At 32.4% G+C, this 71191-nt stretch overlaps 9 protein-coding genes and 1 pseudogene across 12 annotated transcripts; 7 read left to right on the top strand and 3 right to left on the bottom strand.

The window, feature by feature from the left end:
• The first annotated feature begins 922 nt into the window (after window positions 1-922).
• On the top strand, window positions 923-7903 carry LOC128396240 (uncharacterized; annotated as a pseudogene).
• A 1880-nt stretch (window positions 7904-9783) lies between these two features.
• On the top strand, window positions 9784-11630 carry LOC128396075 (heterogeneous nuclear ribonucleoprotein D-like-A). The gene is made up of 4 exons (XM_053356597.1): window positions 9784-10091; window positions 10208-10335; window positions 10440-10745; window positions 11206-11630. Exons 1-4 carry the CDS (start codon window positions 9998-10000, stop codon window positions 11443-11445), a joined length of 768 nt encoding a protein of 255 aa, XP_053212572.1. The 5' UTR covers window positions 9784-9997; the 3' UTR covers window positions 11446-11630.
• Window positions 11631-12169: 539 nt separating this feature from the next.
• LOC128396074 (myophilin-like) lies at window positions 12170-20118 on the top strand. 2 transcript variants are annotated; one of them, XM_053356594.1, is made up of 7 exons: window positions 12172-12360; window positions 12516-12646; window positions 12739-12943; window positions 13207-13300; window positions 14507-14659; window positions 15161-15313; window positions 19593-20118. In XM_053356594.1, the coding sequence occupies exons 1-7, from the start codon at window positions 12310-12312 to the stop codon at window positions 19712-19714; spliced, it is 909 nt and encodes a 302-aa protein (XP_053212569.1). In that variant the 5' UTR covers window positions 12172-12309; the 3' UTR covers window positions 19715-20118. The 2 variants fall into 2 exon arrangements, with proteins under 2 accessions (XP_053212570.1, XP_053212569.1); XM_053356595.1 differs by lacking the exon at window positions 15161-15313 and having other exon boundaries at window positions 12170-12360.
• A 1960-nt stretch (window positions 20119-22078) lies between these two features.
• LOC128396273 (proteoglycan 4-like) lies at window positions 22079-29036 on the top strand. Its single transcript, XM_053356830.1, is given in 5 exon segments — window positions 22079-22470; window positions 24802-24876; window positions 25017-25977; window positions 25979-26307; window positions 26382-29036. Coding segments are annotated over 4 exon segments (3609 nt in total). The 5' UTR covers window positions 22079-22470; window positions 24802-24806; the 3' UTR covers window positions 28631-29036.
• Window positions 29037-29212: 176 nt separating this feature from the next.
• Window positions 29213-31236, bottom strand: LOC128396275 (V-type proton ATPase subunit E-like). The gene is made up of 5 exons (XM_053356832.1): window positions 31046-31236; window positions 30541-30716; window positions 30169-30325; window positions 29919-30082; window positions 29213-29846 (listed from the first exon to the last, which is right to left on the bottom strand). The coding sequence occupies exons 1-5, from the start codon at window positions 31076-31078 to the stop codon at window positions 29696-29698; spliced, it is 681 nt and encodes a 226-aa protein (XP_053212807.1). The 5' UTR covers window positions 31079-31236; the 3' UTR covers window positions 29213-29695.
• Window positions 31237-32040: 804 nt separating this feature from the next.
• LOC128396272 (proto-oncogene tyrosine-protein kinase ROS-like) lies at window positions 32041-44183 on the bottom strand. 3 transcript variants are annotated; one of them, XR_008326786.1, is made up of 9 exons: window positions 43925-44183; window positions 37751-37843; window positions 35074-36847; window positions 34803-34929; window positions 34544-34712; window positions 33846-34471; window positions 33626-33777; window positions 33065-33232; window positions 32700-32837 (listed from the first exon to the last, which is right to left on the bottom strand). XR_008326786.1 is itself a non-coding variant. In XM_053356828.1 (8 exons), the coding sequence occupies exons 1-8, from the start codon at window positions 44084-44086 to the stop codon at window positions 32056-32058; spliced, it is 3885 nt and encodes a 1294-aa protein (XP_053212803.1). In that variant the 5' UTR covers window positions 44087-44183; the 3' UTR covers window positions 32041-32055. The 3 variants fall into 3 exon arrangements, 2 of the variants coding, with proteins under 2 accessions (XP_053212803.1, XP_053212804.1); XM_053356828.1 differs by lacking the exon at window positions 33065-33232 and having other exon boundaries at window positions 32041-32837; XM_053356829.1 differs by lacking the exon at window positions 32700-32837 and having other exon boundaries at window positions 33018-33232.
• On the top strand, window positions 38300-43834 carry LOC128396274 (prostasin-like). Its single transcript, XM_053356831.1, has 4 exons — window positions 38300-39669; window positions 39966-40050; window positions 41303-41718; window positions 41803-43834. Exons 1-4 carry the CDS (start codon window positions 39597-39599, stop codon window positions 42132-42134), a joined length of 906 nt encoding a protein of 301 aa, XP_053212806.1. The 5' UTR covers window positions 38300-39596; the 3' UTR covers window positions 42135-43834.
• Window positions 44184-47304: 3121 nt separating the features above from the next.
• Window positions 47305-49434, bottom strand: LOC128396105 (AP-3 complex subunit mu-1-like). The gene is made up of 6 exons (XM_053356631.1): window positions 49274-49434; window positions 48698-49114; window positions 48399-48558; window positions 48044-48337; window positions 47689-47967; window positions 47305-47570 (listed from the first exon to the last, which is right to left on the bottom strand). The coding sequence occupies exons 1-6, from the start codon at window positions 49306-49308 to the stop codon at window positions 47505-47507; spliced, it is 1251 nt and encodes a 416-aa protein (XP_053212606.1). The 5' UTR covers window positions 49309-49434; the 3' UTR covers window positions 47305-47504.
• An 837-nt stretch (window positions 49435-50271) lies between these two features.
• On the top strand, window positions 50272-51989 carry LOC128396110 (probable serine/threonine-protein kinase DDB_G0282963). The gene has a single exon (XM_053356634.1). It carries the CDS (start codon window positions 50593-50595, stop codon window positions 51607-51609), a length of 1017 nt encoding a protein of 338 aa, XP_053212609.1. The 5' UTR covers window positions 50272-50592; the 3' UTR covers window positions 51610-51989.
• Window positions 51990-53219: 1230 nt separating this feature from the next.
• LOC128396108 (homeobox protein Nkx-6.1-like) lies at window positions 53220-55161 on the top strand. The gene has a single exon (XM_053356633.1). It carries the CDS (start codon window positions 53762-53764, stop codon window positions 54851-54853), a length of 1092 nt encoding a protein of 363 aa, XP_053212608.1. The 5' UTR covers window positions 53220-53761; the 3' UTR covers window positions 54854-55161.
• The last annotated feature ends 16030 nt before the right edge of the window (window positions 55162-71191 follow it).

The following is a 71191-nucleotide window of genomic DNA, read 5'->3' on the forward strand; positions in this document are numbered from 1 at the left end:
AGCATCTTTTTAATATATAAACCCATGCCAATAGATTTTTGTGACAATTCACGATATATATGGGGACGGCGTACCATATTCCGTTCAAAATCCTTATACATTTATTAAACATTGCTAACTTTAGTAGGCCATTCATTTTCTGTTCATATCTAGCATTTAGCTTTGTTAAATTGTGCTTTTTTCATTATATTCTTTTGATTAATTTGAATTGCGCGCTTCTGGCAGCACTGTCGATACTGACATGCTGATACTTGACTCCTCCCTTTGAGCACGCATCCCTGGCAACAACATTTAAACTGACAACGCCCTCCAGTGGACAACCCAAGTCATCAGTTGACCAGTGGTCATTTGCAGTTAGGACACCGACCGGATAACATCATTTTTCCGGTAAGCATGGCACATGGGTGCATGCTGTGTATGACTTCATACAATGATCATACCGAGACGGGGGCAACCCTGTGCGGTTTTGATAATTGTATGAAGTCATACATTCATAACATGGCTTCATACGGGCATGTTATACCATGCATACAGTGTATCCATATATATGTGTGTATGTACAGGTGTATGTATGTATCTAAATACAATGTAGACGTTGTTCAAATCGAGATGGGGGCAACCCTGTTATCAACCTGAACATTGTCTACATTGTATTTATATACATACATACTCCTGTTCACACACATATATATATACATATATATATGTATATGGAAGCTTTGTATGCATATTATTATTGTACAGTTTACCTACATTAATTTCTACTTTTTTTCCTTTTCTACCTGTATACTTATATCAGATTTATTAATTCTGCTTTTCTTTTGGATTTTGGACGTTTTTGACGATCCTTTTTGGAATACCTTTCATATCTTACAATTGATACAAGATATTAACGGATAACGATATCACAGTTATGCATAATATGTCGAAAGTTAACAAACAACAATCTATTGGACTTGATGGGTTTGATAAACCTACTACTAGTCGAGTTGGACAGAAGCACAACAATAACAACAACAAAGGTAAAGTATATTCTACTAATAAACAAGAAAGCTGAATGCTTACAGAATTTCTCACTTTTATCTTTATCTGTATTTTTGATGTTCCAATTTCTTTTGTTTGCGTTTGTTTTAATTTTAATAACCAGATTTATCACCACCACCTTTAAAACACATTATCACTGATAGCTTGTTGGAATAAGTAAATGGCCAAGCACAACAGCAACCAACCTTGACTACATTGATTGAACCACTTGCTGATAACCTTGATACTGTCGACGAATCATCTTGTTGTGAACAAGATGTTGTTAATGGTAATTATAACACTCACATTGATGTTCGTCAATGATTTCAACTGATTCTGATAAATAATTCTATAATAGTTTTTCTTTTGGTGTTTTTACTTCTCTTATTATCTTTAACTCAATTCCAGGTCTGCAGCGTGATAACCGAATAACATTGAATCATGGATCAACTAAGCAAAAATTGGTTGATATTGAGACCGACGATGACAACACCAACAACAGTAACGATACCTCTTTGGAAAGAGCTCCAAAAGATCCGAGTCATGCGGTTATTTTGGACAAAGACGTCTAAATAAAAGGATAGCCTTACAAGGAGCTGGCCATAGGAATACTGCAGCATTATTTGCCGACCTAATAACTCAATTGTCCGATACCAGCCAGAGTAAGGCAGATTGTAAGGAGCATATTGAAAAAATGATGCAAGATTGGATTACTTGCAATTTGTGAGAAACTTTAACTCTTGCTGATTTCTGTAAAGAACCGGCAAACAATGAGGATGGTGATATTCAAGAGTCTTCCATCAACTCATTTTCATCTGCTGTTATCAATAAAGATGGGTCAGCTTTCGAAAAGCTCAAAGCATCCATAAGTAAATGGAAAAAATCAGAGACTGCTGATTACTCACCTTACGATTCACTGGTCGAGACAATTGAAAAGTATGCTTCGTCAACAAAAACTGATAATGATAAAGTTGCAAAATTGGATGCAATAAGTAAACAACTTGATGGTATCTCAAATTATAAGTTGCAGCTGTCATTTCAGATCGGAATTATGGAAATAAGCTCTGTGGCACGTGTTGATTTGATTTGGTTTTTCTGATGCCAAGGTTAACTTGTATTCTGATTCTTAATAATTGTATTCGGATAAAAATGGAAAAGGTTTAAAGCTTATCTCAGCAATTTATGTTTACATCCCATTTTCGTTCGATTGTACAAATGTATCGATATTGATTCTGAAGTGGGTTCGTTAACCAAACTAAACAAAGCAACCATGAATGCGAATCAATACGGAGAGATTGAAAGAGTCAATAATGACCAGGAACGAATTATCGAATAGCGTACAATTAATATAATACGTGCAATATGTGCAATTACGATTGCATAACAACAAAACATAACATAAATTAGGCAAACATAAGGGAAGAAAAAAGGGATAGCATATGATGCATTGCATTTGAAGCGAGGATGCATTCTACACTGGTTACGCTGGAGACGCAGTTTACAAACCCTGCTAGGTGCACCAGGAAACCAAGTTAACAAAACAAGTTTTACACAGGTTCCATTGTTTCTCGTACTGTAACTGTAACTTTGGGAGTTTCATACAAGAGTGAAAAGATAATGTACGCAAGAAGCGCAATATATACAATATTTTATTTGTCAAGTTCATGAGAAACCCTATTAATTCATTTTTAGCAATTTTTGAAACAATATGGTCAGGTTAGGTTAGGTTAGGTTGGGGGAAAGGGATATTTGAAGTGAATGGGGAACCTATTGTAACCTGTTTTTTGTTATTTTTGTATTTTTTTTTATTTTTTATTGTTTTTTGTTGTTTTTGTTTTAATATATTTCATTTATTTTATTTTTTATCTTTTTGGCCATAGTTTATTTTTTTATTAATATGAATGCGTTTTAGAATCTCTTTTTCAGCAGGGCGAGGCAAGGCCGTTAGAACTTTTCCAAGCAGCGAGTCAGCTATCACCGCGAACTCGCGTGCTTTTTCAAACCTCTTTACGGCAGTTTCCTTCTCCTGTTTTCCCTCCTCCCTGAGCTTTCAATTTCCTCTTTTGTTCTTGTTTGAGGAGTTGTGACCTCCGAAAATTCATCTATTGCCCCCGCAGCGGCCCGGACTTGACGGTATTGATGTTTTCTTGCCTTTTTGGCAAGTGCCTTAGAAACTTCGGGTCTGCCAAACCCTTTGATTTCAATTCAGCAGCTTTGGCTTTTGTTCTGGCCGCTGTCTTCTTTTTATTGGCTTTTCTCCAAGCTTTAGGAGCCATTGATGCTGGAAAATAATTAAACTGAAAAAGATGGCAGAATAAGAAGAAGTGGAGAGAATGAAAGCTAGAATGAAAATGACAACTGACACTCTATTGACAATGATGTCCAATTAGGGGTGTAGCCTATTGTGGGGGTGTGGCTTATTGAGGGGGCGTTGAAAAATGAATTTGCGGGAAATTTAATTACAATGCATATAAATGAATGCAATATATTTTTGATGAAGCGAGAACAAAATCAAAAAGAAAAATGAATCCTCATGAAAAAATTTGAGACTCAATGTGAAGCATGTGAATCTTAATTAAACAAACAATAAAATTTAGTAGATTTTGTTTTATTGTATTTATTTATGTATAATGTACCAAGGTGGAGGAAATTAATGATACCGATTTTGAAAATTAATTATGTTTCGAAAACTATTGATAGAAATGATTTTTTTGATTGTTATGCTGCTCTCGTATGTCAAATTAATAAATCTGAAATTAATTTTTTCGTTAGTTAAATAATATCCTCGCAATTGTCCATTTAGTGCAATTGCCTCTTTTTAAATTTTTTAGAGTTTTAACATAGAAAAGGATACAAAAAACCGGAAAAGTTTAAGAGGAAAATTTTTACATGTTAAATTGAACTTTTCCTCCATGTTAAGTCTATGGGACTTTTCAAATTAAAATTTTTCAAAATGGACATTTTTAGAAAAATTAATTAATTAGCAAAACTACTGAATTTTTAATAATTTTTTCAACTTATTTCGAAAGTTGAGACTTTCAGCTCTCTATTCACAATTTTTTCATAATTCTTGAATATTCTGATTCTTAAATAAAAAATTCCGAAAACGGTATCATTAATTTCCTCCACCTTGGTATATATAATGTATTGATTGGATTGTTTTAGAAATTAAAAGATTTTAATTGTCGTAGAAAAATTGGGTATCGTGGTGAAAAATATCTCGTAACAGCTTCTCTAACAATTTTGGTATAAACTTGACAATTTTGTCTGCGAATTGGAATAATTAGCTGGTTTGGTTCACCATGATGATACATTTTACTGGATCTCAGGAACTGAATTGTGCAAGGAAGAGGTTAATCCAGATGGAGAGGAGATTTATCATAATTCATTCGCTTTGGATGACAAATTAATCTCCTTGTTTTGGTCCATCCAACGGTTCAACCGATGCCCTTTGTCCTCAACTGCTGACCATGAGATCTTGATTATTCATCCTTCATCTTCAGCCGATTTCAAGACTCTTTGTTTGACTATTCTTGGATCATTAATGTTTTTATTATTTTGCTTTTGTTGCCAGAAAAGGTAAAATAATTAACAATTACTAATGAAATGATTACTTAACTGCTTGTCTTGGCTTTAAATCTTTAATTGTTTGCTAATTGCTTGTTTTACTCCTTTTCGCTTCCATTAACCACTTTAACCCTAAACCCTTAATAATCTAGTCATGAAATCGCAAACTAATGAGAAAGAAGTTCTCAAGGAATCTGAACGAGGACATGAACGAAATCTAATCAGCTTGACCCAACTTCCAGATCATCCCCATGAAGACAATAGACTCTATCTACCAGGGTAAGTTTATTACAATTTAAACGATTCACAAAAGATACTTGATCAAAGAAAATAATCATTTGATTACTCGTTCATCATTATTATTAACAGAGATACTGGAATAGAAAATGAATTGTCGTCTATCAGATTAATTTCACCAAGTCAATTCAAACAAACAGATCGTTTGGGTTGTGGAGCTTTTGGTCAAGTATTTCGTGGCTTGTTCACTGATCCTGAGCTTGTCAGGCCTCGATGCTTCATTGCCCGTTGCGATAAAGGTAATTCTCTTTAATTCTAATGGCTGATCAATTATACCATTAATAACACTAATTGAGTTGATTTTTTCACAGAAATTAAAATCAGATGCATCAGAACAAGAAAAAGATGATTTCATGAAAGAAGCTAAAATCATGGGGAACTTCAAACATCCACACATTCTTAAAGTTCTTGGTGTTTGTCTTGATCCGGGAAATAATTCCATTTTATTAGAGCTCATGGAGGGCGATCTTCTTTCGTATCTTCGAGATGAGAGACCGACAGAAAAAAACAGTGTGATTTGACTTTAGATGATCTTCTCAGTATCTGTGTGATGTTGCTAAAGGTTGCCAATATTTGGAAGCGATGCACTTTGTTCACAGAGATTTGGCCGCTCGAAATTGTCTTGTTTCGAGCAAAACCGTGAATCAAGAATCGTTAAAATCGGTGACTTTGGTCTAGCTCGAGATATTTATAAAATGATTATTATCGTAAAGAGGGCGAGGTTTGCTGCCAGTTCGATGGATGGCCCCGGAAGTTTAGTTTACGCCATTTCACGACCCAATCGGATGTTTGGTCATTCGGTGTTCTACTTTGGGAAGTTATGACTTTAGGTCAACAACCATACCCAGCTCGTAGTAATCAAGAAGTATTGAACCATGTTCGAAGTGGTGGTCGACCTGAAAGGCCACCAAACTGTTTAGAGGAGATGTAAGTGTTTAAAATCACCCGAGTCGAATAAACTGAACTCTTAATTTGATTGATTTCTCTCTCAATAGGTTCCTTTTGATGAATCAATGCTGGTGTTACAATTCAGACATGAGACCAACATTTATGTCTTGTCTCAATTATCTGGAGGAATTAAAACTTAAATTGTCATCAGGAGACGGAATCATCACAAGTTTTTCAAACCACAGCTACTACACCAACGGTAAATCAGTTGCTTGTTTGTTAATTTACTTTTGCACCATCAAGATTTTATTGAATCCAATCTCCATCTCCCTCTTTAATTAATCGTCTTGATTATCGCACTTTCTTTTCTTTTTTTTTAATCTAATTGGATATTCTGGTGTCTTTAAATCGCATGTTGTTTCGAAAAATGTAAATCATTAGATTTACGTTCAAGTTGCACTTTTTTCTCTCTCTCGATCACAATTAACAAATTCCCTGTTGCTTTATGCTTTTGTGATGTCCAGTGTTTGTCTCGCTTTTTGTTTCCTTTAATTTTTCTTTGATTGTCGATTAACCATCTAATATAATGTCGATAAAATCTAACACATTGACGTTCGTTGGTGCGTTTTAACCTTCCCCTGCAGGAGCCTTTGATAATTTTGGATTCTATTTGGAAGATCGACTTTTCTCTAGGCCATTAAACGATATCCAAAGCGTTAACTTTCCTTACATCGTAGTTTAACCAATTGCTTGATGATCATCTAATCATCAACTGGATCTCTAACAATAACCGGTGAAACCTTCGGGTCAAAGTAATCAACATTTTATCTGCTTAATTAATCACTTTTCGAACATGAAAATATACGAAACATGCGATTTAAAAGAATTGAAATTATCGTAGAGCTTATGCTCTCCGGTTTCGCTTGATTCTTTGTTAATAGAATATCAGCTTTTACTGTACATACTTAGTTTGACGAACACCGCAAATTATTAGTATATTTCTCGTTCTAATTTTAATTTTCTTCGTTCCTAACAGGAGCATCTTCAGAGTTGAGATTTTCTACCTGTGGAGACTCTAGTGGTTTCAATAGTGCTTTCAATAGTACCATGGACACAGCGACAACTTATTGTGCTTCATCTCGAGCTGAGAGCGTCCATTCAAAATACCTCAACATATCAGTTGATCACGAAGGTTACGAAATACCAATTCCTGGATGTTCAGGTGCTTGTGGCTTGAGTCATTCTTTTGACCAGCAATGTAGACCTCGACAAAGTGATATTGACCATCAATATGGTCAAATGTTTTCTGCGCTTGTGAATACTGGTCGAAACAATGGGTCTCGTCTTCATTGTACCAAATCTATTAACGGATCACCACCGCCAACATATTCACAGTTATTTTAAGCTCATCTGCAGGAACGGAAATGAATCACCAGAGAGTTGCCAAGGCTCACCAGGAGCAATTTCAAGTAAATTCAATAACAGATCAAATTAGCGCAGAGACGAGCAATCAAACTGGAAGCACTGAGAGTTTAGATGAAGGTTCTGAAATGACCTCAGTAACAACAGCTCTTCTTAAACCTGGTTTGACCAACCAACATCCGGTTCATATCTATCGTAACCTCAGTGACCTGATGTACGTCAACGATTTGGCATCTCTGTTGGAGACAATGCCGTTACCACTGCCTGCACTGATACCATCATCTTCGAAGCCAAAGCCTATGATAAATGCAGTTTCTAACGCCAATTATGATGAACTTTTTTCCAGAGAAAAGCCAAATGTTGATACGATATTCACCAATTTATACACCAATTGGAAACCACAATCAATATCTCCAGAGCCATTTTCCACCACCAACAATGTAGTCACCGAGCTTCAAACGAATCCTCTTCAACCGCCAAAGGAAAAGGTTCCCATGTGTTCATCGGGACCAACAGTTTCATCTCAAGTTGAATCTGCTGAGAAAGAAAGAGAAAATGAAGAAAAATTAGAACCAATTGATCATCTGGTAGTCAAAAACTATTCTTTTGATGAAACTTGAGACATTGTCTCATCTAATCAACTAATTACAGTTTTCTATTCATTGTTAATCAAAATTTCCAATAAAAAATATTCTTATTGTGTATATATTTTTACAAAATCAAGCCAATGCAAAAGCTCAACATTGTCAATCTTGTTATCATTTAAAATTTCAATAAATATTTTCTATTTTCTGGTATTTTGGAAAAATGTCTCATGTTCTTTTAAACAAAACTGACAATCTACTTACCCAGATTTCCATTCCAACTGAGAAAGTTAACACAATTTCTTGTAATTACTAAGAAAAGATTAAATTAACAAAATATTGGCTCACAAATTAATAGTGGGAAACAAAGAGTAGGTTTTACTCTTTGCCTCTAGAGGAGTAATAACTTATTACTTCAGCAGCTGAAGTTCAGCTGTGTGTCAACCGTAAAGGCAAATAAAATTATGATTTGTGTCAAGTGTTTTAAATGTTCGCAATTTATCGGAAACAATTTCCTGTTTATTTGTGCCGATTTCATGTTAATCAGATGAGCAGATCATTTCACTTGTTTTGATCTCAGTGGATTAGTTCACAATGAATTGTTAGAATGGTAGGTTGAGATGATGAATCAAGTTCTCTGAGGGATTTTAATTGTTTGTCTCATCTTACTTTTCTCTAGAATTTGGATCGACCGATAGGAACGGCCATTTTGCTCGTTACTGTTGTCGTATTATTGATTTATAGTTTTCTAATTCTGATTGTTCCGGTTCTTCCTTCGATGGAAATTGATTACAGTGAATCATTTTCCACACGTGGATCTCTATTCTGGTTAATCGCTACACCGATTATTATTTCCTCTTTCATCTATCTAGTGTCATTTATCACTTTTTGCAGGATTTCAATGAAAGAAGATTAATTTCATAGAGAAAAATTTAAGAGAGAAATCAATCAATGAAGAAAACGAAAGTCCAAAAGATGAAAGGCCGTGATACAGATCAACGTATTCTCTTGGTATCAATGATCCAAATGAACACCAACAATCGAAATCTGTAATTAATTGAATTCCTATGGCCGATTAATAGGTAATCATATTTGATCGTAATCTCTCTTCTATTTGCATGGACAAAACTTGAGCCTCTCTGAAGGTGATTGTATCAAGAGACCCGAAGGACTGAGTTTATGTCATCTCGATGACAGAAGACAGTTGAAACCCTGGAGGAAGAAGGATCAGCTGAGAGGCGACAATTGATCTCAATGCACCAACAAAGGGTAATGACGGTTATCAACATGAGGAAAAAGGCAACAATGGGTTGTTACACTCAAGCCCTCGACCAAAGCCCATTGACAACAAAGAGAATCGAAAAGTGTTTGGAGAAATTGTTACGAGCCTTGAAAAAGGACAGAACTCATACTCTTCATCATTTTCGACATCTTCTCACCTTTTCTAATACCAAGCAAGCACTTTGAGAAAAAACGGCCATGTTGGATCATTTAGAGAATCTTCTTCGTATGGGGAATCATCAATTCTTATTTTGGATCGAGTTCCTTCAATTTCATCCAACGAATAATCGCTTTCTGGCATAATCTTAGAGGAATCGGTGTCGATGAAATTATTTGCAAAAAGTATCAGTCAAACCATCTCACCTCATCAATCAAATCGATTATCAAAACCTTATCTCTGTTCAGAATCTTGGAGTCTCATAAATTCCAAAAATCGTCCGATCCATTGACTCACAACGATCGACGAAATGTGCATTTTGTTTCTCCTTTCTCTCTTTTTCTTTCCTTTATTCCACCTCGTTGTTCATTCATCAGTAGTGCGATCCAACAAAAGAACTCACCAGTGGATCTATTCAATCGATCTTTCAATCGCTAATCTTTGATTCAAATGAAATTCCAAAATCGATCTTTGAGAAAAGCAATTCCAATTTGGCGGTTCCTTCGGTTCTCCAGATGGCGCAAGTGTCTGTTTTCTATTCTCCGGACACGGAAAGGCCTATAGAGATAGAGATAGTCTTAAAGGCTTTAAGACTATTTGTTTGATTCCCCCTTCGATTTAGGTTATTTAATTTCATTATTGTTTATTGTAAAATTAATTAATTTGTCATATAAAATTGTTTACTTTTCGAAAGAGTGTTAATCTTTTAGTTTAATCTACTTCAACTTTGATCTCCTTTGTTTTAAAGTAAAATTTTCCATCTGCAAATTGATTAAACATGGCTGTTGACGTTTTACCACCACCCAATTTCAACAATAATCACAATGAAAGTAAACTCTTTCTTGGAGGCTTGAGTTGGGATACCTCTGAAGGTATTGTAATTGAATCTGTTATTTACTTGTTCGCTTGATCCTCCATCTTCTGTTGGGCCCAGTGTCATCTAATTTTAATTTATCTTTGACATGTCTTTCTTTCCTTTTGTGTTCAGAGGATATTATCAATTACTTCAGTAAGTATGGCCAGATTCTTGATGTTACCATCAAATATGATCCAGTTTCAGGTCATCCTCGAGGCTTTGGCTTCATCACTTTTGCTTCAAGTGACTGTATTGATAATGTTAGTATTGAATTTTTCATTTTTTTAATTCTTCTCTTACATGTTTCACTGTCAAATTTTGTAATTGATTTTAAATCTTATCAATCTTGTATTTTCCCCCATAGGTTTTAAGAGCTGGTCCTCACACCTTAAAAAATAAACTCATTGACCCTAAGCGGGCTAAATCACGGCCTATCAGTAAAAAAGTTTTTGTCGGAGGCATTGATGCCAATACCTCTGAGTCTGAAATACGTCGTCATTTTAACAAATTCGGTAAAATTGAAGGTATTGAATTGCCTTACGACAGACAACGTGGTAAGCGAAGAGAATTCTGTTTCATCATTTTTGAAAACGAAGAAGCCGCCGATGTCGCTGTAAAAGAATCCAAACAAACAATCGATGGTCGGGAGTGTGATGTCAAAAAAGCTCAGGTAAGAATTTTCAACATATTCTAACAACTATATCTACTGAAAACTTTTCAGAATCAATGGTTGATTACCCTTATCTATTTTTGCTTTCCATTTATATTGATATTTCCTGATCGTTCTCTTTGTTTAATTCAACTTATTTGCTTATTTCCTCTTTGGTAATCTAAACTCATTTTGTAACAAAGATTAAATGTAAATAGATACTATCAATAACTATTCTTTTTTTTCAATTGAGACTTTCATTTATATATCATCTTTATGTAGATTTAACGTCTCAATAGATAAAAAATGTGATTAAAAGATTGTTTCAACTTTGGACTATCCTTTGTTTCTATTTTAATAGGACAATCTTTAATCTTCCAATTTGGGTTATTGACTACCACAAAAGTGATGTTGAATTACAAAGGTCCTGTATCTTGATCCATCTTAATTAAATGTATCACTCCCTTTCTCTGTGTGACAGCCTCAACCAGTTGCCCAGCAACAGAAACGTATGCTTCAAACCCAAGGCCAAGCTGCTGCTAACTATCCAAATCCAGGTATGTTTGCCTATGGTTATGACGATTACGCTTGGCCTGATCCTGCCGCTACCATGGGCGCTGGGTCCAGTGGCATTCCAGATAGACGCAGATCGAAGAAGAGTAATAATGGTAACATGCATGGTGTTGAGCCTTCTTGGAACTACAATTTCTCAATCATTTGACATAATGCAAATAATAATTATAAAATATAATAATAAAATACCTTCAATTTGGTGTAAATTGATTTGTCAACCTAATTAATTTTGATTAATCATCGATATAACAATCAAACTGAAGCCGAAATCAAACTACAATCAATTTGTTTGATTCGATAAGTTTATTAATAAAATAATGATCATCAATTCAACTTTTTAAATTTTTCTACTCGATTTATTTTAATTCTCTCTCTCTCTCTCTCCAGCTCCTTAAATCCAATCAAATTGATTAATCTTGACAATTTTGATGATAATCAACTTTAATTTAGAAAATGGTGACAATTAAAGTGAAGTGAAATTGAAGAGAAATGAAAATAAGGTTTTCTAATATTCGAGAAAAAGTATCAATCGATTTGAACGATTTCAAGAAGAGATATTTTTATTCTGGATCAACGGAAAATCTTTAAATGAACCACCACAATTCGTGACTTATGGAAGCATAAGTGGGTCTATGAAAAGAAAGAGAAGAAAGGAAATAGTTTCGAATCGAAGCCAAAAATAAGTCTCAACCTAAATTCGAATTGCCTCTTTTCTGTACAGACTCAGAATCTTTTCTTCGGATAACCAAACACTCTCGGTGTAGTTTTGGCTTACAGAGTTTTCGTCATTTAATCTCGAGTCTCTTTCACCATTTTCTCTCTCTCTCACTCTGTCCTCTCCCCTTTCTCTCTCATCTAAACAGATCCATCGCTTATTTTTAGCATTAGTGCCTTACGAGCTTCCACAACGAATCATCCTCTCTGAACTCTTTCATTTTTACTCCTCTGTGTCTTGTGATAACTTTACTTTCCCAGTTAATTCATCAAAAACAAACGACAACAATCAACCCAAATGGCCAATCGAGTCGGACCTCGTGGAATAACTTTCCTTGGAGCTGAAAAGGTAAAGAAAACCAATTTAACCTTAATTGTCGCAATTGCGACATTTCTCCCCCACTAACAAATTTGAGAGAAACTAATTAACTGTAGAAATGATTTACAATCCAATTTATGTATTAATTATTCTCGATTCTGGTTATCTAATTGGCTTGATTGTAGCATATTCGAGAAGGTAAACGGGACAAGTTTGCCGAATCTGAGATCGGTCTTTGGATCGAAGCTGTTCTCGAGGACTGTATTCCTCCAAAACCATTCGAAGAACTTTTCAAAGATGGTGTTTTACTCTGCAGGTAAGTGAATGCGTCGAACAACTAATCCAATCTCAACATGAAATGTCTTCTTATTAATTAAGAAATATTCTCTCTTCGGTCTAATCAATCAGAGCAATGAACGTTTTAAGACCTGGATCAATCTCGAAGATCCAGAAGCCTTTTACCAAAGATGCTCATATGGCCAATTTGAACGCTTTTCTCGATGCCTGTCGGTCCTTTGGTATCCCTGCCGATGAATTATTCGCACCCGAAGATCTTTGGGAAGCAAAGAACATCCCCAAGGTTGTTCTTACCATGTTATCTATTGGAAAGAAAGTGAGTCGCATTTGTTTCATCTTCTTTCATTATCTTCATCATCTTTCATCTTTTTCTCCTTCTCAGTAGTTTGAGTTCTTCTCTCTCTCTCTCTCTCTCTCTCTGACAAGGTTTCTAATTCTTGGCACCTTGAACATTTCTTTCTTATTTTGTCTCTTCCATGTTTGTTCTTCTCATTGAGACAAAAGAGCAAAAAAAACAAATAAACAGCCAACTAATAAATTCCGACTCACTAACGATCTTTGATTGATTCTTGTCTCTAGTTGTACGATTCTGGATGGGAAGGAGCGTCTTTGGGCCCAAAACCAACTGGAGAGATCAAAGATTGGCCAGAACAAGTTCTTCGAGCCAGCGAAGGTAATCAGTTAATTTAATTGTCTAATTTTCCGATTTACATGTTGGATTCGATATTGATAACACCAAATCGCTTTCAGTTTTATCGATAATACAAACAGAATTGATTAAAGAGTTTGAATGAGCGAAAGTGTAAAGTGAAACCGTTAACTAATATTAAGATTATAAGGTTTTATTTTTTCACAGGTTCGATTTGCTTTAACAATAGAACTTTTTTAAGATTCTGGTTATAACCTTTTCTACTGTTTCATCAGAAATTGTTTGTTTTTTGATTGACAAAGATAATAATTGATGATGTTGATTAGTTTTGCTTCTGAATTGATTACAATCAATAAGGATTAACATTGGCTGCCAATCAGATGATGAGTCAACAAAGATGCTTGAATTCTTATTCATTACAATAGTAAAACAGTAGGAAGATGAAGGTGATGTTGATGATGATGATGATGAAGATGGAGAGGAGGAGGTGGTGATGAAGGAGAAGATTGTATCGTGGCAGTGAGGGAGGAAAATGTTGTCGATGAGGAGAAAAAAGAAATGAAAAGAATGACGAAAATGAGAAGAGGAGGATGAGGAAAACGAAGAACCAGGAAAGTGTGTAAATAAGTGAAAGAAACTTTTTCTTTCGCTTAACTTGAATGGAAAGAAGATGAAAACGATCAACTTGTAGCTTTCATGTTCGCAAATGTAATTCCCAAAATAGGTTCCAGGTAATAGTAAAAATCTAATGGGATTTTTGTTTACTCCTCGTAACCCTAATTTAGTCTTGGGTAGATCGTTTTTCTATTTCATTTCTATGGCAATAAATAGATAATTGAAACGCATGAGCTTTTCAGTTTTGGCAAACTAATCAGATTCACAGAGGCAAATCAAGTCAAAAATTTAGAAACTTCAATTTTGGTCCTCTTGCTATTCATTCGAAAATCTTCATAGACTCGTAATTAATATGCAAGATACTTTTTGTTATTGGTGATTAACATTTTATTAGATTCATAAACTAGTCTATTGGTTTGGAAATCATTTGGAATAACAATATAATTGGGGATGAAATCATGAGCATCCATAAAGGTTCAGATTTTGTAGTTTGAAATGAAACTCATAGACGATAATTGTAGGAAGATGATGATCAAAATTGACTCTGATGTTGATATGATTCGAATGCGAAAAAAAGTTTAATTTGATTGTATTTTTCTTATTGTCAACAATTAGCAATCATCCCGGCTCAGTATGGAACTAACAAATTCGCCAATCAAAAGGGAGTTCGTATTGGTGGTGCTCGAGACATAACACCAAAGGTTTCCGATAAGACGAACAAGGAAAACATGAAGGAATGGTCAGAACAACAATTGAGAGCATCCGAATGTAAGTGCTCAAGATTAGAATTAACTTAGTCCATATTAACAACTAATTGAGATGCTTCGATTCACATAGATTAATAGATTAACTTTCAACTTTCTCAATATTCACTCAATTGACACATTGAAACACTGTGTATGAAAAACCTTCACAATTAACCTGAAGAGTTGATTGTTATTCGAATTAACTTGATTAATCGTTGTTACAATTGTGATTTAGAGAATCCCAATTGTTCACCAAGCGATTGAATAACATTGTAACTAAAACGATTGACTTTCGGTGTGATTAATAACTATTAGAATACTTGAAATTTAAATCTGAATGCGAGATAATCACTTAAATCCATCGCTAATCTTTCATCACCAATTAACCTGATTACTTTTGCCTATTGATTTCACAATAAACTTCATACCCACAGTCTTAGTTACGATGATGTATTAATAACTCTCATCATAGTTAAATGTTGTCGTTAGTTGTTGTTAATTGTTCCAAATATTTAAAATATAGCGATTATCCCGGCTCAATATGGAACAAATAAATTTGCCACTCAAAAAGGCTACAGAATCGGTGCAAGTCGGGATATTATGCCAAAAGTTTCGGACACTTCGAACAGAGAAAACTGGAGGCAATGGTCAGATGAACAGTTGAGAGCAAGTGAAGGTGAGTTGATTGAGTCACGATAATTGAAATTAATAAGAATGGTCAAGAGTTTCGTCTCTTTATGACCATCATTCCAAGTCTTTGGACTAATCAACTGTCGGTAGTAAGGCAGTCTAACAATTAACATTATGGATGAATATCTCCAATTACGACTGATCATTGATTATTCTGGGTATTATTTTTTACTGTTGTTGTTATTGTTTCAATTCAAGGCGATTTTATAATTAACTTTGACCTAGAAAACAAGCCAATTTTATTGTTACAATAAGAGTGTAATTAAATATTTAAATTGTTGGTTGGCTTGTGTGATTGATTAGCTTCTGGAAAATTATTTAATAAGGCAAATTGATTGTTAATTTGCTTGTTATTGTTAATAATTTGATGAAATTTATTGAGCGATGAACAAAAAGTTGAATAGAAATGAAATCGATTGTTTAAAACAATTAACTACTCAAACTGGTGAGAAATGTTATTAACAGGTTCCTGGTTCAAGAACTTAATTTGATTAAGATTTACTTTTCATTATCTCTAAATTCATTCTCACAAATCATGAATCTCAAATCCCCATGATTTTGTTTCAAGGGATGAATTTCGCTCATTTCACATAATTTGGTTTACCTTCTAATTGTGAAATATATTAATATAACCAGTGATGATAATTACTGAATCAGTTTTAGTGATTAAAGAATTAATGTTTCGAGTAATAAAACGTGATTAACCTAAACTGGAGATGTTTAGAAAGAAATGGATGAATGGGTGATGATATTTTATTGAATTCTCCAAAAAACCAAAGTCAAAACACTAAATGAACACTTTTCAAGGTTAATTGTTGATTCGATGGTTAATTGTTGGAATATCCCCCCAAAAGAAAAGATAATGTACGTCAAAGTCGAGAATCTAAATTACATGAAAAAAGAAAAATTTAACGAAATTTGAAAATATTCGTAATTCAAATTAATAGAAAGAGAATAACAATGAAAATCAGCCATTAAAATAGTTAATTTTATTACAACAAAATAAAGTTTTCATAAAGTTCTAGGTCTCATCTTAATTAGTTAAATTGCTTCAATTCTATTGAATTTTAATGCTCAATTCAGATGAATTAACTCATCGACTTTACTGAGTTTGTTCATTATATGTTTGCTTATGTTTCATTCTGATACTTAAATTGTCACATAAACGATGAAGATTCATAATGTATTAAAATGTTTGATTGTTTTCGAAATGAAATCAATTCATTATCTCTCACGACCTTCATGTAATTCTGAAAAGATATCAAATCGAGAATTGATTCAGTCTTGATGACTTTCTATCTAAATTCAAAAAGCTCATCATATATCAAAGTGATGACCTCACATGGGATAAACATACAAGTAAATCTTATGGTCACAATTAGAATTGAATATATCACCATAATCAATTGTAACCACTGATTGTTGTATTGTTCAATGGGCGATAATCACGAAAGCCAAAGAAAAGAAGAACACAAAGAGATATAATGAAAAATTTACTTTTTTTGAAGAAAAAGGGAAATTATATTTCATGGTGAATTTAGGCCTCCAGGGTAAATAATCATGAGAAGAGTGATCAGGGATGAAAAGAATAAAAATAAATAAATATGAAATGATTATGATTAACAAGATAAACCAATAGACTTAGAAAAGAAAAGAAAATCTAAAGATCTCTATTGATTAATCTCTTAAATGATTAGATCATATTCTTTGAAATAATAAGTGAAATTCAGCACAATCAGTTAATCCCAATCCACAGCAGCGAATGTGAATTATGATGGATCTTCATGACGTCTCTCTTTCTCTCATCAAGGCGAATCTAAACTCGAATGTGTCAGCGCAGTTTCGGTTAACCAAATAAACAGCTCATCATTTACCTTATCATTTAGTATCATCAAATCAACGATTTAACAATCAGGTGGATTTACCTTGACAAAGAAACATTTGATTACCAAATTAAACCATATGATTTGATCATCAATTGTCTTCATAGATGCAAGAGAAAAAAATAAATATCTATAAAACTAAATAGTTGATTAATTGTAATTTCGTTGCTCATTAGCACTAGTAATTAATCAGAGAAGCAAACTGTTAACCGATAGACTCAAACGATTCACAATTGACGACATGGTCAATTGTTTCATTAACGAGCTGATTGTTAGACAGGATTAAATTGTCAATTATCAACAAGACCAGTTGATAATCCAATCTATTAGTCACATTGATTATCATTAATTTTAATTGTTTCACTTACATTGTAAAACTTGATTTCTATTTGTATGTTACTGAGATTGATGATTCTTGCGTTTAAAGTGATTATCATTGATCAATTACAACCTTGTCTTTTGATAAAAACAAACATGATTATGATTTTAATTATGATTATGATTGAGATGATCTCACCAACAATAATAATAATCAGATAAATGAATAAGATTGTTTGTTTACAATTATTATTACAAAGGAGGGTTAGTAAATTAATCAACTGACCCATGAGGGTCATTCATGAGAGTTAATCAAAAGTGATTATCACCGATATTTAATTTCAGTTAACAACGAGATTAAATAATAACTTCCATTGGTTGAATGTCCAATTGAAACAATTAAACTTTCTTTTCTTCAACGATTGTTGATTAACAAACTACCGATCATCTATCATCATCAACGGGATTGCAAACTCTTGCTGTGGACACTGGACACTGGACACAATAGACTAATTGTTTGATTAACAATCGTTAAGATCGGGAAGGGTAACAACCCATAAATTGATTGTTACTAATTGAATAATGTTAATCAACTTGTTTCCTTCAATATTCAATCCCATTGATTACATCCTAACTTCACCTTCTTTTAATTACTTGATTGATTGTTATTCTTAATTACAATGACCTTTTAATACATTGAAAATGTAAATGTACAGTAAATTTAAGTCTTTTGGTATAATCAGTTTCATTTTTATCATTAACCAGATCAAATTAATTCAATTGCGGCATCAAATGGCTATTATTGTTTTCTTACTGGTATCAAATTAATCATCATTAATAATGGTCAACGTTAATCAATGACCAACAATCAACATTGCAATAGAGTATTTATTATTAATAGTGAATATGTACAATAAAAACAAGAAACCACAGTAATTTAATTCAATCAATCAGAATTTAACTATAATCTCTTCCTTGTTCAATTTAATTTACATGGTTAATTATACTCTTTTCAGACAATAGAGCTTCAATTCAAAATTTCTGTGACTAAATTATCTTAATTGTTTCCATCGCTTTCCAATTTCTCTCTTTGATTATCCACAATTGTTCTGAATCATCATGAAATAATCTTATTCACCGCCAACAATTTAATCCAAGACCATAGAATTAGTTAGTTACCTAGTTGAATTATTTAAGTTAATTTTAATTGTAATGATGGAAAAAAATATTGAAACTTTTTAATCATTAGTTATTGTAAGTATCGAGTGAAAATTAGAACCATCATCGAGCTGTTTAGATTCTGGCTTTAACATTTCTGGAGATCTTTGAAATCTATAGAATATTCAATAAAGCTGAATTACAATTTCGACGATTCTTTAAATTCTTAGAACGATTAAACTATTTGTTGTTAAAATAAACGTCAATCGAATAAAATGAATATCGATCTAGTTCAAAATGATGAAGAGATTTAACCTTGTGGATTTTTTATCAATTAAAACAGAATTTGGATCAAAATCAGATTCAATTAATCGTCTAGTTTAGCCATGAATGAGAAATTTTTTTATAATTTTCCATGAGGGTTGATAATGAGTTTAATTCATGGAGCAAGTTTGTTCCTTGAATTTCCTAAATAGATGCATGATGATCTTAAAATTTTGAAAAATTCTTGCCAGATACTTGAGTGTCTATGATGTTTTCTCAGAGCAATAATAATGATGAATATTATTTTAAACTTGGGTCAATAGGTTTTGGCTTTGAGCCAATGTTGATTTCGTTTGTTGATTGTAATTGTAATTTAATTATGTTAATAATGATGACTTGTAAACGAAAGACTGGATCCATTGAAAGATCAATAATTCAAAATTTTGTTCATTTTCACGGAATCAGTTACTCAGAATAAACAATTCTGACAAGTGAATCGAATTCATATCAATTAATGCAATTGAAATCTTCTTAAAGTCTCAGAAAACTGAAAAATATTCTATTTAGACAATTAAGTTGCAGAAAGTTAATGAATTTTTTAATTTGGTTGTAATTACCTAATTTTTTTCTTTATTTCCACAGCAATTGTACCACTTCAATATGGAACCAATAAACTCGCTTCTCAAAAAGGCATTCGATTTGGTGGTGCTCGTGACATCTTGCCCAATGTTCAATACAAATCAACCGATAAGCCTGAGGAATAATTGTCTTAACCACAATCAAACTGTTAATTATAACAATTATCACCAAAGAGCAAAAATAAAGAGAAACTAACAATTTCAATCAATCAGCTTGTTAAGATCAATCAATGGATGAAAATTAAAACCAATCGACAATATTGATGGAAACAAATATCCGAAATTTAATAATATTCAATGATAAAAATTAATACTTTTCATTCAATACAATCAATTTATTGGATAATCACAATTATATTTAAGAAATAAGAAGACAAGTCCATCATTGTCAACAATCAGTTTTAATTGCTTTCGAAAGTCTTAAACTGACCATTTAATTTTCTGTTTTGCCTTAATGTTTACCTGTTATCTGAAAACAAAGATTGTAATCGATTAAATCAAGTGAACAATTAAAAAAGTCACAAAAGTAATCACAATTAACGTTCCAGTCATTAGCGATAACATCAGGTCTTCAACCTTTGTCCATATGAGCCAATCCTAATACTTAATATTACTAAATAGTAATCAAAGAAGCGTAAGAACAAGTTATTAATACAATCAAGTGAGTGATTAAGTAATAAATATTTGATTAATTAACATTGATAATCTCAATTTCATATTTATTTTTATCAATAGTTGATCGCGATTTAGTTAAGTAAAGGATTAGCTTTGCATCGTTGATGATTAGCTTAGACTATTAGGATCAATTGATCAGATTAACAGATCTTATAACTTATCTAATCATTTCCTTGTTTAATGATTACTGATTTAGTTTGTATTATCTAATGATCGTAATTAATACAGATACAAAGCTGATTTGATTGATAATAATCAAAGTAAATCTTTGGTTATTAAAAAAACAAATAATAGAAACTATTGCTAATCACCTAATCGTTATACAACAATTAAGATGATTAAATTTAAATCCAAAGGGAGATTATCAACTCAGATTGAAGGGTAAGTTTATTCTCACTTGATTGTATTATTAATAATAATGATAAAGTAAAATGTTGATTAAAGTAAAGGTTAATTTGTTTGAGCATAATTTGTTAACCTGGAGCAATTTAATTATAATTTAAAAATCAGAAATGAAACAATTGGCAGAAAGCTCAACTAGTAGTAGTCATGATTAACTAAAGTGATAATTTAATCAAGTTAAAACGATTAAATATGCAAATCAATTCCATGAATATAATGAGATGAGTTATCATGGTTGAGAAAATTGTGATGATTTAATTGTTGATTGAAACTTAATTGTTATTCCTGTGTGAAAACTAACAATTTGTTTGTTCATTAATCAATTTGAAATAAATAACAAAGTGTGATTCTGATCAACAAGATGATGAATTCGATAACGATGATACAATCAATTAAAAGCCATTTAATCACAATGAGACAAATGATTAAAACTTATTTGAATATGTCTATCAAATCAATAATAATCTAATGAGAATCAAGAAAATTGTTAATGATTAACTTTTATTGTTAATCGATTGATAAAAATAAATAATCTTTCTATGGAGACTGAGGTCATCTTTTTATCCAAACTGACCTTCAGAATTGACCATGATATTGATAAACATGTAATTCCTTTCAAATTAATTCCTATGGTGAAATACTGATTATTGTTTCCGATGAAAATTTTCAACGAAAAATTATCAACATTATAATTTGATGGCGATTATGATGATTACCTTGAAAATTTGAAGAATTAAACTTTTTTCGTTTAGTTCATGTTTTGATTGAATTTCTACTGAGAATTTAATTGTCGAGTGTAACCATTTGTTTATTAACTTTACGATAGTTTACTCATTGAACAAACATAATTAAACTAATCAGAACTTTTCAAAAGGCTTTCGAACCCTCGAAAAACTAATTGTTCGTTTGTTTTCAATCGTTGGTGTTCATGAGTAAATCAAACAAATGAATTTATTGATTAACTCATTAAACAGCTGGAATCATGAATATCAATCATCGCAATCAATAAGATCAATCAAAATTAATAATCTTCGATTAGGAATCCAATTTGCAATTAGTAAATTCATCTTTCTAGTAATTCACTGAGGTCAACGGGAAGTTTTTTCGTCAGCGATTTGATTACTGTCCAGAAGATTGGAAAGCAGTGTTCTGCCACCTAGTAGTTTGTTACTCCTTGATTAAGATATTGTTTTCCAATTGTAACAATTAACAATCTATATCATTAACCCGCTCCTGGATGTTTCATTCATTACAGGAATTGCTTTTTTGGGAGGGTCTTTTCATTATCTTCTCCACCTTCCTCTGTGTAACTCTTTTCTCCTCCTTGATTATCTTCTTACCTTCAGCATCATCTTCACGATGCTCAGTAAATTTCATATCCATTCATAAAAAACTCAGAAAGTTCCGTATTGACCAATCCTTTGGTGAGACCATGTTCATCAATATCATTACGTCAACAAATTTGTTGGTTTAAGAATCGGACTCAACTGACCAAAGGTTTTCATTCAAGATTAATTATTCAATTGATTCACTTCAATTTAATTTTATTCAACAATTAAAACTTTCTTTTATATCTGTTGACAAATAAAAACAATTACCAAATATTAAATGTGACCAAATGCTAATTAATGATAATAACATCGGAATCAATTTCTCACCACAGTATTAGTATTTTACTCCAATATTTATATTATTAATATATTGAATCAAATCATTAACCATTGGTGAACTAAGTGATAATCAACTGAATCAATTCAACGTTATTTCATGAATAGACTTTAATAAATATCAACGAAATTAGTTGGGTAAGTAAAAAAAGTTTCTTCTTCATCCATTTTTCATAATAAGCACATGAATTAATATAATCGTCTTGATTTAATTATTGCTCTTATATTGTTTCACATTTCACTGATTCTCCTCTAATTATCATCATGATTTAAGTTTGGATTTAGTTAATCGTGTGTCCGTCAACAGATTCACCGAAATGATTGCGAGAAAACAATAACAGAAATTAAAACAAACAACGTGATTAACCTCGACCTTCTCGAAAACTTTCAATTAACTAGTTAGTTAAGGCTTTTCTCACTCGAAATTTAAATTGTACTCACTCATCACTGTTGTTTCCTTATATTCTTAATTATAATAAGAATGAGAAAAATCAAAAAGTTTTCAACTTCGGTGAAAACTTTTCTCAAACTATTAAAATAATTCAAAAAAACTTTTCATCATTACAGTAGTTGCAATTCCGGATTAACCATAACACTTAATGGAGTTTAATCATAATTCACTAGCTGATTAATTGTTACTTCAAGTGTTTCCTAATTTCTGGGTACTCTATGTACACATATTGTTTGTTAATCATTCAGTAATTGCTGTTAATTATTGATGATATCATTATTGATTGTAATCATTATGATTGTTGATAACAACGAGAAAACAAAAAGTTTTATTTTTATTATGATAGTTTGTCAATGTCGTCACATTGATAATTAATTGATGAAAGCAGCATCTTCAACCTTTAGGACATTTTGATTGCTATTGACAAATCATATTATATTTTAGTATAAATTACAATTTAATGATTAATAATAATTACAATACTTATTGAATTTAATTGAATGATACATAACCTTGTCCATTGTGTTGTTGTTGTTTAATCATGACACAAATGATACAAAACGTCATAAGTCACATTAAATTTGGTTGTAATTGATTGTGTGTGTTGACAGCAATTAGTTAAATTCAGTTGAATTTAAGATATTTAATGAGTTGAACAATTATCTTGTATTTACAAATAAACATTTAGATTTTAGATTAAGTTTATTTGATTCAGTTGAGATTATGAGTGATAACAATTAAATTATCCTTTAGGCATTGGTCGTGAGTTATGGGCAAGGCTTTAATCAAAGCTACGGGGATTTTAAACAATTAAACTGAATGTTAGTTTATATTTACTTGTTGTTTATGTTGAATGATTTGGGAAATCCTGATCAACGTAATAATTAAATTTATAATAACAGGCTGATTATGATTAGTTAATTTCAAGACTAATTGGTTTTATCTGAATAACAGATCAATGATAAACAAGTTTTAATTTAATCACAATTGACGAGATTTGATTAACTCATCCCCACAATCATTCCGGTAATTGTTACTTTTTGATAATTGTCTTTTTGGTAGCAATTAGTCGTATGGACATTACTATTAATTGCTTGACTAATCAACTATTAATAAATTAATCTCTCAAAGCAGGTATTTATTTTAATCTGCTTATTATTATATTAACTAGTGTCAATTAATTACTAATCTTAATCCTTAGATTACAGATTAGTAAATCAACATGAAACAATCGATCGCCAATATTTAGGATAATTTAATCCTCTTAATCAATTTCTCATGGATAATTTTATTATTATTTGATCAGTAGTAACAGTTAGTTGATTGATTAGAATCAACAATCAATTTAATAAATAGATAACCAGTGATGATCAAACTAATAGGGAAAAGTGATTAGCATGACCCAGGGAATCAACGAGTGCATAACCCGTAACAACAATTAACTCAGTTGTTAATCAAATGATCAACTATTTAAATTAAAGAATTAGTGATAATCATACTAATAATGATGATTATAATTGTTCATATAATAATAATAGTTGATTCTCCTTGCGTTAATCATCATTATCATTCATTTTCATGGTCAAGGGTATTTATTTAACTAACGAATTAAACTTTTCTCATCGTTGTAACGGCCATTTGTGCGTTGTTTCGTCTTTCGGAGGTTGGACTTGCCATGATGATGATGAGCAGGGTGGTAGAATGGAAGATAATTTGTTAATTGTGGGCGAGATAAGAGGAGGAGATGTTGTCACTTTCATCTAATATTATTGTTCAACTTGATCGTTTTCTTGATTCAGTATCGATCAGAAATCGTTGAGGTTTTTTGTCACTCGGAAATAGTTTTATTTTTACCAAATTAGCGAGTAAGTTACATGGTTATCATTGCATAGGTGATACGCTGATTTCATCGGAGATGATTATTGTTTTATTTTTTGATTGGTTTATGATCTGTTGATGATTATCCTTATTTCTAATTTAATTTCTTTCATATCACTTTTTTCTCGCTCCTATTACAGAGACAATGTTTCCACAGAGACAATCAATTCTTACCGTCGTTTATTTGATCATTTTCACCCTGTCAACTACCTCAGGTAACCCTTTTAATTTAATTGTTCTCATTAATTTTTATGTTTCGATTGTATTCCGATGGTATTGATTATATTTTATTTTCATAATTGGATTGAATTGTTTTGTTTCATCTCGTATTTTGTAATCAATTTTATCCCTGTAGGTCAATCACCATCATCTTCGTCTTCTCTTCCGTGTTCGGATGAAGGTTTTTTCACTAATCCACAGGACTGTTCGTCCTTTTATCGGTGTGTGGACCAAGGGGGTACTGGCGATTATGCTGTTTACTCATTTAGTTGTCCTCAAGGTCTAGTTTTCGATGAAGATCTAAGCGTTTGTAATTGGCCTTATGCGGTCAAAAATGGGTGTAAACCAGGCGAATCCCCACCATCTTCATCAGCTCGAACAGGGCGAAATAAAATGGACGATAATGAGAATGGAATAGGACAAACTGGAAGTGTCCCAGGCAAGAGGAAGTCAAAACGCCCTCAGTGTACAGGCGATGGCTTTTTCCGTGATCCTAACAACTGTAAAAAGTTTTATCGATGTGTACCTGATGATAGCGGAGGTTTTACTCAGTATAAGTTTGTTTGTCCTGGTGGATTAGCTTTTGACGAATCAACATCGGTTTGTAATTGGCCAAATCAAGTTCCTGGTTGTGGGGGACAAGAACAACCACCAATATCTGATCAGCCTCAACCTCCTCCTTCATCATCTAGCGATGACTCTGAAGAGAGAGAGGGAGAGCCAAACAATAGCAACGATGGCGAAGCTCAACCAACCCCACAAAAACCTTCTCCTTATCCTCCATCACCTGGAAAACGTCGCCCAACATCTCGGGTAACAACGACCACAAGCAAACCCAAAGTTCAACCAAAAGCTAAACCATCTCCTCCTCGGCGTCAAAGACCATCAACCACCACAACTACTTTGGCACCAGAAGATGAAAAGAGTGGCACGGACCAGGAACAAGAAGAGCCCGTTGAATCAAAGAAACAAGATAAGCCAAGTAAACCCTCGCCTAAACAGACTCCCTCTCCATCGAAAGGAGGTAAACCAACTACCAAAGCCCCTGCAACAAAAGCTAAAGATAAACAGTCAACAACGACAACGAAACCTCTGTCGAAAAGGAACTAGACCCAGTAAGAAACCCGAAAATAAAGCGACTACATCTTCGTCTGGTGCTAAACAGCCACCGACGACTACGAAAAAACCTCCAATCAAAGAGAAACCAACTACGAAACCTACTACAACATCTCCCAGTACAACCACATCGACTACAACAATGCCGACAACAGTTTCTAGTGAAGGAACAACATCATCATCACCCGAATCAACACCAAGTACGACTAAAAAGACCCCAGAAAAGGGACAACGACCAACGAAGAAACCAGAAAGTAAAATGACCGAAAAACCTTCGGATAGCAAAAAACCTACAACCAAGAAACCAGAAAGTAAAACAATTGATTAGTAGTTTTATTGATTTATTTTAATTTATTAATAAATTCATTTTTTATTTTATTCGAAGGTACAACAACAAATAAACCAGAATCTACGACGGAAAAACCTTCAACTACTACGAGAGAATCGGTTTCAGAAACACCAGTTAGTCAAAGTACTCAAGAAACGTCAGAATCGAGCGAAATGACAACGACAACATCCAGTAAACCAACTTTGGCTGAATCGCCTTCCCCAAGTTCGACTCCATCTACAACATCAGCTCAACAAGAAACTGAAGGTTCGAGTTCAGAACCAAGTTCTGAGTCTCCTACAACCAAGGCTGAAAGTACCACATCTAAACCAACATCCACAACGGAGCAAAAGACAACAAACACCGAGTCACAATCAACACCATCGTCGATGATGACAGAGAGTCAACAAGAAGAAAAATCAACGACGCCAAATAGTCAAGAGAAAGAAGAAGATAAACCAGAGGAAAAGGAGGACGAGCAAAAGAAAGATAAAGATGATAAGAAAGAAGATGAGGAAGAGGAAAAATCTGACGATAAAAAGAAAGAAGACGAACAAAAGGAAGAAAAAGAAGAAAAAGAAGAAAAGAAAGAAGAGCCAGATGATAAGAAGGAAGATGATAAGTTGGGTGAAGATCAAAAGAAGGAACCAGAAAGTGAGCAGCAAACGGAAGAGCCCAAGGCTACAACACCGACAGAGCAGTCGACAAAATCTGATGTTTCATCAACGACAGAATCAACGAGTGAATCAACAAAGACCATGTCAACGACAGAATCTGGTCAAAAACCTGATGAGAGCGATGACAAGGACGAAGAGGATAAAAAGGACGAGAAGGATGAAGACGGTGAACAGAAAGAAATGACAAGCACGACAAAAGGACAAGGAGCTAAATCGACGACGAAAAAAGCATCTCAACCTTCATCAACGACAACAATGCCTCCCGAAGATGAAGGTCAAAGCACTGAAGGATCGGAGAAACCAATGGTGACTGGGAAGCCAACAGCGACCACTGAGATGCCATCAACCACAATATCGTCTTCAACGACTTCAGAATCCCCTGAATCTCCTGATAAAGTAAACGAGTGCGAAGCACCAAATACTAAAAGGCCGTTCCAATGTACTAATGTTGGATTTTTCCGAGACTCGAAAGATTGTAACAAATTCCATAGGTGTACAGCTTCAGAGGGTAAATCTGGTTTAACCAAATACTCATTCAAATGTCCTGATGAATTAGTTTTCGACGAATCATTATCGACCTGTGTTCCATCAGATCAAGCAAATCCACCATGTGACGATAAGAATAAGGAATCAGATGGAAATGAACAAATGCCCGATAATCAAGAGAAATCGGAAGACGAAGAGGACGAAGAGAAACCTGAAGTAGATGTCCCTCCATCGGTAACAACTGAAAGAGGAGCGAAGGACAAGAAACCTCCAAGTAAACCGAAACCATCGAAAAATCAAAAAGAACCAAAACCAAAGAGTAACAACCAAGAGCCTGAAAAGAAACCGGAAGATCAATTAGCTGATGAACCGGAAGACGGTGAAAGTGGTGACAAGGGTGAAATACAGAAAAAAGGAGGAGTACCAAACCCACCGGTTGATGAATCTCAGCCTCCAGAAGATGAAGGATCGTCAGTTGGATCTCCGTCGCCCAAATTGTCAGAATCATCTCAAGGTAGCTGTAAGAAGGAAGGATTTTATCGAAATCCAGAAAACTGTCACAAGTTCTATCGATGTGTGAACTTTGGTAGCTTCATGCAGAAATTTGACTTCGATTGTCCTGGCGGGTTGGTATTCGATGAACGAATTTCCGTCTGTAATTGGCCTTACGCTGCTCCTCCTTGTGACAAAGAATCAGCCGACGAACCTGCACCAGCCTCGGGTGCCGATCAACCAAAAGAAAGTGACCAACAAGAAAGTCCATCAGATGACGGGATCTCTCCTCGAGATCAATCAGCTTCGTCCAATAAATTGAGATCCAACCCCGAAGACGAACCAAGTATTTACAATTGTGAGATCGAAGGAGCGATCCAATTTGAAATCGATTGTGACAAATTCTATCTCTGCGAAACTTCATCCACAGGCAATTTAATCGGTTCGCTTGTACAATGTCCACCTAATCACAATTTCGATTCGATTGCTCAAGCTTGTATTCCACAATCAAGTTCATTCAATTGTTCGCGTCCACAATTGAATCCATTGCTTTTCAATACTCCAAATGTTTCCAAGTTAATCAAATCAGCTCCGGTTGATTATGTTCGTAATTGGATCCCAATTGAAGATGATCAAGATTCTGATGAATAGTGAATAATATTAACTAAATTAATTATCAACCCGAATTAACACTAACAAGTCCAACAAGAAGAAAAGATTCAGTCAAATTTGATTGATCTAATTTCCAATTTAAAATACTCTTCATTAAAAGTGCAATCAGATCTAAATTGTTTTCTTTTTAGGATAAAAATTGTAACTAGTTTTTTAAACAATCAACTATTAATCAATTTACTAACCTGCCAATTTCTATTAATTATGTAAAGAAAAAAGTAATTGGTTGTTAATCAATTTAAAAGATTAAATTTCCTTTCACAATTAATCATTTTTCTAATTGCGATTGTTGACCAACTATTAACCCTCATCATTTGTATTGTGCCTACACAATCACACGATTATTATAGCAATTAAAATGTGAATTTTTTATATAATTTAGAAGATTAAATTGTTTCTTGTTAAATTAAATCGATTGTTTCTTTTTAATGAAAAAAAACAAAACACAAAAATTTGATTACTATTTTCACGTTTGACTGAGAAAATAGGAAAACAATTAATACACTAGATTACATGTTGGGTGAGAATAGAAAATAAATGTAACATAATAGTAAAAAGAACTTAATTTTTGGCATATTTAATCATCTGGATTATCTTTTATAACCATTAATTACACCACAATCTGATCCTATCATCGAGTTTCATGATTGTTGTGTGAACAATGTTCTGAACTTTTTTGTCTGTCGTTTTTCAACTGATTTTCCAAAAACAAAGAAAAGGATAATGGAAGAGAAGAAAATAGGAGAAACACTTGATTAGAAGGAAAAAGGTAAACATAGAATTTGCTGTTGCGTTATGATTTGTGTGTAATTTATGCACGTTCATCTGGAATGCTTGGACTAATAAAACATTCTTTGTTTTCTTCGATAATAATATTTGTTTAAATGACCTAATCGTATCACAGGACGTGAAATCAGTCCATTTCTTGGTGTTGAAACAGCAACCAAAAAAAGATTTGAGACAAAAAATATAACAATACGACTTGATACCACACAGAAGGAAAAAATGTGACGATGATGATGGTTAACAATTATAATAATTGACTTAATCATCAAATTTACGGTTAGGATTACGACCAAATAGGGCTACTCGAATCATTGGTAAAGTGTGATTGGTAATAGCCTCCAATCGACTTTCAAGAGTGTTGGTACATCTAATTTTACCACCGCGAGCTGTTACTTCAACACCACCACATCTACATAAAGACCAAGAAAAATTATTACATTAATATTGATAAAATAAATAGATTAAAATTTCATCAACTCACGAATCAGTGGAGAGGAATCTCTCATTATCCAGAGTTACTTTGACGCCTTTTTTTGTTGCTTGCTTGTACTCGTCAACGGCAGCACCCAAAACACTCTCGACTAGGCCTTTATCTTGTTGGCGACATTTAATTACAACGCTATCTTCCAGCAATTGGAATAAACACTGAAAGTGAGAGAAAAGAAGAAGCATAATTAGTACTAGTTATCTTTCGCAAGTTGTGGCATTAAGTTGGTATTAAATACAAGTACCTGAGCAATTAATTTCTGAACAACCTTGGAATACATTTCAGGATCTTTAGTAACTTCTACGAGCTTTTGTCTGGCTTCTTCCGTGACACTTTTGATATGCTCTTCTCGAGCTTTGAGGACCTTGAGTCGAGCAGCGTTTAACATATGTGAATTTTGACTAAAACAGTGTTGAAAAAAACGTTATTTATCTCATAGAAAAAGTAACAGTGTAGACGTGGACCAAGCAAAACAATATCAATTCAGGTTAGAGTAACTAAAGAGCCTCAAGCCCTAAGGAGGAAATTTGTCAAATTGATTGATTGTTACATGATTTTTGTCATTTTGCTTGATCCATACCTTTCAAAATGTAAATAACTAAAGAATGATATTTACATTCTCCTCTGGAGTTCAACTTGTTTCTCCTTCTTCTCAAAATATTCCATAATTTTGATTCTTTGTTCATTAACAAGTCTACCCTTTTCAATTTCAAATTCTTCCTCTGCTTTAGTTTCAATTTCCTCGGCTTTTTCTTGAGCTTCTTGCTCAATAAAAGCCATCATGTGTTGAATCTGTTTAGAAAAAGATAGACGAAAGAAGATTATTACATTAAAATGACCCAGAAGCTAAAAGACTAATAAAATATCGGAGAAAAAGAATAAGATAAAATGAATGTAAAAGGGAACAAGATAGAAGGTAGACAAGTCCTTCAAATGGTATTGATATGATGATGATAACAATAATCATCAACCACCATTGACATTGTTCAAAGTAAATGAAGGGAAAGAGAAAAGGGAGGTTTTGATTCATTACTTCTTTCAATCTCCACCATTGGCAAAGAAACAATAAAAAAGGTTTCACCTTTAAGAGAATGAAAGCCAAAAGAATCTTGAATTCTTACCTGTTTTTGAACGTCGGCATTGCTGAGAGCCATCTTCAGATGAATATACTAAGGTATTTGACCAAAAGGAGAAGTGAAAAAGGAAGAGAAAAACAATTAAAATTAATTTAACAGGAGAAAATTAGAATAACAAAATCTAATTAACACTCAACCCAAAAATGATTATCTTCACTTTTTCAGATTCCTACCCAACATTAAACTGCTCATTCTCATTATACTTCTCCCCCTTTTCTTTTCATTCGTTTCAAAGAATAAAAGAAAAACCAGTAGATGGCACCACTGATTTTCTTTTTCATTTTTTGTTCTGGTTTGTGATTAACAGATTAACTAATTAATATTTGAATTAAGATCCCGCTAATCGTGAGCCGAAAAAAAAGTCAACTGAAAGTAGAAAAGTTGAACTTACGGGCAAATCTTGATTCTTTCCCAATGTTGGCCCGGTTTTCTCTGAAACTAAATTTTTTCTTTCCCACTGTTAATTTGTGAGCCAATATTTTGTTAATTTAATCTTTTCTTAGTAATTAAAAGAAATTGTGTTAACTTTCTCAGTTGGAATGGAAATCTGGGTGAGTAGATTGTCAGTTTTGTTTAAAAGAACATGAGACATTTTTCCAAAATACCAGAAAATAGAAAATATTTATTGAAATTTTAAATGATAACAAGATTGACAATGTTGAGCTTTTGCATTGGCTTGATTTTGTAAAAAAATATACACAATAAGAATATTTTTATTGGAAATTTTGATTAACAATGAATAGAAAACTGTAATTAGTTGATTAGATGAGACAATGTCTCAAGTTTCATCAAAAGAATAGTTTTGACTACCAGATGATCAATTGGTTCTAATTTTTCATTTTCTTTCTTCTCAGCAGATTCAACTTGAGATGAAACTGTTGGTCCCGATGAACACATGGGAACCTTTTCCTTTGGCGGTTGAAGAGGATTCGTTTGAAGCTCGGTGACTACATTGTTGGTGGTGGAAAATGGCTCTGGAGATATTGATTGTGGTTTCAATTGGTGTATAAATTGGTGAATATCGTATCAACATTTGGCTTTTCTGGAAAAAGTTCATCATAATTGGCGTTAGAAACTGCATTTATCATAGGCTTTGGCTTCGAAGATGATGGTATCAGTGCAGGCAGTGGTAACGGCATTGTCTCCAACAGAGATGCCAAATCGTTGACGTACATCAGGTCACTGAGGTTACGATAGATATGAACCGGATGTTGGTTGGTCAAACCAGGTTTAAGAAGAGCTGTTGTTACTGAGGTCATTTCAGAACCTTCATCTAAACTCTCAGTGCTTCCAGTTTGATTGCTCGTCTCTGCGCTAATTTGATCTGTTATTGAATTTACTTCGGAAATTGCTCCTGGTGAGCCTTGGCAACTCTCTGGTGATTCATTTCCCGTTCCTGCAGATGAGCTTAAAAATAACTGTGAATATGTTGGCGGTGGTGATCCGTTAATAGATTTGGTACAATGAAGACGAGATCCATTGTTTCGACGAGTATTCACAAGCGCAGAAAACATTTGACCATTTTGATGGTCAATATCACTTTGTCGAGGTCTACATTGCTGGTCAAAAGAATGACTCAAGCCACAAGCACCTGAACATCCAGGAATCGGTATTTCGTAACCTTCGTGATCAACTGATATGTTGAGGTATTTTGAATGGACGCTCTCAGCTCGAGATGAAGCACAATAAGTTGTCGCTGTGTCCATGGTACTATTGAAAGCACTATTGAAGCCACTAGAGTCTCCACAGGTAGAAAATCTCAACTCTGAAGATGCTCCTGTTAGGGAACGAAGAAAATTAAAATTAGAACGAGAAATATACTAATAATTTGCGGTGTTCGTCAAACTAAGTATGTACAGTAAAAAAGCTGATATTCTATTAACAAAGAATCAAGCGAAACCGGAGAGCATAAGCTCTACGATAATTTCAATTCTTTTAAATCGCATGTTTCGTATATTTTCATGTTCGAAAAGTGATTAATTAAGCAGATAAAATGTTGATTACTTTGACCCGAAGGTTTCACCGGTTATTGTTAGAGATCCAGTTGATGATTAGATGATCATCAAGCAATTGGTTAAACTACGATGTAAGGAAAGTTAACGCTTTGGATATCGTTTAATGGCCTAGAGAAAAGTCGATCTTCCAAATAGAATCCAAAATTATCAAAGGCTCCTGCAGGGGAAGGTTAAAACGCACCAGCGAACGTCAATGTGTTAGATTTTATCGACATTATATTAGATGGTTAATCGACAATCAAAGAAAAATTAAAGGAAACAAAAAGCGAGACAAACACTGGACATCACAAAAGCATAAAGCAACAGGGAATGTGTTAATTGTGATCGAGAGAGAGAGAGAGAGAAAAAAGTGCAACTTGAACGTAAATCTAATGATTTACATTTTTCGAAACAACATGCGATTTAAAGACACCAGAATATCCAATTAGATTAAAAAAAAAGAAAAGAAAGTGCGATAATCAAGACGATTAATTAAAGAGAGAGATGGAGATTGGATTCAATAAAATCTTGATGGTGCAAAAGTAAATTAACAAACAAGCAACTGATTTACCGTTGGTGTAGTAGCTGTGGTTTGAAAAACTTGTGATGATTCCGTCTCCTGATGACAATTTAAGTTTTAATTCCTCCAGATAATTGAGACAAGACATAAATGTTGGTCTCATGTCTGAATTGTAACACCAGCATTGATTCATCAAAAGGAACCTATTGAGAGAGAAATCAATCAAATTAAGAGTTCAGTTTATTCGACTCTGATGATTTTAAACACTTACATCTCCTCTAAACAGTTTGGTGGCCTTTCAGGTCGACCACCACTTCGAACATGGTTCAATACTTCTTGATTACTACGAGCTGGGTATGGTTGTTGACCTAAAGTCATAACTTCCCAAAGTAGAACACCGAATGACCAAACATCCGATTGGGTCGTGAAAATGGCGTAAACTAAACTTTCCGGGGCCATCCATCGAACTGGCAGCAAACCCTCGCCCTCTTTACGATAATAATCATTTTTATAAATATCTCGAGCTAGACCAAAGTCACCGATTTTAACGATTCTTGATTCACGGTTTTTGCTCGAAACAAGACAATTTCGAGCGGCCAAATCTCTGTGAACAAAGTGCATCGCTTCCAAATATTGGCAACCTTTAGCAACATCCACACAGATACTGAGAAGATCATCTAAAGTCAAATCACACTGTTTCTTTTCTGTCGGTCTCTCATCTCGAAGATACGAAAGAAGATCGCCTCCCTCCATGAGCTCTAATAAAATGGAATTATTTCCCGGATCAAGACAAACACCAAGAACTTTAAGAATGTGTGGATGTTTGAAGTTCCCCATGATTTTAGCTTCTTTCATGAAATCATCTTTTTCTTGTTCTGATGCATCTGATTTTAATTTCTGTGAAAAAATCAACTCAATTAGTGTTATTAATGGTATAATTGATCAGCCATTAGAATTAAAGAGAATTACCTTTATCGCAACGGGCAATGAAGCATCGAGGCTTCCGACAAGCTCAGGATCAGTGAACAAGCCACGAAATACTTGACCAAAAGCTCCACAACCCAAACGATCTGTTTGTTTGAATTGACTTGGTGAAATTAATCTGATGGACGACAATTCATTTTCTATTCCAGTATCTCTGTTAATAATAATGATGAACGAGTAATCAAATGATTATTTTCTTTGATCAAGTATCTTTTGTGAATCGTTTAAATTGCAATAAACTTACCCTGGTAGATAGAGTCTATTGTCTTCATGGGGATGATCTGGAAGTTGGGTCAAGCTGATTAGATTTCGTTCATGTCCTCGTTCAGATTCCTTGAGAACTTCTTTCTCATTAGTTTGCGATTTCATGACTAGATTATTAAGGGTTTAGGGTTAAAGTGGTTAATGGAAGCGAAAAGGAGTAAAAACAAGCAATTAGCAAACAATTAAAGATTTAAAGCCAAGACAAGCAGTTAAGTAATCATTTCATTAGTAATTAAGTTAATTATTTTTACCTTTTCTGGCAACAAAAAGCAAAATAATAAAAAACATTAATGATCCAAGAATAGTCAAACAAAGAGTCTTGAAATCGGCTGAAGATGAAGGATGAATAATCAAGATCTCATGGTCAGCAGTTGAGTGGACAAAGGGCATCGGTTGAACCGTTGGATGGACCAAAACAAGGGAGATTAATTTGTCATCCAAAGCGAATGAATTATGATAAATCTCCTCTCCATCTGGATTAACCTCTTCCTTGCACAATTCAGTTCCTGAGATCCAGTAAAATGTATCATCATGGTGAACCAAACCAGCAACGTCTTTGAATCGAGAGGCGACAACATTTGGCCTTATATTGGTCACATTGGTTCCGTCCATAGATGTTGACCAGATCGTCTCATTGTGAGGAAAGTAAATACGTTTTCGTGAATAATCAATGGTGAATATTTTGGTCAATGGATCTCGGAGAAAACGAATGATTTCCGGTTTACCGTTGGAAACAGAATTGGGCCTCGGTAACTTGATCAAAGAGGTTCGGTAGAGTCCACTTCTATCAAATGGATTGGAAATGGACCAATAGAGATATTTGTTAACTGGATCAACATGTAAATCTTTGGCTCCACTGATTAAAGTAGGTAAACACCATGTGAATGAAATTGTTAATTCATCTAAATTGAAACAACCAATTGATGAATCGAAAAGCATATAAACAATATCATGAACCCAATCAATGGCTATTTTGTTAATGGCACTTGGCCAATGATCACCAGGAACTGGTAACGGTAAAATGGATACTCGAGGCTTAGAATCAACTTGATTGCCTAAATTGTTATCAATCTTCCAAATGGTTCCATTAGACGAAGCAATTAAAACCAATTTACGTTTAATATGCAAATCAACGGACACAATTGTGACATTATCATCACTATCTAGACTAAAAAGTGTTGACCCATCCATAAGGTCAGTTGAGTAATTGTAAACTGACCGATTCGAGGAGACAAGTAGATATGGTGGAACTGTCAGATCAGTTAGACCTTCAGTTTCATTGAAAAATGGTGTAGTGACATTCAAGAGGGTCAAAGGTCCCTCGCCTTGCGAGTTAATACTTGATAATCCAATGGTGTACAAAGTGGACGGTTTGAGACCAACGAATGTATACTGCAAAGGTGTACTGTGATTGTATTGGTACTTTAGAGCCAAATTAGCAGAATTGGGTAATTGAATTGACGAATAGGATGGAGATGAGCCCGTTGAAATGGGTCGCAATCGCTTCTCATCGGTCGCATATTCATAAAGGTACAAAACATACGCAATTATGTGGTCATTGGGAAACTTTGGTGCTCTCCAAGTTACAAAAATCTCATGTGGTGTTGGTGCTTCGATTCGAGTTATTTCTGGTGCTACAATTGGTCGGCCCCAAGGAAGTGTTCGTAACACTAGACTAGGTCTTGATTGTATTGGTGCACAGTCAGGAGCCGGTGAATAGATTAGTCTAAATCGGTAATCAGTGAACGGTTTAAGATCTTCAATGAAGCTCACATTTATACCACGATAAGTGCTTCGAGTTGGCACATAATCATACCAAGTGTTGTTTTCCATATAATCCTCGAATCTGTACTGGACAGTATAGTTTATATTAATCTCTGGATGTGATGACCATTCCAATAGCAAAGATCGGTTGCCGATACTATTAGCGACCGGGTGAGGTTGCGGCAGTGGTTTAAGTTTTTCTGCTAATTCTGAGCAATAAGCTTGACGAAACGAGCGACATCCACGAAGACATGACGACACCTTAAAGTTCAATCAAAATGAACAGAAAAAATAATCAAAATGAAAATTCAACACTGAGAATCAATGAGAAAAAAGTATCGATGGATTTTTTGTTCTATCATATAGTTGATTAAACAATTGCCACACCGGTGATAATTAATATGGTTTGATAACCTTGCACAATAAGTGAGATAATGACCAGTATAAAGGTCAGTCAAAGATTGTTACAATCAATAATCTCAACGGTTAATTATATATTGATGTTAAAAATTAGTTTTTCCTTCTTGATTAGATTGTTAAATTAAGACAAAAAACTTTGTTCCTTCGAAAGTTTGTTGAAAAAAAAAGTTTACATTTAAACGAAACACAATTAACGCGAAAGTGTTACAATCGTTTTGTCAAATGATTATCGACTTAATTGTATAATTAATTGTGAGAGTAAACAATTATTGACCTATTAAGACAAAAACACTATTAATATTGGACTGATTTAATTTTCCAAACGGAATCAAATTAAAATTGAAAACAAGAGCAGATAAAAAAGTAAAAACCTAATCCAAACCAAACGTAAAAACAACAAAACCGTAATTATAATTGTTGGTGCTTTTTGTCATTTGATTGTAATGTTGGTTAAATTATTGTCGTTTCTTAATTGTGGTTCATCATAATTCTCGTAACAATCAAATTGAACTTGTCAAATTATTCAAGTATAAGGGTTAATTGTTGTCATCAAAATGAGAAGAAAGAAAAAGAAATCAGTGAGAAATAAATCGTTACAGGTCAGTAGTTACAATTTACTTTCGATGACAATTATTTTTTTCTAGTCTCCATTTAGATATCAAAGTTGACCCTCGGTCATGCCGGTCAAGCAGATATAGTCTAGAAGTCTTTTGATTGACGATTAGCATTCAAAGATTAATTTACCTCAGTTTGATTTGATGTTAATTTAGTTGAGTTACAGATTGTTGAACATGAGAGATCTTTGTAATCTCGTGATTTTTGGCATCCTAATTGACACTGCAAAGAAAAAAATTAAAAAGTTATTAGTAAATTGTAAATTGTAAAGATATTAGCTCCAAAAAAGAGGGACAAGGAAGCTATTTAATCACTCGCCAAATTGTATCATTGGATAGATTAGACTGATCGACGCGATGATTAGTAAATCAAATCTTTTAATGGTCAAAATAAGTGATCAGTTTACTTTTTCATCTACTGATTGGAATCAATGATCTGATCAGTTTTATGTTCAATTGGAATTGTTATTGAAAAGAAAACCAAATTGATCTCAACCAAGGATATGATAGATTATCATCACCAACAGAATCAGTGTTAAATACAACAATTAATCAAAACAATCAACTGATATTTACTCAGTTAACATAATAGTAAATCGAAAAGCATAAATTTTCCTGTCAGTGATCATGATGATTGAAGAAAAAATGAATTTTAATCTATAAAATTTTCGATATCAATTCTCAGGTAATTACAATCGGAAATTGATTGGGATGAAGACACAAGTTTAAAGAAGACACAACAACCTTGTTACTGTTTCTGCAGAACAAATTAACCAAGTAATCAATTAGAATGTGATAATGGACTTTGATTTATTATTCAATTGAATGAGAATTGAGGTAAATTGTTGATCAATTAATTGGTGTGAACAATTACCATCAATTGATGGCATGAAATCGACACAATTTAAAAGGAAGATCACAAAAGGCTTTCGAATTCATTTAACTAATAAATGTAAACGAAAAAAATAAGATGAAAAAGAAAAGTGAAAATAAAGAGAAGAAGAAAAAAACTGGATGGTAAAGGACAGAAAAAGTGAAATGATTAAATTAAAAGGAACTTGATTTAATAGCAGAAAGAGAAACTCGAAAGAAGAATTAAGTTGACAATTAACTCGAATATTGAGAAAAAATTGTCATCAATTGGTAACATCAACTTCCTTTTCCTTCCCTGTCAATTGAATATTTCTTCTTATTTTTTTCATCCATCATTCGCTCTTCATTAATTGGGTAACGTTCTTGTGTTAATCGGATCGAGATCCATCATCAGCCTGATTGTTAATCCAATTTACGATTTAATTTTCGGTACAATTAGGGGTTAACTGTAGTTGTAGGTTGAAAGGAGGAAAGGCTTGGGTCTACCAAAGGGATTCGGTCAATTGGTTTTCCTCTTCTTCTCCTCCTCTTCCTCTCAATCTCACCTCCTCTTACGAAGCGGTGACAATAAGATGAAAAACATTGGAATCGAGATGATAATTACAATTGTTCATTACGAATGAACAATTAGTTAATCACATGACAACCAAATTAATCTAAAGGTAAGCAATCAAAGTGGGAGGATTAAAAGGTAAACATAGTGATGGGTGAAAAAAACGGTCCATTTGAATGATAAGAAAAAGGATTAAACTTTCGATTATTTCATGTTGATATTTAACTTGTCGTCGATTGAAGGATTACTTTCATTTGGCTTTCACATGTCACATCTAAATGGTTAATTAATTGTCTCGCTTAATCTCATCTACTTACAACCCTAATCACAATTAAATGCTCATCGATTTCATTTTCTGTTGATCAGTGAATGTCAGTGTCTTTCCTTTAAGGTGGTTCGGTGATTTTTGTGACTTTTTTGTTCCTTCACTTTGTTAATTGTTATTGGTGATTTAATCACAAGGCTGATGGTGATTACAATTATCCCAAATGATTGGATTCACTGAATCACCGGATAACCATGGGATTTTGTTTGTGACTTTAATCAAAGGATGCATTGCTGGATTAACACATTAATAATTCTGTTTTATGGATTAATCCGGATAACTTTTGCAGATTATTGTGGTAAGAATCAAGTCAATTACAATTGTATCAGATTATTAATATGATAACATTTTCCAAAATTCAAAAAATCAGCAAATTGATTGTTGTCAATGTGTCAAAAATGGTGTAGCTTCACACTCAGTTATTAAATTGATAATCTGATACATTTAGTCCGTAATTTTAACAGATTAAAACATTTCATGTTAATCTTAACATGTTAATGTCTTAATCTGACAACATTGATACAACTTTCATCTTCTTAACAATTGAGTTGCGATGTTTAATTTTGCTGTTTTGTCTTATATGTACTTTTGTAGATTGTGGATTAAGTGGCCTTCAGAAACGAGTCTACGGGGGTAACGAGACATACGCCAATCAATACCCATGGGTAGCTCATTTAAGGTCAGTTACCGTTCATAGTCCAGTTCCATATCTTGACTAGTATCAATTCTCATTATGAGAATATTAATTTGTGATTTACCTAAAAAATCAATCAATCAAGTCCAGTGAATATTAAGCAATTGAAATTATCATGACCGTGATTGTGATTATCAGTTGATTCCTATTGAGTTTCATGATTTCATTTTGCTGGACAATGGCCTCGCTCTTGGGTCAGTAGGAATAAACTTAGATACTACTGACAAGTTATTAATGAAAAAATAGAAAATGAATCGCAACATTCATATGAACGAATCTTTCATTATGTTTTTCCTCTTATGATCTTTTCTTGTTTCCTTGACAATTTACACCCTGGTCCTTATATTTAGCTTGTTTTCTGTTTCCTTTTCCTATTCTTCAGTAGAGTCCAAGGGTAGGGCCACTTTTGTCACGGTACCGGAAACGATGTTTCTATTATGCAAAGTATCATCTTCCTTCATCCTCAGTTTACTTCAAATTTTATTTCACACTAAATTCAACTTATTGTTATAAATGATCACAATGTAATACACCACATGATGATAATTCTGATCTGAACCAACAAAAAACTCACTATAACAGTGAAAGTTTTGAATTGATTAAAAAACGATTCGAAAAAAAGTTGAAACAAATCATGAACCAGGTCTTTTTTCTTGTTAAATTCAACTGAAGTTCTCATATTAACACCCAATCAGTTCCTTAGGGTATTTTCATGAGAGCCTTTATCATGTTGGTGATATTTTCATGTTTGTTCATGAAAAATCAAGAGATGAATGAAAGTACATGTTGATAAATGGCCTTAAGATTAGTGTTATTGTCACAGTCAAAGGTTGTCAATATTATTATCAATAACTTTGATTATTGATGTTAATTGTAAACATTGTGCTCCAACTACAGATATTTGCATTGATTTTTAGTCTTAGCGTTTTTTAAGAGATACGTTTGTTTGTCTTTGATGCAAATCACTGACCATTGGTGACTTTTCTAGCTTGATTAAGTAAACTCGAGATTAAAAGTTAGCCATAAGTAATAATGTGATTAATCAAACACTACAATTTGACCTTCTAATTGTGTAAATACAAATATCACTGCAAACTTAAAATTTGTCAACCCAAGAAAGTTAAGTCAACAATCGAGGTTAACCATAATCAACGGAAATCGAACTGATCTTTTGAGGTCCGTGTGTTATATTTGAGCTCTTTTTTTATCCTTTGTCTTGTTCATCATTTTCTCATAGATTTTTCAATTACATTGGTGGTGGTCAGTATGGACTTTGTGGTGGTTCTCTTATTGACCATTGGCATGTCGTAACGGCGGCCCATTGTTTACACGACGAGAAGGGCAATGTCCGTGATCCCAGGGCCGTTCAGGTTTACCTTGGAGTACATAACCTTTACCTGCTGCCAAGAGCCCGTCAAGTGGCCTACTTTATTATACCCGATAATTATGATTCCACTAAACCGGTTAACAATGATTTTGCCATACTTCAATTGGCTGAGCCAGTTGAATTTTCAGCCAGAATATCACCAATCTGTATACCAAAAGATGATATCGAACCGTACCAAAGGTTAACCGTTGCTGGTTGGGGACATTTAGGTCCTAATCAAGGGACAGCGGCTGCACTACAACATGTTGATGTTTATCATGTCGGCAGTAAGTTGATCACTTAATCCACGAGCTTTTTTCCTTTCGCGAACTTTCTTGCTAATACTTTATTTTATTCCTAATCCTTTGTAGAAGGAGATTGTTACGATATGGTCAAGGATTATCTCTATCGAACTCATCCAATTGTCCGTTTATTTCCCCACAAATTCATCATTCCTCCAATTCATGAGAATCATATGTGTGCAGTTGATGGTTCAACTGGTGGAGACGCTTGTCAAGGAGATTCGGGTGGTCCATTAATGTATCTTAATCCAAGTAACAATCGTTATTATCTTGTTGGCGTTGTTTCGGGTTCGTATGACCTTTGTGGTGATGAGATGACCCCAGGATTTTACACTATGGTCAAAATGTTCAGACACATCATTGAGTCGGTAGCACCAGAATCTCATGTATGTTATTACTGATTCAAGAGCAATTATTATTTCTTACCAAAATTGGTACAATAAATTGTCATCAACTCAACGAATCTCCATTCATATGCCGACAAAAGACTCGACAGACACAAATCCAATCAAATCTTGCATAAATCAACAACTAATTAATTAACTGATTAACTAATTGTTGATCGACTTACATGAACCAGTTTTATGGTTCGCATTCAGTTGATTAACCAAATTGTTCATTTCTTCAATGGAAATCATCAAGTTTAGAAACCCAATTTTCTTAAAAATTTTTGTGATCTATTATCAATATTAACTAATTGTGATTATCTAATTAATTTATTTTAAAGAAAATTTTGATTCACTTCTTGATTTGATCTTATTGTAATTTGTTGATTACCTAAGGACCACAACTACTGGACAATAGGACGATACAATTGGAAAGACTGATTAGTAGTACAATGTTTTTATTAATTATCAACGAAAACTATTAATCTCTGACCTCAAATTTTACTACAACAATTAAAAAGAAATTAAAAAGTAACACATTTTATTACAATTGAATTCGACGAAAAGTTAAATTATTCTTCATACTTTCTTTTCTTTCTTTTTTATCATCCTCATCATCTTAACCCACAGACTCCTTCCTTTCTCTCCCTCTCTTCTCAACAACTTCCGTTCCCAGGCCATTTAAATATCGATGACAATGCTCTAGGTATGGTCAAGGACAAAGGATTGATTGACCAGTACGTGTAATCTCACCACGTACCAAGTCATGCAAAGGCATTTTCAGCGCAGTGTAACGGTCATCATTAGTCTTAACTAGTCTTGCATGGCTAGTAAATCGTTAAGAGTTTAGATCAACAGTTTTCAGCCATTTACCTTTACCAATGGTCAAGGAAAATAAAACAATAAAACCGCTCTAATTATGATACTAATCAATATCGATTGTAATGATCACGAGCAGATTGTAAACTCTAATCAAAAGTGTTAGCATAATGCTCAACCTTGGAGTCTCTGTGAACCGTTTTCTTAAATTACCTTTCAATGGAAAACTTGGTTTACGGGATTTTATTTGTTTCCGGTGAGAGAGAAGACAGAAGATCGCTCATCCATAGCTTATCTTCTCTCTCTCTCTTTCTATTATACATCTTACAACAATACATCTTCTCTCTTTCTCTCTCGTATTTCTCTTTCATCATCTTCTCATCTTCTCCTCCCCTCAGGTTAAACCCGAAAATAACCAAACCCGTCTCACACCTATGGACCTTTTACTTTGCTTCTTTTCTTTTTTTTCTTTTTTTCTTTTTTTCATCTTTCTCTTCTACTCTCTGACAATATTATCACAATTTAGAGTTTAATTCTTCTTCCTTTCCTCTTGTCATTAGATGATAATTGTAATGATAAAAGAATCGAATCGCCGGAAGAAACATTCCCGTTCGAGTCAATATTTTTTTCTCAAACCATAGAAAAAGTATGATCACAATTATGATCAAATTGCACGAAATTGGAAATTACGATTACGTTCAATTAACGTTGAAGATCATCTTTTGGAAAAGAGTTGCTGGTTTAGCAATTAGTTGATTTCATTTCAATAACATGAAACTATCTCATTACGTTGGTGTTTAACCTGTTAATCTGATATCAACTGATTAAAATTGTTTAGTTTCAGATAAATTATTTCACTTTTTAGTATCACTCAAATTACGCTATTGAAAAACTCACACTGAATATCCTCTAATTGTCTATTGACAGGGAAATTGGAGAGGCAAAAGTGAAAGTGAGAGAAATAAAAGCAAATTAAATGTACTTACGTTTATATTACAATCTAAATCCGTGCAGTTTGTGTAGTTTTGGCCATTGGTATTCCTTGAAAGTAGCACATTACAAAATGTCACAGTTAAAAAAAATGTTAGAAGATGATTAAGATAGAAGATGATGAACGGATCAGCCTGATTAGCTGAGTGAGGCCACATTATGGTTATCAATGATGACCAACACGGAAAAATTGATGGACGTTCAATGTAAAACTTTTTTATGTACTTGGTCGTTTGGTTACACAAATCATACTAACGAGAAGATGAGAGGATGAGAGATGATGATGATAAAAGAGAGAAAGAGAGAAAGAGAGAAGATGAATAGTGAGGCAAATGGTGGAAGGAAACGGGAGAGGGAGAAAGGGAGAGGATGATGATGAGAAGAAGAGTAAGAAAGAATCGGTAAAAGTAAAGAAAGAAAGAAAGAAAGAAAGAAAGAAAGAAAGAAGAAGAAAGAAAGAGAGAGAGAGAGAGAGAGAGAGAGAGAGAGAGAGAGAAAAGCAAAAAACTCGCCCAACACTTCTAAGGCCGTTCGTTAACATGGAAGTGGCAAAAAGCAACAATTAACTGAGACTCGTACATATGATTAATTAATTGTCAAATTGTGTCGAAAGTTTAACTCTCGTGTTTTTCATCCACTGATCTGGTTCTCGAATTGATCGAGCAATCTGATTCCAATACAACAACGACAACAATCAACAAGTGATTATCCAACAATTTATCCATCATCAGTTTGTAACCAATTCCAAGCCTAATCTTGGACAGATGGATTATCCTCCAAATGGATTAACCATTTCTTTTTTTCTTTCATATTCAATTTTTTTCATCATCTCGATGGTATCATTTATGCAATCAAAAAGTCTAAAAGTATTTTTAACTTTCCAGTGACATTTAATTTGCAATCATCATTAGCGATTCCAATACCTTCGAGATCAACCAAAGATTATCTTTTAATCTTCTGTCATTCTATTTTTTGAAACTTCTATTTCCGTAATTAATTTATTATTAATATTTACCCATAATCTTCATCTCTTATATCCCAAGTTCACCAAGAATCACAAGAACATTTCACCTCTGAGCTTCCTCCCTCATACTAATCTCCAACGATGAAAATAAGACCTACTAAGATGCGATCTACGAGATGATTTATATTCAAATTGTTAACTAATCATGGTAATTATTCAAGTATCTCTATTGACAATCAATGGATTGTCAATCAACACCAATAGAAAAAAGTGTTTTATTTAAAATGAGTTTTCTATTTTCAAAGGTTTCCTTTTTCCCTCTCTCTCCCTCTCCATTTCTCCATCTAACTAATAGTAATTGAAATTGTTAATTCTCATCTCAAGTCAAAGTTAATCAAATTAATTACAAGAGTTTTCATCACTGAAGATAAATTAACAGAGATCCGTTGATTTGAATGTGTTCACATTGCGGGAAATAGGAAATAACAGGTTCCCTTTATTTAGTAAATTAATGAGTTGTTATTAACTGTCAATTGATTTTCTTTTGCTCTCTAATTGTTGTGGATCATGTTAATTATGTTACAATTGAGATGATAAACAATTTAAAACTCCCAAGAACAGCAACAAGATCAAGATGACCTCTAACAAATAACATGAAAGGCAATAAGATTCAGGCCAAACTAACATGATAAATGAACGTTATTATGATTGAAATTAACTGTTGAAATCATTGATTGTTAAGATAAATTGATACGATTAACTTTCACTGACTCTCTCTCTCTCTCTCTCTCTCTCTCTGTATATCAATCAATTGACTAATATTATTATTGTTGGTCTTTCAAATGATGTGAAGATAATGATGAACAAAAAATTAAGTGAAATCATCACAATTTAATCATTAACAAGATAATTTAATCATCGTTTTCACCATTGAAAGTTGAGGTCGAGGCTTCCGAAAATAAAGTCACCATGAACAATTGATGTTACTAATTAACGTATTCAAGAGTAAATAATAGATTAGCAAGTTTACAGTTGATACAATTTAATGCAAACTGAATTAAATTGGCATGTTAATTAATTCGTAATGTATTTTTCTTCAAGTTAACACTTTGCAATCATCTTAATTTTAAGTGTGATCAAATGTTGGACAAACTGAATTGATTGTTGATTACCTGATGACCGCATTTCCCTAATTGTTTATATTGATTTTTCTTATTCTCATTAATTAACAAAACTCAAAACAAATTGGACTTTTTCTTGGTTGTTGTCCATTAATATGATTTCCAATCAATATATTATATCGCTAAAAGTTAAGCTAATTAACTAATATTAACATAGATTGTTAGTTTTTTGTGAGTTCTTGCAAGGTCATGGTCAATTGAATTTCCTTTAAGTTGATTTAGAGATGAAAACAGGAAGCTCATCCACAACATAGTAGTTGAACATGCGAACCCCACCCTTTCAATCAATGACCCACCTTAGCCAATTCTCAGCCCACTTCCCTTTTTCAGTTATCCTCCGATTGGGTGTGTGAGGTTTTCATGTAAAGTATATCATGTCAATGAGAGAGAGAGAGAGAGAGAGAGAGAGAGAGAGAGAGAGAGAGAGAGAGAGGAGGAGGAAGAGGTCAGTGTCCAGTCTGATGATATTCAATATCCAATAATGTTTGAAAAAACAAAATGGTGATCAAGATAATTAAGATTAGGATACAAGTCTTTTCAATCGGTTTCAAAGTGTCCACTCACTTGACATACAGTTTGTCCTGTTTGAGTTTAGGACCACATGTCACATGATTGAGAGGACGCACTTTTAAAGCGATTCTTAAATGGTCAATTTAAAGGTATTGGTCACCTGTGGAATGATTTAAATGTGTAAGCGAGAAAAGTATGAATGAAGAAGAAGACGATGATGGAAAAAGAGGAAGATTAAAGAGCGTGAGTGAGAGAGAAAAAAGAAAAGGAGAAAAAAGATGCAGATGATATTTTCTTGAGAAAAAAACGTCTTAGAGAATAGAAAAAAATCGCTAGAACATATCGAACTAGAGGTTTTCCTGTACAAGTTCACGTTCTCTCTCTTCTTGTTCATTATTCTGACATCTGCCTATCGACGAGTGAGCGTAAGACTAAATGGTGAGAATCCATATGTTCCTATGTAGAAGAGCCTTTGCCCTCTGACCTCAAAGAAAAACTTGATTTTCAACTTTGTTACTCTAGACGTTCGTTAGATGGAGACATTGATTATAATTTCGAGGGTGAAAATTTTAGTTACAACTAAATTGGACTCTCGATGTCGGAGTTTCCCTCTGGTGGTTTAGTTTTTCACGTCAAGTGAAAGTCAAATGGGCCCATTGATGGAGATTAACTGAATGGGCAACATAAATCTGATTGTTATCGATGTTCAACAGAAAGATGATTAAGAAAAAATAGATTAATAAATTTATTATCAAAGGGAATTCATGAAAGTTGATACATAAATTGTTTTCTTCAATCAAAACATCAATAAGTTCATAGATTTATAACAATTGATAAAGTTTCTCAATGTTGATCTACTGTGATCGTTTTTCTTAAAACAATCAGCGCGAAACATTATCAATGCTTTTAACATTAATCGTCTCATGTCCGAACTTGAAAATTGCCCGCTTTAGAAACGTATTTAACTCCTTTGAAAGGCTTGTATTTCTAAAATAGAGGAAAAGAGAGAAAATTGTTCAATGGAATTTTAAGAATAATCGGAAAGTTATCGAATTGTTGATCTTCTACTCTCTTAGAGTGAGAGTGTTTTTGTTGTCATTCTTACCTCTCCATACATGTCCAATCGGTTAACCTTTAGACCTGAAATTGCGAATTGGCTAATGGTAAATTTGACCAAAATGGTTGGATTCGAGTCTGGAAGAGGTGAACCGCTTTGTAAATTGATGGTACCGCGGACGAAAGGACTTTTACCGGTCTCTACTCTGCCGATTTCCCAGACCAACACCTTAGATACGGGATCAAACGAGTATTTTCCTTGATTCGGTGTAAGGTTTACATTCAACACTGTCTTTGGCATCGGAATCTCCAAGACAACACCATCGAGCTAAAATAAAGTTAACATAATATAAGATGAGAATGGGATAAGAAAAGTAACCATCAAAGTAAGAGAATCTACTGACTGTTCTTCCATTCGTTTGTTTTGGTCCAACTCTGATTTCTATTTTACCTCCTCCAGATTCTTTGAAGGAGATAAGATGACGGACGAAAATCGGAATGGAAACTATATTCTGAGCACCGATATGGTAAGACATCAAACGAAAGTTTCCATCGGGAGGAATAAATGACAAAACTCTTTCAGATTCCCAACGTCTATACCTGACACAAGGATGGAAGCTCACATCATCAAATAATCGTGGATTAATAAACGATAAACTCAGATCAGGTAGCCCAGATAATTTGATTCCACAATCAATCTGTAAAAAAAAAGAAAAAGAGAGTGAGAATTGGGGGAAAACAGTCGTATAAAATACTTACATATCCTTGAATTTCGGCTGAAACAACAGAACCACTTTTATCAATAATGGCATCGATCTCTTCGGTACAATCAAAATAGGCCTCGTTGTTAGTATATTTTACACCAGCTCGACGCCAAGGTACATTTGACAGTTGCCCGGAAGGTAATGTTGCACTTACACTAAAAGGATTAGAAATTAACAAATTAGTAACATAATTTGAGGTCACAGGAGGAGATAAGTAGGGCAAGACTCATTTAAGACTTGATTAGCTTTTACTTGTATAATGGCTTAGATAGAGATCGGGTTGTATTTACTTACTTAGATTTTCCTGTAACAGTATTAGCAATCGTCCTTAATAGATTAGGAGGTTTTATAAGTTCTTTAAGTATATTTGATTCTGTTGCAAGGGGATAACCATTGTCCAGCATTTCATCGAGTAATTCATAGACAACGACATAATTTTCTTTGATCAGTGATTCCTTACAGTCACCAAAATAATCTGTAAATATATCGATAACTCGATGAAGAAATTCAACCACAAATAAAGGAGGAACCTCTTTACTGGTAATTGCTACAAAATATAATTGATTCCGATAAACTGAGATGATAAAATAATGTGGAGTTGCAATCACCGGTTTGACATTTGTTTTGTTGTACTTTTTCAGTGAGTCGAAAAAATAATCACAAACAGATTTATTGATAATTTTCTTCCAATGTTTCTGTAGAAATATATCTCTAAAGAGAAGGAAAAAAATAAAAACAGAGAAAGCAAGAGAACAAGAAAACAAGAAAACAATAAAATAAAAATTATATTCCATAAGGATGCCAAATCCAATTGAAGAGTCTTCAAAATGGTGCTGACAAATATTCATCTCTCATTGAGACAAAACTTACCCCAAATTGTCTATTATAAATAGACTATCAATCATGGTGATCAAATGTAATTAAACAACAATAAAAGGCAACACAATAAACAAAAACCAAGACAATTAATTAACAATTAAACAAAACAAATCAAAGAAAGTTAATCTTGCCATGTAAACATTGAATGCGAATCTTAATTAGTTAACAGCTGGTCTTCTTTCACTGGCGCCATCTTTTAGTTGATAAACGAACTAAAAAGATGAAAACAAAACTTGAGGATGAGAACTGAAAGTTTTGGGGAAAAAAGTGTTTACGATTAGAACAATTAACATAAGACGCTTTGAGACAAAGAAAGAACTGGAGAATTAAATTTGATCAAATTGTTAAATCAAAGAAAATGATTTAACCTTAATTGCCATCGAAATGGAGATTTCAATTTTCATATGATTTTCATGATTCTAAATTAAATTGCAAACGATAAATTGCCTCAGATCGATGAGTTAATTTTCTCCAATGAAAAGTAAATCTTTAAAATCTATTAAATTAGAATGTAAATTGTTTAAAAATTAAAATTAGATTATCAATATATCTCAATTGGAAAGGAAGAAAATAAATTGCTCAAGTTAAGATAATTATTTACAATTAAATGGACCAAAATGATGATAAACTGTTGGATAGATAAACAATTACAATTGTAAACAATTTAAACTGGAAGCAAGTTAATCATGATGATGAATAAAATGATAGCGATAAACAAAATAGCGAAAAATTAACAGAATAATTAAGAGACTAATCGTCATTAATTAGCAACCCATTTAAAAAGGGAAATCGTCAAATTGATTGTGACTATCAAAATAATATGAACACAGGAATACAAATTGTTGGTGTATTATGATTATGAGGCAGATCATTATAATTGTTGCTCAGTGGAGGATAACCTAAGCTCCTCCCATCGCAGTGGGAAATGCAATAAACAAGAGGTGATATTTTTGTTCCCGCCTGTTATTTTAGCCATTCCCATTTAGTGCTTAGGATTGGCAACATTTACTCACATTCTGTCAACCGTTTACACTTGAAATGTTGAATCATTTGAAAGATGAATTTACAAGATAAACTATCGCTCGTAAACTAGTTGATCATTGGAAATTATCAACAGCAATTAGCGACACATCCAACTTATTTAAACGACTCTAATCATCTCTTAATTGTTATTTATTTGCAAACCTGATTGTTTTCTGATTTTGTTTCTGTTTTCATTTCCACTTTCCCAATCATAATTGTATCTTAATTATCCTCATGCTCAGTGCTTCATGTTATGATCTGTTATTATATTATTTTCATCATTGATCATGTTTAAATTATCAACCAATTCTAATCCAACTGCACCAACAGTAACAATCAACAACAATAGTTCAAGTAAATTTATAATCAATAATAGTAACGGTGAAAGTGTTAATTGTAACAATCCTGTTATCAAAAGTGAAAGTGATTGTAATAATAATAGTGATGGTACCAATAGTAACCTCGGGAATGGTACAAACAGTAATAACAACAGTAACTCGACGACACCATTTGAAAATGAAATAACCAATTTAAGTAATAATTCAGTGTCATCACCACAGAAACACAATTACTCAACCTCATCACCAACTTCATCACCTTCGCCCTCATCGTCGCCCAAAGCCCAGGCAACTTCATATCGTATCAGTGACATACTCTCACGATCAACAACCAACGGAAGCGTTGGTGGAGTAGGTGTTAATCACCACAGTTTTCATCATCTTCATCATCCTTCCTCAATGGCGGCTACTTCAGCGGCTTTGTATTGGAACTCAATGGTTCAAAATCAAGCTCTTTGGAAAGAGAGACTAGTGTGTGCCTCTATTAATGCAGGAGGAGTAGTAACAGGAGGTGGTGGTGTCGTTGGGTCAAGTGTCATCGGTGTCCCTGGTCGTCCTGGCCATCACAATCAAACAAATCCTCTAAACCATAACCAACATCATAATCAACATCACCAAAACAACAACCATGCCAATAATAATAACAATAATAATCATCATAATCATCACCATCACCACCACCATGGTATACCTGTGGTCAATCAGAATCTAAACAACTTGACCATCGGATTAGTTGAGAAAGATGGTAAACGTAAACATACTCGGCCGACCTTCTCAGGTCAGCAAATTTATATTCTTGAAAAAACTTTTGAACAGACCAAGTATTTGGCTGGACCAGAACGCGCCAAATTGGCCTATGCTTTAGGTTTGTCTGGTGATCAAGTTAAAGTTTGGTTTCAAAATCGACGAACCAAGTGGAGGAAAAAACATGCCGCTGACATGACAACAGCCAAGAAAATGGCTTAACCATCATAACTTAACAAGATGAACATTGAATCGTTATTAGAATCACAATAAACAAAACACATTATTAACTCATTTAGTACATAAACACGTAGCTATTAGTTAATCCGGAGACAGAGTAATTAATATAATCTCAACAATATCGACAAAATTTTCATTAAATTGTGTAAAAAATTGAACCCAAATTAATTACTTTGATCTTCAATTAACTGTAACTTGCAATTGTCCTCAAATAAATCAAGCCTTTTTTGCTAATTGCTTATAATTAACTATTATTTGGTTAATTATTTTAATGTTTTTCTCTATTCCCATGTACCATGTCCCTTGTAAGAAAAACAAATCAAAATTAAATTGAAAGAGTTTCAATCACAACACAAGTTCAATTACAATCGACACAATTTTTTCTCATTTTCCTTTCGATTATTGGTAAAAAAATCGATCAATCTACTTCAACACTCTGATCAAAAGAAATCAATTGACTAACAAATATCTATTAATTGATGACTCTCGATCTAAATTGCCTCGAAATGATTTGATTTCGAATGATTCTCCTCTAATCTGGCCTTAAACAATATTTTCTGACTTCGAATCGACTCTTCAAAGTGATTCCCTGATAATCCCACGAATCGTAATACCGGTTGAACTTAAACAAATTATCCTTCTAAGTGTTTAACAAAATTTTCCATTATAAGGATATTGTCCAAGCGTAATTTTAGTGCTAAATGAACAATATCACGATGATTTCGTCAATATATTTAACTGATTTGAAACAACAGATTACGAGTATGAATCGTTGAGTAGTTATCCTTTCCTCTTCCTGTTTTCCTATTCTTAATTTAATTTAATTGGTTAAGTCCAATTATTATTTAGACTTTCTGGAAACTTAAATTGGTTTGGAAAAGTAATTATAAATTTACCTGAGAAAATTATCAAATTATTCACTGGCTCTTAAAGCTGCTAATTAAGGGATAATTAAGTTGTTTTTGTTTAACTAAATTAAACAACAATTAGTTTATTATTGTCAACAGCAATTTTACTACTCTTTTATTTGATCAGTTATAAAATTCCTTAAATTTGTATAAATTTTGCAACTCACATTAACAATCAATTATTAATAGATAGATTAACTTACCTTCAATTGATAAACATAATTTACAATTAAACTTTCATTTTAACCTAAATTGTGATTCTTTTAAATTATCAATAAATATCAACCATCTGAATGGATTGATAAAGAAAGAAGCAAAAATGAAGTGTCTAAAGTAAAAAAGACAAAATTTGTGAACTTTAGAAAGACAATTAGAAAATGAACCCAAAGACAAATTAGCAAAACAATCAACATTAATTAATCGACTTGGAGGAAAAAAAGTTACAAACAATTATCAAAGCGATTAAAAGCAATCTAAATACAATTTAATTATGGAAACGAGTACAAAATTATCAAGTGTTTCTCATTGGTGACAAATAATCATGATAATAATTGGAATAACATGAAATGATAATGAAGATGAAGATAAAGATGATACTTTATTAGAGAGGATGATCTATAAAGAAATGAAAGAGAGCCAAGAAGGTAAAGAAAGAAAGAGAGAGAGAGAGAGAGAGAGAGAGAGAGAGAGTTCAAGACATACTCCGAAAGAATTGAATCAATATAGTCGAAAAGTATTATTATCATCTTCCAAGCTGAATGCTCTCCATTGTTCAAACTCAATGATGGCGATATTATCAGTCTAAAATGGTGGAAAAAGACTCCACCCTTGCGTTCAACTTTAACCAACTCTAATTTGTTCCCACCCAGAAGCATTTAAGCTCATCCCACCGCCACTTACTTTCGCCATCAACTCATCATCATTATTATGATTATGATTATTATCAACATCCTTCAATACCCAAAGGCAAATTACATGGTAACTCTGGTGAATCATTTTTATTTGTTAACCTCAACTTGATAAACTTCATCAAAAGTCACATTTTCTTGCGATTTTGATTCACTTTCAGTTTTATCAACTCTAACGCTCTCTCGTAACAATTAACTTTGATTTTTTTACCGTTAGATTAGTTAGTTCATCGGCATGTTGATCAGTTTCATCTTGTTTGCTATTGATTGTTTTAGTTGATTAGCTGTTTGTTTTTCTAATGAATTCTGATTGAAATTATGTTTCTTTCATCAAATGATAATAACGATAACAGTCATGATAATAATATTATAAGTAATAACTTATCACTAGAAGATGGACTGGTCAATCGTTCTGCTTCATCTTTAGTGAAAAGTTATTCATCTTCTTCACCATCTCCATCATCATCATCATCATCATCGTCGTCTTCCACTTCATCTTCACCCGGAGCTTTTGCAACCCCTCATGGAATCAGTGATATCCTCTCTCGTCCTTCAGCTCTCAATATTTCATCTTCATCTTTAACGTCGCCAATTGTAACTACAGCGACAACAACTCCACCAACAAACTTTTCCACCCTTTCCTCATCCCTACATCCACATCTCAGTCAACCATCACTCCCTTCAACTCAGGATCATCCTGCTGCAGCCATGGCTGCATCGGCTGCCTTAAGTTCATCTTTTGCAGGAACTTTACCTCGATTTTCAATAGGAACCACTGGTGATGTTTATTTTCCAACTAATGGTGGACTCCATAAGTTTGCGAATTCGCTTTATTGGAACTCGATGGTTCAGAGTCAAGCTCTTTGGAAGGATAAATTGGTTGGAACTGTAGTTGCAAGTGAAGGTTTAAATGTTCTTGAAGGACGAGGTGATGAAGAAATGAAATGTGAAGGTAATGTAGAAAAGTGCAAAGGCAGAGGGAGAGGGAGAGGTAATGGTGTCAATGCTGGGAACGATGGAGAAAGTGAGAGAAATGCAAATATCTCTGGAGGAAGTTTATCGATTCCTCATCAACCACATCATCTCCATCATCACCACAGTGTCCATGGGATTGTTCCCAATGGTCTTGCAAGTGCTTTAACAGGACTACTTGATAAAGAGAGCAAAAAGAAACACACTCGACCAACATTCTCCGGTCAACAGATTTACATACTTGAGAAAACTTTCGAACAAACAAAATACTTAGCTGGACCTGAGCGAGCGAAATTAGCCTACGCATTGGGAATGTCCGAAAGTCAGGTCAAAGTTTGGTTTCAAAACCGACGAACGAAATGGAGAAAAAAACACGCAGCCGATCTCGCCACCGCCAAGAAAAGACACACTTCCGAAGTCGATTCAATATGTTCATGAAATTGTCTTCATTTAATCTTCACCATTTTCCTTTCTCATCAAAATGTTCAATAATCATCATCATGTAATAATTGATTTCATCTCCATCTTCATGTTCACTTGAGCTTATTTTCTCATCTTCTGATTAGATGATCAAATCACTGATTCAATTGTATGTATCATCAACGATCACATTTCGTTGATATTTTGTTGCTCTACAATCAAAATATAATAATAATCGTCAATACGATAAACGATGCAATCTGTAAATCTATTAATCGTTTAAAATGATGAAATTAAACAGAAAACCTCATATCCTTATTATTGAAAAGAAATAAATTCTCTATAATAATTTGAATTATTAATAACAATCAAACCTCAAACTACTGATTTACAGGTGAGTATCGAGAACAAGTTAATCACAATCAATAATGTTCAATGATTTACAAGCCAATCAATCATTTGAGGATATAAATTGTTATAATCAACAGGAAAGGAAATAGTGATTATTATTATTATGATAAATATCCTCACTTGGGATGAAATAAAATCAAGTAAATAACGATAATGATTAAAGTTTATAACCATTGATCTTAATCAAAAGCGAGTTGATTACCACAATTTATTGGATAATCATAAATGTTAAGGTTTACTTTTTATCCCTTTACTTTGGTTTATCATTGTTCTGGTCAAGAGAAATCATTTATCACCGAGTTCAGGTCAATAGGAGATGATGAAAAAGAAGATGAGGAAGATAAAAAGGAAGGTAGAAGATTAGAAACATGAAGATGAGGATGAAAAAGGAGGAGTTTGATCATATAGAAAGAGAAAATCTAATAAATCAGTTATCTTGTTCATATTAATGGAATCACAACTTTCATATTATCTGTTTTAGTTTTATTCCTGTTGATTGTTAACTTAATCATGATCAAGAGACAATTGATCACAATGACGGTGACATTGATTATGTTTATCTATTATTTCCTTAATTCGTATGATCAATGATTTGAAAATCTTAATTAAACTCGATTCAATGGAAAACAATGTTCCTTTGTTTTCAATTATTATCCTTAAATACAATGTATCTAATATATTAATTGTTATTCATTCAACAATGATACAAAGTAAACTGGTTGTATCATCAGCTTAAATCAATCCAGTTGATTAACGTTGATATTGATCATCTATTTATGATATCAAATAATTTCCATCATTTATTAAATGTACTAAATAATTATAATGATGAAGATCAATTCAAGACATTCATGAGTTTTATTGATTAACCAAATCAACCAAGGAAATTTCTATTCCGATTGTTGATTAATCTAGATAATTAATGAGTCTAAAGCTTTTCAGACTGATCAATATTGAATGTGAGCATCATTCATATGGGTAAATAAATGGCACTGTTTCTATTGCTTCGACTGAAAAATGCGATGCACTTAATTTACATATTGAAGGTCAAAGGCTTAGGATCATTGGTGACATAGCGTTCTAAACCTGAATCGATGAATTCATCATTTCCAAATTCGATTTACCTGTTATATTGTTGTCCATGATATCATCTCGAAATTATCAGAGGAAATCCATTGCGTTCAAAATCTTGATAGATTGCTTTGATAGAAGTCGTCGAATATGAATTCATTTTCATTTCATTATGATTCTATAGTTTATTGAATGATTACACACAATGATATGTCTTCAATGACTATAAGCGTTCTCAGAATTTATTGAAAATTTTCTTAGGAATTATTATTCGTATAGAGACCACACCTGAGAATATCTGTACAATTATGGGTACGATGGGCGAATTCACTTGTCCTCAATCGATATCCAAATGACCTTGAGAAGCTTGGAATTTGCTTTATTGCTTGTTAGTTTTTGTAATATCAGAGAAAATTTTTGTCAATTGATTAAGTTTAAATTAGATTAGAATTGATTAGCAGATAAAATAATTGAGCCTCAAAGCAAAAACTATTGTCATCATTGATTAACAGTTAGTGAAAGTTAAATGTATCACCCAAATACAAAGTAGTAAAGTCAATGTGTTGATTTGGATGTAAAAAGTAGATTGAAAATAAAAGGCAAATGGTTTATAATGTTAAGAGGATAAAGATGATGACAATAGGAAGATGGAGAGGAGGAAGATGAGGATGGAGAGAAAAGTAAGAGAAAAATGTTAAAACCAAGATTAAAGGTACAAAATGAGTTTGAATTGATCGGTTTTAATGGGGATCATGATGATGATGATGAGAAGGATAATCCTCTTAACACAAACAGTGTTTCGAGTCAATTGATTGACAAGCAATTGAATGAAGTTAAAAAGTTATTCGAAAGCCAATTGAATGGATAACTGTTAATCTAATAGATTATTAAAATATCATTGAACAGAAAATGTAAAAGTCTCTTGTTCATTGATGAGTATCACTGAATGAGAAGCAGATGCAAAGTGGGAGTCACCAGGAAGATGATTTAGATTGGATAACCAATTAATTGATTGACAGTTAAATCAGAATGATTACAGTTTAAATCGATTCTTTTCACTCTCTCTCTCTCATCGGGTATTAATTGTTTCATGATTAATGAACAGTTTCCATAGTTTGATACTTGTTACTTTCATCTGGATGAATTTCTGAATCTGTTGATGATAAATAATGCAAACAATTGATTATAATGATTATGATTATAATCCTATTTTGATTAGATTGGTTAACAGAAAAATAAATTAGACTTTATCATTATCCTCACTTAATCACAGGAATTAAGGTCAGACTAGATTGAGTGTAAAGTGTTTTCAGTTTCATGGTTATAATGCTTGACAAAAAAAGAATCTGTCAACTTAATCAGATCCATTTTTTACTTTTTATCATCATCATGATCAAAATTTCAACATTGAGATTAACGTTAATCCCTAGATCGAGATTAAGATTGTGATTGTATCATTTTGCTGGAATTGTAAATGTTTTTTTACACTCACAATGATATTAGTTTATCCTTGGAATTGATAAAACTTTTTCTCTCATTATTATGTCACTTGATTCAATCGAAATTGTAATTTGATCAAGTTTAAAACAGCAATTAAATCCTTAATTCTTATTATCTGCTCATTAATTGCTAATGAAATTTGCATAATTAATTGATTACTATTATAATAATTCTTTACTCAATTAATCATTTATAGTTTTTGATGTAAATTTACATACATTTGATTTTGTTCATTTGTAAGTTAATAATGTAATGATAATAATAGATTACCGAGAATGACCATCAATTTATTTGCTCAATTGGTCAATTTTTAAATCACTTGGATGACCTTAGATTAACTTTGCTTACAAATCATTTTGCTGACCATTCATTTAGTATAACAACAAATTGTAACAATCTAAATGCTTCCTTTTTCTCCTCTTCAACTTTTCCTCTCTCTTTGTTTCCTCTTCGCTCGATGTTCAAACCATGTCACTATTACGAACCTGATTCACTTGATTAGACTTAATTTGTTTCATTAAAATTATTTTCGCTCCCTTTCTCCTTCTCCATGTAACCATGATAAAAAGTTCATCTCACCTCTATCAACATCATCTACACATCATCATCATCTTAATCTTCCTCATCATCACCAATGGGTCAATTGATTTAATGTCAAATTCTGAATCTTGGAGCTCTCTCTCTCTCTCTCTCTCTCTCTCTCTCTCTCTTTCTCCATATCTGAAATCTGAAGCTAATACATCCAATGATTCAGATATGGGAGTGTGATGGTCAAAAAAACTATGATTCAACAACTAAGACCTTTGACTTTCACTTTTACGCCTTATTGGATTGTTACTTATAACTGAATGGCCGATGCTCTTTGATTATGATTTTTTGTTACCATCCAACTATTATTTTCAATGCTTGACCATTAGAACTGTTGGACAATTTTTTTCTTTCAGTTTCTTGATTCTGATTCTGATTATTATTATTATTGATATAATATCATTGGTACAAGTTGATCGCTTGTTTTCAAGTTTGTTGAACAATAATTTCTTGATACCTTGTTGGAATCAAAATCATATAATGTATACAGAAAGGAAACTGATTATAACAGCAAACAGTAATAACAATAATCCGAGCTCGAAATGTAAACAAATCAATCATTCAAACTTGAGTTTTATTGTATTACAATTATTAAATTGTCAATTACATTTGCTTTAATATGGATTAATCATAAAAAAATTGTTTCATCAAATGATAAGGTAATAAAGCAATATCTTTTGATTGCTGTAATTTAATCAAGAGAAAGAGGAAAAGGTAAAATTAACTAATATTAATTAATTATCTAACAGGATAATCAGTTAATCAACTAATTTGGGATTAATTATCTTTCATAATTTTAAATTGTGAGCAACTTTAATTTATGATGAAAATTGGAAGACAAAAAAGTTGTGAATTTTTTAGCAATTCATTCAATCCTGTGGTCGTTTATTATGAATTTTTCCATGTTTTTCATGAGAATGAGAAGGATTTTCGTTAAGTGAAGATGAAATGATGATAATGGTGATAATGATGATTATCTAAGGATCTTTTTAATGATGATGATATGAACGAGCATCATTATTATTATTTTCATCTTGATCTTCTTTTTTGCTAATATGATCAAGACCATCATCTATAAATCATTCGATTCATCTTCATCTTTATCTCCTTTCCTTTTTTTCGCACTTTCCTCCATTGTAACCACCTTTTTTTCATCATCCTCCTCTTCATCTTCATCTTTATTTTCATCACCATTTCTCTGCCCTCTTCCTATGAAGTTGATAGACTGGGTTGTGAAAGATGTTACAAGATCTTCAACAACAAGAGATTGAGAAAAAACAGAAAGATAGAAACTGAAGGCGGAGGAAAAAGATGGAGATAAAGATGAGGATGAAGAGTAGGAGGGAATGGAAAATTGTTAGAATGTGAAAAAAGGACATTGAGATAAATGAGGATGATGAAGATCAAATTGATCTCCGTCATTAAGGTTGCGCATTTGTATCGATGTCTCGAGAGATAAATACAAATATAAACATGATTTTCCTTCCTCTTTCTGAAATTCATATTATTTACGAACCAAATTGATTTCTGATTATTATTAACCCAAAATTAATCAATAACAATCAGGATTCCAATGAGTTGACCATCACAATAACAAAGTCAAAAGTTTAAGTTATTTTTTAACTAATTGGTTTACTAATTAGACTGCAATTGATTTTAACACTTTGATAATGTGATTGACTTTATGATGATCATCATTTTACATGGATGGTTATTGTCAAGTTGTCACCGATGAAACAATTTAAATTGTTGTTAACTGTTAATCTTTTATGCTTTGACACCTATGGGTTGTTCAAAGAGGTATCATCACCAACACTGTTTACAATTGTTAACAACAATTCAAGCAAAATCACCAACACTATCATCTTCATCCTCATCACTGTCTTCATCATTTTTATCATCTTTCAAAACGGAAGACAAAAAAAAGGAACAAAAGATGATGAAGATAAAGTTACAATTTTCCACTTTGCTATTGAAATTGTTTCTTCTATCATCTTCCTCCTACTTCATCCTCATCATCTTGTTTCTTTCAATAGGATGAGCAGCAAATGATACAGATGAACCCAATAAAGACTATCATCATAAATATCGGTCCTATCATCACAATCATCATTCATGATGAATTATTTCCGCTGGTAATTTGTTTCCCTAAACAGAAACAAATGAAACCCAATGTAAAACCAATGAACATTTAAAAAAGTTCACAATAAACATGATAATATTGGAACAATTAATTTAACAGCTTCTTCCAATTCGCAATCACATTTCAATTACATACTCAATCCTTTGCACATTTCAATTAACTTAATTGACCATTGACCAGTAGTAATATAATCAAAACTATTACCATTACTTTCAATGATAATGACAATAAATGGTCAACTAAATGATCATTATTGTAAATTTAATGTCTGTTAAATGATTGGGACTTTTGCTTCGTTATGTCCAGTTAATAATAGGATATTGCTGGACATCGTGATTCTCACGATTAACTAACTTCATTGATGTTATTGTCATTAATATTATTAGCATATTAGCACTTTGATAATAATGGCACAGTTAATTGATCAAAGTGATGGACAATATTATTTAATAATAATAAGTTAAATTGTTGCTTCGATTGTCAAAAGTAAATTCAATTGAAAGTGTTCATTGGAGCGGGCACTCAATAGCACAAGAGAAAATCAGAAATCTCGAAGAGGAAAAAAAGAGAAAGAAAAGAGCAAAATCGAGCTTAGAAAAAAAGTTCTAACAAAAACTGAGAGACAAACAATTTGAATATAATACAATTTTATCAACCATTTAATCCTCTAAATTGTGCCTTCAATTATCAGCTATTAACAATAAATTAATAACAATTACGATTGTGAAGTTGGAAGTAATAACAATTAAAGATTCAGAATGAAAGGCGAATAGAGAGAAAAGTTTCTTTTCTTTCGATTGAGAAGAAAAAAAGTTCGAACCTAATGAAACAAATGAAGCTGATGATTGTTATTATTCGTTGATATTATTATCACAATCGCTAAATAGTTCATATTAAAGGTGTAAAGTAATAATATGATTAGTTTGACAAAAGGATTCGAAGACATTAGCTCGTCAATATCAATAATCGACAAAGATTAGCGACACTTTAACGTTGACCATTTAACTTTAAACTATTTCTCCTTCCTTTTCTTACCTTTTTAAATATTGCAAGTTGTTGTTTCCTTATTATCATCAATATAAGAGTATCAACAGAAGCGCTATTATCAGCACGTCAGCTCGTTCAAATGACAAAACGTCTTGTTAAAAGGTAGCATTGAAAATTGAGCCAAATGAAAAGCCTTTGAAAGGCCATTTATAAATAGTAAGAGAACCATTTAACTGTCCTTTTTGTATTTTTGTATATGTCCTTCATCACCATCGCATGTCTATTATGATGATTAGGATGATTATTATTACCATTTCAAAGTGATGGGACACATTATGTGTGTATTATAATGATAATAAAAATGCTTTGACTTGATAACTTTTTGTGGTCTTTGGATAGAAAAGGAAAAGTCGCTTTTCCTCTACCTTTCCACTTACGAAAACTCTTGAACTGTTCAAAGATTATGTCGCCAACTAGTAACAGTGCTAATAAAATTTTCGACTATTTTTGATTATGTTAAACTTATTAATACAATTTTCAAAATAATTTGCTCTTTTGGTGATGACAATTGAATAAAGCCAAGTAGAGAAAAGGTAAAGGACCAAGTCAATTGTTAACTCGAACCTCTAATCGTATGTTGATAGATTATCATCGAACAATAAATTAATATGATGTGAATCGAATGAAACTTGAATAGAGAGAGAGAGAGTTTTTTCCGTGATGATCTGATTTTTTTCTTGTTCTCAAACTCTCTCTCTCTCTCTCTCTCTCTCTCTCTCTCTCTGATGATTTTGTCGAGGCCATTCGATTGTGTCCATCAAAAGTGATTAACTATTATTATGATAAGCATTTATTGTTATTAATGTTGTTGTTGTAATTGTTAACACTTTGAACGTGGCTCCTTAGTCCATCAACACAATGAGGATTAATCTTGCCAATCAAATTAAACAATTAACTAATTCGGTCTACCTTTTGTCATTTTAATTTCATATTTCCTTTTGTGATCAACTTTTTTTCTTTTGCATTGTGATTTAAGTTGACATGATAATGGAACCATATGAATAATTTTATCATTCGAGTGGTACAATTAATTATCTGTTCAAAATTGACAATCATGTTATCATATTGTGCGTTAGAGTTTCGTTCTTGTTGCTTGAACGAATCATTGTCGCTAGATTGAAATATCGTTCATGAATTGAACTTGGTGTTTTTGTACATTTTACTTTACATGAGCAGATTAATTGGTTGTGACAATTATCATTTGATAAATTGAAATTTTCGAAACTTTTGTTGAACGTTGCAAACAATGAGCTTGACCACTTTCAAGTCGAATGCTATTCAACAGTTTTGATAGTTGTTCGCTTGACCGAACTGTGTTTACATAAAGAGGGAAAGAATCGAAGTGAATTAAGTTGGTCTAATAGAATAAAAGTTGAAAGTTCTAATAAAACCATAGCCTTTGGTCATTACAAACAATCTTTTCTTTTTGTGGTCATTTCAGGAAGAAGAAAAAAGACTCAATAGACTGCGTGGAGTCTTTGGTCAAGAAAACGATCTTGAAAAAGAAAAAAGAGCAAAGGATTAATAGGAAACAACGATTATTATAGTAACTTGATCTCTAACACATGAGAAGACCCAAGAAACGGCGATCGATTTATAATCCGATAAGTAAACAGACTCAGCACGATGGAACGTTAAACCTTCCAGTGGTCATTTGATTCTTTCTTTTCGTTGTCGTTTTCAATGTCACACTCAATATAAATATCTCTCTCTTTTCTTCATCTCCCTTTATTCTTGCACGAGAGCTGAGAGAGAAAAGTGTGAAAAGTTAAAGACTTAGAATCAGTATCGTGCTGATATAATAAACAAAATGTTCTTCTCTTTTATTCTCTTGATGCTCTTTTTCTTTTGTTGTGACCTTTTGTTTTCCTTGTTGACTCTTTGAAAACGTCTTAAAAAACTCTCTTTATGTACTTCTCTGTTCTCTATTCTGTCACTGATACTGAATATTGACCATTGGTCAATTTCTAACCATCTTGACAAGTCATTATACCTCATTCAACAACAATGATGATAATAACCACCAATTCAAACTCAAGATCCTAAAGTTTACCTCAAAAACTCAATCAACTTACACATTTTTTATTCCCTGTCCAGCAACTGACCATAAATGTACAATGGCCACTCTAACGGATAATCAAGATTATGTATTTTAAATTTTTCGATAAAAAATCGAGAAAAAAATGTTTTCCTTGTTCCAAGCTCAGTCATGGTTACATAGTTCTTGTCAAAATTATTCAAAAGACATTGAAAGTTATCCATTCATGAGCATAAAATATCATGATAAATAACTTGGAACTTTTTTACTCCATAATGATGATGATCGTTATGGTATTATGGTATCAGCAACTATGATAGTCTCCATCATGACTTTTATGTTATCATAAAAATTCAAGGAATCATTATTATGATTGAATTTGATTCCAATGAATACAAAATCGAGAAGGACTTTGTTCAATTAGACGAGAATCAAATTAACCTCAGATCAGTTGCTCGAACTCATTAAGAGATTTTCGAAACTGTTAAACATTTAATTACATCGCCAATGATAATGGCGATGATGACGAAAGCGATGGCGATGATAAAAACTGACTCTTTAAGCCTTTCCCTTAACAAATTGATGAACCATGTTAAATGTTGTTTATCCTTAAAGGATAAATTGTATTAAGTGGAAACACTTAGAGATCCATCAATTTAGTTTATATTATATTGGATAGAAAAAAATTTCTACTCTTGGTTTATGATAATAATCATAATTTACCATCAGAATCATTTATGGTTCGTTTCATTTTGATGATCATAATCATAATCATCATGAGCATCATAACAGTTTTATCTTCATCGTTTTCACAGTCTGACAATCAAATTATATCACAATACAAAGGAAATGGCAACAAAATACAAGAAAAACAATGTTAATGATGTTAACATGTGATTCTAATCAAATTAATTGTTGATTTACTTTATAAACTTGAAGTGTTAATTCAACATTGAATGTAATGTATTTGTCAATGATTAAAATGAAACCGAAAATTGCTATCTAATAAAAGTTTCACTTTCGTGATATAATTTACTGATACCTAATCTAATCTGTTCTTATAATTGATAAATGATGAAGAATTAATCAGATATCAGTTGATCAGAATCATGATAATTTTGAGAATTCTGCTTGTTTCAGATTCTTTAAATATGACTATCATTATGTAATAAGAAAATGAATGATGTAGGTGAGAGAGATTGAGAGGGAGGGAATACATGTAAGGTGGAAAAGGAAGGAAAATATTGTTCGAATATCTGTCACCATCAAGGGTTCACATATGGTGCATGAATATTGAATCAAATCAAATCATTTCTTTTCTTTACTCTCTAAATATCATCTTCATCCTCATCAACATGATCGCAAGAAACAAGAGCCTCCCACTGGAAATAAGGCTTTGCTTATATAATAAATAATAATGATATTCAATATAAGGGAATCACTTTTTTACGTCAATATTTATAGATCTCAATATATTTTAATATGTATTACGATGTAACATGAATACTCTGATCAATTCATTCAAATCATGAGCATAATTTTCTTGAAATAACCAAAACTGATTATTATTTGGTTGATCATCATTATCGCTGGGATAATTTACTCGTTCATTAACTTGAGTAGTAAAACTTTGTTTTTCACTGTCAATTCACTAATTATGAGAATTGAAATATATATTGCATTAACCTATTGCACTGAAAACTATTAAATTATTGAATACTTTAAATTCAGTTATAAGAATAACGATTAATAGTAATTTGTTTGGATGTTGTTATTTTATTATCATTGTAAATGTATTGATAATAATTCAGATCTCATGGTTTGATTTCAACCTAATAATGAGCAATTAAGAGCTACTATAATATTTTGTTTTCATTTTATTGGATTTAAATTTAATTGTCACAATAAACGGATGATTGGAAAAGTTAATCATTCCAACCAAATGATCTTAACAAGTTATTGGGAAAAACGGTTACACCAGAGGCTGAATGAGCCACAATTTACAATCAATTACAATTAACTGCGAATCTCACAAGAATTAGGCTTCTGTTGATTATTAATTTTTATACGAAAACAATTAAAACTGATTGAACAAACAAATCAACAGTTAACAATATATTGTTGAACAATAAAAGGCCATCAGGTAACAATTTGTACACATTTAAATTGGATAACTAATTGTAAAGGTGTATCAATCTTAATCACGATTATTATTAATCTGGTTGTATTAACATCTAATATTATTGTTTACCTAAACATCAAAAGTAATTGAGTTATATTATAATCAATATTATTAACATGATTTAAAAGCCCAAGCAATTTATTTGCTTAATAGTTTTCACCATTATTATGATTAACAGAATAATAAAAATGTTTTGATTTTATTATCCAAAACAAATAATGTCCAATTACAATCAACATCATATCCATAATTCAATCAACATTTCGACTCATTTAACTCGATCGAATTGACCTTAATTGTAACAATTAACTTGTAAGAGTTTATTCAATGTTGATCAGAATAGTTCCAACTATTGATTAGAACCAATTAAAATTGAAGTTTGCAATCAAACCTTAAACTAAATCTGATTAAGTTCGTATCGCGGCTAATCACTAAATAACGATGAACCAAAGTAGGACTTCTGGTCTTCGGGGTCTCAGTAAATTAAATTTCACGACTTAACTAATTAGAATTAGTTTATTAAACAAATTTAAAAAAATCAAATTTATTAAGGTTATTAAGGTTATCCTCAGTCTTAAACAAAATATCACGAAATTGGAGAATTAAAGTTTACACTTTCACTTGTAACACCATTTAATTACTTAAAGAAAAAGCATTTCTCATCAGCTATTTAACTCTAACTTTAGGAAAAGGAAATAAGTTAGATGTAATTAATTCAATTAGAATTAAATGGAGAGCCAAATTTATCCTTTCAAACTTTTTAAAGTCAACAAATGAATGTGATTGTGGTTAAATTGGATAATAATTCTGTGTGATTGGGATATTTTTTCATCGAAGGAAGAAAGTTCTAATTCAATTGAAATTCGAGGATTGAAAATATTAATAACGAAGTTGATTGTTGCGATTACTTTATGGGGAAAAAGTTATTGTGTTACAATTTCATTAAACTTATTTACAATTTGATTAATGATGATTAAGTAATGACATTCAATGAAACTTAATCAGTAACAATTAATTGAACCCAAAGGAGTGATCAAAATTAATCAGGTTTTAAATTAAAGTGATTACCTTTTTATGATAATTTTATTTGAAATTCATCATTAATATGTATTAGTTTTATGGGAAATAGCTGGTTGATGATTGAAACAAATTAATCTAATCAATGATAATCACAATCAAGGTTATCAAAGTTAATCAAAAACAGGAAAAGGTGACTTAATCAATTGTTACCAAGTCAAAGGTTTAGTGTGTAATCAAAGGAAACTAATCCAAATCGGATTAGATTAAGATAATAAATTGTCATAACAAGTATTCAATTGATTGAAACAATTTCAAGGTTAAATAATTTATGATTCATATTAATCATAATTATTAACAATTTACCAGCAAACTTTTGATTCTGATGAGGTGTTGGTGATAATGATTAAGGAGGAACGGGAAAAGTGTCCACTTTGAACTGGACTTTGATTGATTGTCAACAAAATTGATTCACTTTCATATTTAATAATTATAATGTTTCAATTCAATTGATGAAAAATTGAAACTTTAAAGTGATAATTATACCAAATATATTGATAATATCCAATTGAGATTTATCAATTTATTTATTACATTTTGTTTACTCTTATTATTATTGTTTATCCGGATGATATATTTGTTATTAATAAGAAACAATAACGAGAAGATGAGGAAGATGATGTTTATATTTCTGGTTCATCTATTTATTTACATCATCTTCATCATCTTGATGATCATCATTGGCTGATCATTAATTATCCTGTTTGACATGAAGAAGAAGGAGAGGAAAAATTGGAGAAACAAGAAGACGAAGAAGAAGAGAAAAAGCAAGAGGAAGATGAAGATGTGGAAGAGGAGGATAAAGAAAAAAGAAAAAGAAATCAGAATCAGAATCAAGATTAAATTCTCTCCATGTTGATGAAGATGAAATTGTTTGACCAACAGCTCAGAATCAAAGTGTTAGATTTCCAAGTTTCTCCTCGAACAATATAAAGTTGATCTATCGTTTTCAGGTCACTTGGAATAATTATCTTCCCTTTATTACATCATCATCATCCTTTCACCTCACCGAATATCATCTGAATCTTCATCACCATAGAATTCGTTCAATCGATCATTTCCTATAATAATATCGAACCACAAAAGGCTATAAAGTAAAAAAGAAACATCATCTTGCTCATCATATTTATTTTCTTTCATCCAAAAAGTAAATACTTTTTTCTCTTCATTTACTTCATGTTCTTCTAAATTGTGAATATCTCTTATAATGAACAAAATCATTTCACCGATTGTGATCCAATTGTTTACATGGAATCAGAATTGATTACATAAAATGCTAACAACACGATATCATTATTAACATAATGATAGAACTGATAACTTGATCATCGCAATATCACAAAGAGCAATCATTTAATCAATAGTCATTATTTTCATTTATATTATCATATTTTTATCTAACAACAATATTGATTAAATGATCATTTAATTACATCAACACTGGAAGATTGCCTTTAATAAAATCACTTAATTTCTAGACAATCACCTCGATTGATTAACAGAATAGATAATCAATATCTTAAACTTTAAATGGAAAACGATACAAAAAAAGTTGTCAACTTTTGTCTCAGACTCAGAACTTTATCATGAAACTCCTATAATAACAAGTTGGAATAACTGTTTTTCATCAATATGATGTTCAAGAATTGTGAATTCGTAGCCATTGTTAATAACAATAGAACATGGGAAGAAATAATTTTCTTATTAAAAGTTGAATGTAATAAGATAACAGAAAAAAAGGTAAAGAGTTATTTGGATAAAAAATGTAATATCTTCAAGTGTAATTCAGTTTCATGGGAAGGGTGGAGTCGGAATATCGTGGGAAGAGGGATAAGTGAATATAACATTACATCATTTTCGCTGGAAGATAAACAATAATAATAATGATGATAACATTACCGAATCCTTTGGATATGAGAGAAACTTGAAAATGAACAAAAACAAAGTGAATCCTCTCGAAAAGTTCTGAGCTATAATAATATTATTCAATAGAATTTATCCTATAAAAATATTAATATAATAATAAGATTTATTATTCAGGGAGTTGCAAGAATTGAAATAATAACAGAGACACAGGAATAACCCGTTTACTTTAAACTTATAACTTTTTGCTCTTTTCTTTTTTTCTCATCTTCTTACTTACCTTTTTCATCTTCATGTATCATCTTTTTTTCTCTCTCATCATCTTCATCAATTCCTATTGAAGTTATTACTTTTTCTCACCTCATCTTGTTATCTTTTAGTTTTTTTCTCATCTCCTCATCTCCTTATCATCATTACCTTCAAAATGTTTAACTTTTTATTAATAAAAAATAATCGCCAGAATTGAATTGAACAAAAATAATCTTACATATGCATGATAATTTCGTCAATGAAAATCAATTTTGTCCCCGATTCCATCTCATCTCTATTATCCAGCAATTGGTCCGCATCTTCACCAGCATTGCTCTAAGTAAAAGATAAGCGTGACTTTCACTTTCATCAAGCTTTTGTCTTTGCGAGACAAATATAAACGATGATGAAGATAAGCCTCGAATCGGATAAAGAAAGAGCTGGATTAAGTAGCTTAGGAACAAGAGGATGACGATGATAGAGATTAAGAAGATATTCATCACTCTCTCTCTCTCTCTCTCTCTCTCTCTCTCATTGTCTTCCTCATCATCTCTCTGGTAACAGATGCATTATAATACCAATCTGTTGCAAATTATTATTCTTATTTCCCTAATAAACTCCTCCTCTTCCTTTATCATTTTTCTTCATCTTCTCATTTTTTATCATCATCATCTCTATGGTCTATATCATCATCATCATTGTCATCATCATTATTATTCTTATGGTCTTATTATTATCATTATTATTATTTCTCATTTTCCTTTTTATTTGATAATAATAACAAGAAATATCATTATACTATTATCATCATCATCATCATTGAACTGAACTTTTTTCATTCAATTTCCCCCCCTTTTGTTATTAATAATCATCATCATAATGATGATAATAATTTACAAATATTTGCTTAACTCAACTAATGATTTTTTTGTTATAGGTAAATATAAATTGTAATAATCATTTAATTATTGATTAGTTGATTAAAATACCAACTCTTGTCTATTGATTAAAAATACAGAGATTATCTTGTTGGATGATTAAAAGATAATATTGATTTGATTTATTGATTGGTAGTTGATAACATTGATCATTATGAGTTATTGCTGTTGATGATAATCAATAACGTTCAATTGTTACCACATAATCAGGTTAATCATATGTATTAGTATGTTAATTATTTCCTATCAATTTGAAACGTTGATTATCTCAGTTCAAGTGATTAACTTGATTGTTGCAAAAGGTTAAATGATTATCATGGTTAGTTGATTGTTGATATTTTCCATTATCATATCTCAAAGGCACACGACACGAATTAACCTTTACTATTTCGAGTTGAATTGTTATATTAACCGTTAGACACGTGAGCCAAATTATTTGATTTTGATTGTCATCAAATTGTCATCATAAACCGACACAGTGACACAATTGGATTATTTAACATTCCAAGTGTATCATGATCATGTTTCATTAATTGTCTCACTGATTAAGTATCAGATGATTATCTTAATGATAAAATGATCAACACAATTTGATTATAACCATGTCCAATATTGTTATTCTTGTGATGGTTGGTGAACAATTAACATCATAATTGATTTAATTAAAAGAAGAGGAAAAGTTTCTCAATCCTTGTTTTCTATGGGAAATAAAAAAGGATGAGGGAAGTGAAGAGAGCAGGAAGATGAGGTGACGATCAAAGGATGAGGATCATTTGGGATGAGAAGGAGGAAGATAAAAGTTGGATGATTTTAAGGGTAATCATTGGGAAACCGAGTCACTTTTTCTCCCTCATCTTTTCCTCTTCCTTTTCCTCCTCCGCTTCTTTATTGAGATCATTTTGAATCAATAAAAAGATATTTGCAATAACGATAGAAACTTATGATGATAAAGATGAGGATGATGACATTGATGGATTAAAAATCATGTAAGATTGATGATAATCTATTAAATTGTTAAGGTACATTTCAAGAACTGGAGATAAAAAATGTTTCATATCAAACCAAATGTAACCCACAACTTTCAATGGATTAAGATAATAATCTGGATGAGATTAATTTGTTAGTTTTTTTGCTGATTCTAAATGATTATATTAGTTAAGACCCAAACAATTTACACAGTTGATTGAATTAAGCTTTTTTCTTACTTTACAAATCAATTAACAGCAAATAGTGATCATATTGTGATCAT

Source organism: Panonychus citri, unplaced genomic scaffold (assembly GCF_014898815.1).
Source record: "Panonychus citri isolate SS breed McGregor unplaced genomic scaffold, ASM1489881v1 Contig00143, whole genome shotgun sequence".
In the NCBI taxonomy this organism is placed as follows: Eukaryota; Metazoa; Arthropoda; class Arachnida; order Trombidiformes; family Tetranychidae; genus Panonychus; species Panonychus citri.

Bases quoted from the DNA above. Each gene is read 5' to 3' on its own strand.
- LOC128396074 (XM_053356594.1), top strand. From the start codon at position 12,310: ATGGCCAATCGAGTCGGACCTCGTGGAATAACTTTCCTTGGAGCTGAA. The intron at 12,647-12,738 runs GTAAGTGAATGC...CTAATCAATCAG, and splicing joins GATGGTGTTTTACTCTGCAG to AGCAATGAACGTTTTAAGAC. The intron at 14,660-15,160 runs GTAAGTGCTCAA...TTTAAAATATAG, and splicing joins ACAATTGAGAGCATCCGAAT to CGATTATCCCGGCTCAATAT.
- LOC128396108 (XM_053356633.1), top strand. From the start codon at position 53,762: ATGTTTCTTTCATCAAATGATAATAACGATAACAGTCATGATAATAAT.
- LOC128396274 (XM_053356831.1), top strand. From the start codon at position 39,597: ATGCATTGCTGGATTAACACATTAATAATTCTGTTTTATGGATTAATC. The intron at 39,670-39,965 runs GTAAGAATCAAG...GTACTTTTGTAG, and splicing joins AACTTTTGCAGATTATTGTG to ATTGTGGATTAAGTGGCCTT. The intron at 40,051-41,302 runs GTCAGTTACCGT...ATTTTCTCATAG, and splicing joins CCATGGGTAGCTCATTTAAG to ATTTTTCAATTACATTGGTG.
- LOC128396275 (XM_053356832.1), bottom strand. From the start codon at position 31,078: ATGGCTCTCAGCAATGCCGACGTTCAAAAACAG. The intron at 30,717-31,045 runs GTAAGAATTCAA...TTTTCTAAACAG, and splicing joins ATGCCGACGTTCAAAAACAG to ATTCAACACATGATGGCTTT. The intron at 30,326-30,540 runs GTAAATATCATT...ACACTGTTTTAG, and splicing joins GTTGAACTCCAGAGGAGAAT to TCAAAATTCACATATGTTAA.
- LOC128396105 (XM_053356631.1), bottom strand. From the start codon at position 49,308: ATGATTGATAGTCTATTTATAATAGACAATTTGGG. The intron at 48,559-48,697 runs GTAAGTAAATAC...TAATCCTTTTAG, and splicing joins ACTGTTACAGGAAAATCTAA to TGTAAGTGCAACATTACCTT. The intron at 47,968-48,043 runs GTCAGTAGATTC...ACTTTATTTTAG, and splicing joins AACAAACGAATGGAAGAACA to CTCGATGGTGTTGTCTTGGA.
- LOC128396272 (XM_053356828.1), bottom strand. From the start codon at position 44,086: ATGTGGCCTCACTCAGCTAATCAGGCTGATCCGTTCATCATCTTCTAT. The intron at 34,472-34,543 runs GTAATTCTCTTT...ATTTTTTCACAG, and splicing joins CATTGCCCGTTGCGATAAAG to AAATTAAAATCAGATGCATC. The intron at 33,778-33,845 runs GTAAGTGTTTAA...CTCTCTCAATAG, and splicing joins CCAAACTGTTTAGAGGAGAT to GTTCCTTTTGATGAATCAAT.
- LOC128396110 (XM_053356634.1), top strand. From the start codon at position 50,593: ATGTTTAAATTATCAACCAATTCTAATCCAACTGCACCAACAGTAACA.
- LOC128396075 (XM_053356597.1), top strand. From the start codon at position 9,998: ATGGCTGTTGACGTTTTACCACCACCCAATTTCAACAATAATCACAAT. The intron at 10,092-10,207 runs GTATTGTAATTG...TTTTGTGTTCAG, and splicing joins GAGTTGGGATACCTCTGAAG to AGGATATTATCAATTACTTC. The intron at 10,746-11,205 runs GTAAGAATTTTC...TCTGTGTGACAG, and splicing joins GTGATGTCAAAAAAGCTCAG to CCTCAACCAGTTGCCCAGCA.